At 46.1% G+C, this 72,089-nt stretch overlaps 1 pseudogene; it reads left to right on the forward strand.

The window, feature by feature from the left end:
• Nucleotides 1-35,841: 35,841 nt before the first annotated feature.
• Nucleotides 35,842-37,332, forward strand: LOC123424981 (annotated as a pseudogene).
• The last annotated feature ends 34,757 nt before the right edge of the window (nucleotides 37,333-72,089 follow it).

The raw sequence follows: 72,089 nt of genomic DNA on the forward strand, positions 1-72,089 counted from the left end.
AGCTCTCCAGCAACAAATCCATCGGCGGGGGTGCCTCCTTCGTCCCGGTGCGCGAGGCCTATTGGTGGATCTGCGGTGGCAGTGAGATTTGGTAAAATTTTGCACATCCTACAGGCGGGATTTGCCGAATCAGGCCGCCGACGGACTGCGCTTGCCATGGACTGGTCGGGTACCGGTCCACCAGGTCCGGGCAATCCCTCGGTGTCACATGCAGGTGCTCAGTCCGCCTCTAGCCGCTCGGGTCTGACCCGTCGCAGGTTCGTGGGCAAGGCCACGGCCGTCCACCGTCCTAGCTCGGCGTTGGCCCAAAAGCTTGCCGGCTCATCTTTGCCGTTCATATAGTGCGACGATTGCTCGCTGCAGGTCGTCCGACACGTTTCTTGGACGCCGGAACATTCTGCTTGGGCGTTCGTGAAGTGCAAAAATAATGGGATACGATTTTTCGTTTCGACATTTTGCTCTTTGCTTGATGCAATTTCGTTAGCTTATTATTTGCTCGATATTGTGCAAAAATAATGGGATACGATTTTTCGTTTCGACATTTTGCTCTTTGCTTGATGCAATTTCGTTAGCTTATTATTTGCTCGATATTGTGTGTAGGATGGATGCAATTTTTTATATTGGGAAGGAGAATACATCGATCTATTGATCTCATAAAATTTGCTAGATGTTCGTGTACTTTTATCTAGAATTGAAGGTATAGATGAGACTAAAAAAGACATGAAAGGGGAAGCAATGTCTAATTCTTTAACATCGAAGAAAAAAGACGTTGTACTCAAGAATCCATAGATCAACAACGAATACATAGGGAAGATCTTAGTCTAAGTCAAACTAGAAAGGGCAATTAAGAAAGTTGGACATCTTTTAAAATATCTAACTGTGATTCTTGTTTTCGTTGCTATTATATTCATAGCGAAGAATTGATAAAAATGTATGTTGCATTTAATAAAAATAATGTTCAAATCTAATTCAAAACGGATGCTGGCCGGCGAAGCGAACGAAAAATGGGTCAACACGTTGGGCGCAAGGCCCACCTAAATCTTAAACTGGGCGGACGCCGAGCGGACGGCTAACCCAAACGGACAAAAAGCGGATAAAAGCGACATCCTTGGATCGACGCGTTGGAGTTGCTCTTACCTATCGCGTCGAGGGAAATAAATTTATAGCGAAAACAAACCACCCACGAGACCTTCCATCCTCTTTTCTCCCATCTCTCTCACCTCCACCGCTGGAAAACTTCCCCGAGTCCGTGACATAGCGATTCCCCGATGACGGAGTGGCTGCCAACGGCTTCGGTCGATGGTCGTTGCACGAGCAGAAGGCACACACCTTCCACGAGATCAACTACCGACGTTGCCAGAAATGTGTGTGTTGGGCGCCTGGAGACGTCCCCGTGTCCCTTCCGCCATCTACCGCGGAATGCCATGACGAGATCGCGCGCATCCGGGCGTCCTTGCCGGAGCATCCGTGGCGAGAAGAAAGGACGCCATCGACAACCTTCCTCTCTGGACGGCGTACTTTCAACTCTACCACGCCGAACCGCTCGCCTCAACCAACGGCGCTCTGGCTTCAAGGGGGCGGCACAACTCCGACGGCCGCCGTCAATGGTGGGGCGTCCTCGGGCGCACGCTCCACGCCGTCCTCGAGTGCATCGAGGGCAGCAACGAGCCGCCGCTGGAGTACCCGATGCCGTCGTTCTCACGCCGGAGCGGGAACTCATGGTTTCCGAGGCGAATGACGGGGTCCTCCTCCTCGTCCTCCTCTCACTCCTCCGACACGACGACGCCGCTCGCCATCGTGAAGGCCGAGCCCCAGGAGACGTCGGAGCACCGTCATAGTTGTGGCGACAACCTCATTATAAATGAGGACTGCCGCCAACCTTCACCTCCCTGCGGCCACCTTCGCCTGGTCAGGCCAAAGGAGGAGTTGGTGACGCCGCTAGTTGTCAAGCAAGAGCACAACGAGATGGGCGCAGACCTCGATACCGACCTGAAGAGGTCGCGCGACGACTACGTTCGGAAGGAGATGGAGCGGCAGCGCCGCGGTCGAGAAGAGGGTGGCGTAATCGTCCTCTCCGACATCGACGAGAAGACGCTGGCGTAGACCGTCCCCGTCCGCAGCGGCGATCCAGGGCAGGCTGCAGCAAGGACGGTGACGACTACACCGCCTTCTACCAGCTCCTAGGCATGAACTAGGCTAGCGGCGACAGCGTAGTTTTTTATGTACTTCTTTAAGCTTGTACAAATTTGAATGAAATCGGCTAAATTTCGTCTAAAACCGAGTCAGTTTCTTTGAATTTGGTCCAAATTTAATTTACAAAACGGCGTCCTTGCTGCAGCCTGATTTTAACGCCGGTTCGCCGAACGAGGCCATTTCAGACTTTTGGGGGCCGAACGGCTGGTGGAGATGCTCTTAAACATGAGCATTGCAGATTTCAAATTTCAAACCTAAATTGGCCCCCGTGCAACTTGCGAAATTACTGAATCCTGCATCCGCCGATGGCAGAGGATCTTCATGCGTTCGATTTGAGAGCCCGGCCGGAGAGAGAGAAGAGACGACACGATTTGGCCCTCTTCCTCTGTACGTGTCCGCGGGAAGGAGAAGGGCTTTCAGCTTTGGGTGCGGCTGCAGAGCGCTTGCAGACAAATCAACGCCGGCGGCAGGGATTCAACACGGCCAAGATCGCGTCATTTGGAGCGCATCCGCGCGTCGCGTCCGGCCCATGCACATGCAGCCACGCACGATCATGATCATCATATGCCTAGCCGGGCCGGATATTTATTATATACCACATCTCTTATTGTTTCTGTTTGCTTATCTGACCGAGAACGCATATGAGCATATCTGTCGTGTTGCAGTCCCTGTCAGCGGTCGCGCTCGGACCTCGACACGGAGCTTTCCGAGCAAGGGGTGAGCCCGGCCGGACCCTGTCAACAACGCACATCTCCGAGTTTCCGAGCACTTGCTACTAGTTTGTCCGAATCCAGCACAAAGGACCCACCCATCGATAAGCTCCATTATATATCTGAACCACACTTGCAAGTTGCAACTAATCAACTCCATTCAAGGTATGATGCTTTCATTCCACAGGCTAGCTGAATTATGTGTTCATTAATATTAATATAATGGCTATCTTTATGAGTGTTCTGGGCCACTACATCTCGATCTATCACCATCATAAGAGACGCTACCGATCTACTACTAGCTAGCACGCGTGGATCAGCGCATGCGCCCATGCATGCATGTGAGGGGTTGGACCCAGTTTTCATCCATCCATCCACCACGTTGGCAAAGCTGAAACCGGACAATATACTATATGCCAAGAAAGCAGACTGGACGCAATCTTTGAAGGTTGAACAAAGACCACATAAACATAAGTACTCGTTCGTTCTCTACCTAAATAATTATAGTTAAAAAGTTTAACTATAATTACTTAGATATAAACAGAGTAGATGCATGCATCGGGAAGAACGATTAACAAACTGGTTCCTGGCATTGCTTACGAGCAGGGGCACGTCATAACACTATTAGGAAAAACCTTATACACACAAGCGTATCAATGACACTTTGCACTTTTTAAAAGGACGCGTTGTTGCTACTTGGCAGTAGTGCGTGTACAAAACCAACGTTACTAATAAACTCATGTCAGTAGCGTGTCTCCTATAAAACGCGTTACTACTATAACTGCCACACCATTTCCTACAGGCTAGGTATAGTAGTAGCACACTTCCTAAACCAACGTTGCTGCTAGTCTACTTAGCTGTAGCTCTGGGCATCAACCCGCGCTGCTGCTATGCCCACCTTATCCACCCCGTGCGCTCCCTCTCTCTTCCTCACTCCCGGCTCCCCCCTCACACTGTCGCTCCATCTCAGCCCCCCGCCGCTCGTCGCCGCCGTCGCGTACCCCTCCTCCCTCTGTCGCCGTCACCTCCCCCTCCTCCCTGGACTCGGTAATCCCCCCTCCTCCCTCTGTCGCCGTCACCTCCCCCTCCTCCCTGGACTCGGTAATCCCCCCTCCTCCCTCTGTCGCCGTCACCTCCCCCTCCTCCCTGGACTCGGTAATCCCCCCTCCTCCCTCTGTCGCCGTCACCTCCCCCTCCTCCCTGGACTCGGTAATCCCCCCTCCTCCCTCTGTCGCCGTCACCTCCCCCTCCTCCCTGGACTCGGTAATCCCCCCTCCTCCCTCTGTCGCCGTCACCTCCCCCTCCTCCCTGGACTCGGTAATCCCCCCTCCTCCCTCTGTCGCCGTCACCTCCCCCTCCTCCCTGGACTCGGTAATCCCCCCTCCTCCCTCTGTCGCCGTCACCTCCCCCTCCTCCCTGGACTCGGTAATCCCCCCTCCTCCCTCTGTCGCCGTCACCTCCCCCTCCTCCCTGGACTCGGTAATCCCCCCTCCTCCCTCTGTCGCCGTCACCTCCCCCTCCTCCCTGGACTCGGTAATCCCCCCTCCTCCCTCTGTCGCCGTCACCTCCCCCTCCTCCCTGGACTCGGTAATCCCCCCTCCTCCCTCTGTCGCCGTCACCTCCCCCTCCTCCCTGGACTCGGTAATCCCCCCTCCTCCCTCTGTCGCCGTCACCTCCCCCTCCTCCCTGGACTCGGTAATCCCCCCTCCTCCCTCTGTCGCCGTCACCTCCCCCTCCTCCCTGGACTCGGTAATCCCCCCTCCTCCCTCTGTCGCCGTCACCTCCCCCTCCTCCCTGGACTCGGTAATCCCCCCTCCTCCCTCTGTCGCCGTCACCTCCCCCTCCTCCCTGGACTCGGTAATCCCCCCTCCTCCCTCTGTCGCCGTCACCTCCCCCTCCTCCCTGGACTCGGTAATCCCCCCTCCTCCCTCTGTCGCCGTCACCTCCCCCTCCTCCCTCCACTCCGGGCCCTCCTCGCTCCCTCCCCCATTTGCCGCCGGCCGGACCCTCCTCGCTCCGCCTTCCTCCTCCCTCCTCCAGTCGCCCCTCCTCCTCCCTCCTCCCTCCTCCATCCACAACCCCTCCTCCCTGCTACATTTTGATTTAGTAGGCTAGTTCATATTTTCTTGTTGATACGCAACATTCTGATTTACTTAATAGTTTGTAGTATAATTTTAGGGTTTAGTTGATATGCAACATTTTGATTTAGGATAGTTTCTAGGGTTTAGTTGATATGCAACATTTTGATTTAGGATAGTTGCTAGAATGAACATGTCATATTTCTTCGTTTATTTCCTTGTGCTACCTTATATTTCAATATAAGTATAATGTAGTTTTTTTACTGTTTTTAGTAAGTGTTTATTAGAAATAGTTTATTTAGTAAGTGTTTAATAGAAATAGTTTAATCGGTGAGGGAGTGTTCACCATATATGAGAGAAGAAGAATGCCAGCTGTTGTCGTGGGGGTCGTTTCTTCTTCTTCTCCTTGTGCTAGATATTTGTTATGCACTAGGAAGTAGGAGTAATGACCATCATCGGCGGTCAAAAAATCAGTGAGGGAGTTTCCACCATATATGAGAGAAGAAGAATGCCGACTGTTGTCGTGAGGATCGCTTCTCCTTCTTCTCCTTGTGCTAGATATTTGTTATGCACTATGGGAAGTAGGAGTAGCGACCATCGACGGTCGAAAAATCGGTGAGGGAGTGTCCATCATACATGAGAGAAGAGTGTCCATCATATGTCGTTTATTTAAGTTCCTCAACCATATTTATTAAGTACTTTATGTCGTTTATTTAAAAATATTTGAAAACTAATTTCTTATTGTTTAATTTCTATTTATGTCATTCTCCTAGGGTTAGCGCCGCCGCCTCCGGCCACCTCCGACGTCGCCCCCGCACGGTACTACCACGCTCTCGCTCCCCTCTAGTTCATACTACCTCAAACTTGCAAACATGCACAATCATATTTTCAGAGGAATTTGTCTCGACGTCGACGATGCCCATCCCGCATCCTCGTCGTCGACTAGGTGGCGGCCACCTGCTTGATAGGCGCCAGCATGTGCGGGACTGGGCTCCGTCGGGCTGGCACTGAGAGGTGCTACCTTTCGGGGACGCACCTTGGTGCGGAATCCGAGTCTTGTCGTTGACCCAAAGCTTCTTTGGTGGCGGTCGCGTGGGTCATTATCGGTGACGAGGGAGCCAGCCCCCACAGAGGTGGTACGTGGTCGTGTCAGGGAGGAGGACGAGCACGTCTATCGCTACATGGCTGCGTTGGATGCCAGGTTCTCCAATACCTGGCAGGTTCTCCGGGGACATCACCCGAGCTATGATCCGGTGATGGTTCCTTATCTTTGGGTTGCCACCGCCTGCACCGTGATGCGTCAACTTGATTATTATTAGTGATATGCGTATGTGTTATATGAATATGAGCTATATGAGTATGAGTTATATAAGTATGAGCTATATGAGTATGAGCTATATGAGTATGAGTTATATGAATATGAATTATATGAGTATGAGTTATATGAGTATGAGCTATATGAGTTAGAGTTATATGAGTATGATTTGTATGAGTATGAGTTATATGAGTTGTTAAATGAGTATGAGTTATATAAGTTAAATGAGTATGAGTTATATGAATATGAGTTATATGAATATGAGTTATATGAGCTGTTATGTGAATATTCTGAATACTGTTAATATTGTAGATGATGATGCATTCTGGTAGTAAACGTTAGCAGTAGCGCTGGAAAATGTTAGCAGTAGCGTTGCTGCGCTTTTTGTGATCAAGCGCAGCTACTAAACATACCAGTAGCACTGCCTATATCTGCGCTACTACTAGTTTTTAGCTGTAGCGCGATAGCAGTAGCGCGTGGACCAGCGCTACTGGTACTAATATATCCAGCGCTACCAATAGGGTTTTCCCTAATAGTGGAAGTACTGCGTTTGCCTGAATCCTGATCGAGGACAGCATAAAGCTGTTCTTTCTTCCAAGGACAAGGAAAAAAATATACTCCCTTTGTTTTAAAATAAATACCTTAATTTTACGTACTAGTTTTAATATAAAGTTACACTAAGTCTGATACAGTTATTTTGGGACAGGAAGAGTATTATGCACAAGTTTCTTACGTATCATACAAAAGTTATGTATGCACGCAGAGATTTTTGGCATGGCCACCACCACCGCCGAGTTGGTCGTCGCCAGAATCTACCAAGTGTCAACTTTGTAGGCTGAGCCGAATAGCATCGCTGGTTAGTTGGATGATTAAGGTCAGCTTGTGGTATCGTAGACCTTATGCCGTGGCTTTCTAGGAAATACCTGTAGCGAAAACGAGGCCGGCTTCTCTTGTCCGTTGGAGCATCCAATAGCCACGGTTTACAAATCCGGACCTTCAAACATTCGTGGAGGCGTCCGCATACATCCGTGTATTGACGTGTCGGCAGCCTTCAAATCTGTTCGTTTATATCAAACTTTTTGTATTTATCTTAGATTCATACAAAGCGTGCAATAATAATAATAATAATACATACAACGTACTATCCCAGTCTTCGTCGTGGGAGATAGCCTCTAACTCATTCTTGACCGCCGCAGTCTACGCCGCCTCCACCGAAGCCCGGGCCACCTCCATCTCCTGTCGATGAAGACGCCTGGCCTCCGCAGTCGTGTTCGAGAGGATGGAGTTCAGGATGGTCTGCTGTTCTGCCCGCAGATCCCACATCCTTATCCATAGCCGGTGCCTCCTTTTCCCCCACATCCAACGCGGGTGCCTCCTACGTCGGCTCCTGCTCCTCCTCTCCCCACACCCAACACCTATGACTCCTCTGCCGGCTCCTGCTCCTCCTCTTCCTCCTTCACCTCCACCTCCCCCCTCTTCCCCCTTCACCTCCACCTCCTCCTCTTCCTCCTTCACCTCCACCTTCTCCTCCTCCACCTCCACCTTCTCCTCTTCCTCCTCCAAATCCTCCGGCTGCCGCTCCTCCTCTTCATCCTTCACTTCCACCCGTGGCCTTCCGGATCCGGACCTCCTCAAGGAGAGCCAAAGCCGGTACTGGATCGTGTAGTGGCGGCGGCGTGGGGGCATGGCTGACGGTTGCGGCGGATGGGAGGAGTAAAATCTGGAGGGTAGGGTTTGGGTGCCGGCGGTCGACTTAAATAGCTGGGATAGGATTATGCGGCCCGCCGGTGCGGCACCACATGACGTTCACACTGCAACGACAAAGGAGGTGTTTGTCGGACCGCCGGGTTTCTGGGCAATTCCGTGCGGGTCCATGTTGTCACACCAACGTGGTGGGCGTGACCAGGCATGCCCGGGCGCCCCCATATCCGCCCCATATTTGGGCTGGATATGAGGGGTGTCGGTCAGTCCCGGCATTTGAGGCGGGTTTGGGAGGCCCGGATGGGTCGAAATTGCATGATCGGTGAGTGACCGAATGACTTACCCAGACGTTTTAGGGGGGAGGGGGGAGGGTATGAGGGGTCCGGTTGTAGATGCTCTAAAACCGCAAACATTAAGTTCAGACCCTCAAACATGTGCTCGGACGCTTCCATAAACAGTGAAGGGACAACCCTCATTTTTCCATGTGTGCATCTCAATGCCTCATATTTGATGCCTTATATTCAAACATCAAAAAAGAAACTAAATACCACTTAGATGCCTAAGCTAGCCTACTACTCATCAGGGCCGGTCCTAACTTATCAGGGGTCCGGGGCGAATAGACAAAAATGGGCCCAGCAGCAATATAAGAGAATTAAAAAATCACTTATATAGATGCATAATACAAATATTTCATTTGACTTAACCACATCAGCAATAATTTCATCAGCAAATAAGGTAATAATGATACACCATGGATCCATACTAATAAATCATATGAGTTCCTGCGACCAACAAAAGTCTTAGTTCTCAACCAAATTAGGATTTCTAACAACAGAATGTCTCTCTCCCAGTCTACCATAGTCCCATTCTTCATCTCTCCAAGTCTCTCTCCCATCCTTCTTCTCTCCAAGTCTGGCCCCCCGTTCGCCTGGGCCCTAGCCCGTCGCCCTTCTTGCCCCGGCCCAGGGACGGCCCTGCTACTCATGGACGCCGGAGATGTCGAGAATCTCCATGCAAGTACAGGGTAGATGGCCGCCTACCTCAACTCCGACTCCTTCGGTTCCTCTAGATCGACGAATAAAGAGGCGGTTGAACTTCATCCTCGCCTCTTGCTGGATGGAGTTGAGGACAGTCTGCTGCCCCTTCTCCTTCGCTTGGGCCACCTCAAGCTCCGCCGGGGCCTAAAGCCCGCAAGATGAGGTGTTGAAGTAATCCAAACATGTTTCTTTTAGTTTGGTTAGTACAAGTGTGATTAAGTTGGACGGTGATTAGGAGAGTCTGGTTAGGTGTCTACGTTGGCTTGTGCTGGTCATGTTAGGAAAGTTGAGTCCATGTGAGTTCCATGTAGTAGTCCGTATAGGATTTGTACATGTTGATGTGCCCGGTGCTCATGTACGAGTACTAGTTCGAGTCGGCTTTGTAAGCCAACGTTTCTGATTGTGCGCCTTTATATACATAGGCACGACTAGCTATTGTAGCACCAGAAAAACGAGAAAAGCAATAAAGAGATTATTACGAGGCACGATACGTGCCTCTGGTCATCTTTGTGTTGCTGCGTTCGCGTGCGTGTGTTCTGGTCCTGGTGTTTGCGTGAGCGCCGGTGAGATATCGAGTGCTACACCTAGTTCGTATACGTTGAGCCGAGTTGCACGTACACGACTAGTCGAGCTACGGGATGATCGTGTGTTCGATCCTGAGGACGAAAAGCCAACAGTTGGTATCTAGAGCAAGGTGTGGAGGCTTCGCCGTCAAGTTGCGTCACGGTGGAGTTGTCGTCGCCGTCAAGTTGTGTCACGAACGACGGAAAATCGAAGAAGAGGTTCATGTCGACTTCGAAGGCGAGTGGTGGTGGTGTGACCATCCAGTACCCCATGCTTGACGGTGACAATTATGGGGTGTGGGCTGCGAAGATGAAGATCTTCATGCGTGCGCGTGGAGTTTGGGAAGCAGTGGATGGTGAAGGCGCGGTCGAAGAGACAAAGGACCAAGAGGCTTTCGCCATCATAGCCCAAGGTGTGTCTGATGCTGTTTTCATGTCCATATCGGAGAAAGAGACGGCAAAGGAAGCTTGGCAAGCGCTCAAGGAGATGCATGCTGGAGATGATCGTGTCAAGAAGGCACGTGTTCAAGCTCTAAGGAGGGAGTTCGAGAGGATGAGCATGAAGGCGTCAGAAGGGGTTGGTGAATTTGCGTTAAAACTAACCTCCCTGGTTAATGAGATGCGAGCTCACGGATCAAAGATGGAGGACATCACGGTTGTGGAGAAATTACTACGAGCCGTTCCGGATAAGTTTTTACCGATCGTTGGCACCATAGAGCAGTGGGGCGATGTGACGAAGATGTCGGTGATGGAGGTGATCGGGCGACTAAAGACCTATGAGTTGACGTTGAAGGGACGTGAACACGACCAAGAAGAGGAGCAGTTGATGTTCTTGCGTAATAAGCAGAAGTACCGGAAGTTCGACAAATCTAAAGTTCGTTGCTACAATTATCAGGACTATGGACACTATTCTCGAGAGTGTCCTAATCCGCGGAAGGAGGCAAAGAAGGAGCACGAGATTCTGCAACTAGCTAAAGTGGATGTGGATGACGGCCCAGGGTTGCTTTGATGAAGAAGTTGCAGCAGAAAAGAAACAAAAAAAGAGTCGTGTCTTTAGTTTTTTCTTATGTCTAAGTCGTTAGTGTGTCTCGACGAGAAGACGAAGGCCAGCATGAAGATGGATGTGCACCAGTTAAGTTAAGTTCCTACATGAGAGGCTATGTGTTTAGTCTGCATGTAGCACGCTAAGATGTGACGGCGTGGACTGGTAATCCAAACGATGTGTTGGTTCCAAGTCGATGAGTCGAGTGTTTGGATTAGGGGGTGAATGTTGAAGTAATCCAAACATGTTTAGTTTAGTTTGGTTAGTACAAGTGTGATTAAGGTGGACGGTGATTAGGAGAGTCCGGTCAGGTGTCTACGTTGGCTTGTGCTGGTCATGTTAGGAAAGTTGAGTCCATGTGAGTTCCATGTAGTAGTCCGTATAGGATTTGTACATGGTGATGTGCCCGGTTGTGCTCATGTACGAGTACTAGTTTGAGTCGGCTTTGTAAGCCAACGTTTCTGATTGTGCGCCTTTATATACATAGGCACGGCTAGCTATTGTAGCACCAGAAAAACGAGAAAAGCAATAAAGAGATTATTACGAGGCACGACACGTGCCTCTGGTCAACTTTGTGTTGCTGCGTTCGCGTGCGTGTGTTCTGGTCCCGGTGTTTGTGTGAGCGCTGGTGAGATATCGAGTGCTACACCTAGTTCTTATACGTTGAGCCGAGTTGCACGTACACGACTAGTCGAGCTGCAGGGTGATCGTGTGTTCAATCCTGAGGACAAAAAGCCAACATGAGGTACCAGATCCGTGTCACCCACGTAGTTGTCATCCTTCTTCTGTTGCGTGTCCTACTGGAGTTTGAAGCGGTTGGTGATATATCTAGCTTCTAAAGGAACAAAGAAACCCCAACTTCTAAAGGAACAAAGAAACCCCCAACACAGGCTTAACAACAATGAAATGTCCTGGGAATTGGGCTAGCTCAAACTACCAGTACAGATAACCGACCAACACATAAAATAGAGATATCTCCCAACACCAGGCATCACGAAGTATGTCTGGTAAACAGCCAAAGGCAACCGGCAACTACAAAGAAACCAGAAAGGACCCAAGCAGTCTGGATTTCACCACCATCATTCACCTAAACTTTTTATTACAGCAACACATAGAAAGTTCTTGAGATATTCATGTCCATGCAATCCTCATGAGTTCCCCCGATGCTTGTCCAGCAGAAGTATGAACCGCCTGAGAATGTCCCCTTGAGCAATGTCCGAGAGCACCATCCATTGTTGTAAACATCCTTTTAGCTTGACAAGGCCGCATCCCATCCCTCTCCAAGTACGTCCCTGAAAATTGAATTCATTCCTTAATCTCCAAATACTCCACAAGGAGGCAACAATTATCAAATTAAGCACCAGTCTTTTTTTGTTACTTCTCCACATGGAGGCCACATCACCAAAACACTGAATTCTACTGATACGGAAGAATTCAGACATCATAGACCAAATCCTGCTAGTATTAATACAGTCAAAGAACAAATGTTGCACAGATTCATTTTCAGCACAAAACAAGCAAGCTAAGTTATCCACTGTTTTTTTTCTCTTTGCTACATTATATCTACTTAAAATTTTGTTATACAAGCACATCTGATAACCCACAAGTATAGGGATCGCAACAGTTTTCGAGGTAGAGTATTCAACCTAAATTAATTGATTCGACACAAGGGGAGCCAAATAATATTCTCGAGTATTAGCAGTTGAGTTGTCAATTCAACTACACCTGAAAGACTTAGTATTTGCGGCAAAGTTTTAGTAGCAAAGTAATATGATAGTAACGTTAGCGGCGGTAACAGTAGCAGTGGTAATTTGTATAGCAAGTGTGACAGCAGTAGCGGTAAAGTAACTTAGCAAGGACCAGTATAGGAAAAGCTCGTAGGCATTGGATCGGTGATGGATAATTATGTCGGATGAAATTCATCATGTAACAGTTATAACATAGGGTGATATGCAACTAGCCCCAGTTCGTCAATGTAATGTAGGCATGTATTCCGTATTTAGTCATACGTGCTTATGGAAAAGAACTTACATGACATGTTTTGTCCATCCCTCCCGTGGTAGCGGGGTCCTAATGGAAACTAAGAGATATTAAGGTCTCCTTTTAATAGAGAACCGGAACAAAGCATTAGCACATAGTGAATACATGAACTCCTCATACTATGGTCATCTTCGGGAGTGGTTCCGGCTATTGTCACTCCGAGGTTGCCGGGTCATAACACATAGTAGGTGACTAAAACTTGCAAGATAGGATCAAGAACACACATATATTGATAAAAACATAATAGGTCCAGATTTGAAATCATGGCACTCGGTCCCTAGTGACAAACATTAAGCATAGCAAAGTAGTAGCAACATCAATCTTAGAACATAGTGGATACTAGGGATCAAACCCCATCAAAACTAACTCGATTACATCATAGATTTCATCCAACCTATCACCGTCCAGCAAGCCTACGATGAGATTACTCACGAACTATGGAGAGCATCATGGAATTGGCGATGGAGGATGGTTGATGATGACGACGGCGTCGATTTCCCCTCTCCGGAGCCCAGAACGGACTCCAGATCTGCCTTTCTAAGGAAGAACAGGTGGTGGCGGCGGCTCCGTATCGTGAAACGCGATGAACTCTTCTCTCTTAATTTTTCCTGGGCGAGAGATACTTTATAGAGTTGGAGTTGGAGGCTGCGGAGCTACGTGGGCCCCACGAGCCTGCCAGGCGCGCCCTAGGGGGGTGCCTCCTGGGCTCGTGGGCCCCTGGCTCCGTGTCTTCGGGTAATTCTTGCGCCAGTATTTTTTATATATGCCACAAAAATCCTCGTAAGTTTCCAGGTCATTCTGAGAACTTTTATTTCTACACAAAAACAACACCATGACAATTCTGCTGAAAACAATGTCAGTCCGGGTTAGTTCCATTCAAATCATGCAAATTAGAGTCCAAAACAAGGGCAAAAGAGTTTGAAAAAGTAGATACGATGGAGACATATCAACTCCCCCAAGCTTAAAGCCTTGCTTGTCCTCAAGCAATTCAGTTGACAAACTGAAAGAGACAAAAGAAAATCTTTTACGAACTCTGTTTGATCTTGTTCTTGTAACTATGTCTAACTCATATTCCGATTTTCAGCAAGATCATAAGCTAACCACATAAGCAATGCCATTTAGGTCTCATGGTGTACTCATATCAATGGCATAATCAACTAGCGAGCAATAATAATAAGTTTCAAACGTCAACACTTCAATCAAAACAATCATGATACAATATGAATAGATGGTATCTCGCTAGCCCTTTCTGAGACCGCAAAACATAAATGCAGAGCACCTTCAAAGACCAAAGGCTGACTGAACATTATAATTCATGGCAAAAAAGATCCAGTCACAGTCATACTCAATATCAATTAATAGCAAAGCATAAAAATGAGGGAGGTGCTCTCTAATTGGTGCCTTTTATAAGAAGAGGATGACTCAACAGTAATGCAAATAGATAGGCCCTTCGCAGAGGGAAGCATTGATTTGCAGAGGTGCCAGAGCTCAAGATTTTTAAAACAGAGATAAATAATTTTGGGTGGCATGCTTTCATTGTCAACGCGATGACCAAGAGTTTTCACCATCTTCCATGCTACACATATTATAGGTGGTTCCTAAACAGAAAAGTAAAGTTTCGACTCCCCCACCACCGATCAATCACACTCACGACTAGCCGAATCCTCAGGTGTCGTCCATACCAACAACAATATAGGGGGAGTTTTGTTTGCAATTATATTTTCGATTTGAGCATGGAACTGGGCATTCTGATTACCGACTCCTTTCTCGTGAGTGATACTGAATAAACACGTATCGAGGATAACACGCCTAGCATGGAAGATATTCACCGGCCCTCGTCACCACATGAGCGGTTCGGGCATACAAAACAAATTATTATTTGAAGATTTAGAGAGTGGCACATGCAAATTTACTTGGAACGGCAGGTAGATACCGCATATAGGTAGGTATGGTGGACTCATATGGAACAACTTTGGGTTTATGGAAGTGGATGCACAAGCAGTATTCCCGCTTAGTACAAGTGAAGGCTAGCAAAAGACTGGGAAGCGACCAACTAGAGACAACAGTCATCAATATGCATTGAAATTAACCAATGTTGAGTGCAAGCATGAGTAGGATATAAATCACCATAAACATGAATATCATAGAGGCTATGTTGATTTTTTTCAACTATATGCGTGAACAAGTGCCAAGTCAAGCCATTTAAATCATTCAAAGGAGGATATCATCCTATCATACTACATCATAATCATCCAAGATAAACCATTATAAGCTCCTAGCTAATTAAGCATGGCATCAGAAACTATGATCTCTAAGTTGTCATTGCAAACATGTTTCTCTCATAACAATGCTGAATTAGGGACGATGAGCTAGTTATATTTACAAAAGCAAAATAGGTCGAGTTCATACCAGCTTTTCCAGGCCCAGTCACTTCATCATATATCGTCATTATTGCCTTTCACTTGCACGACCGAATGATGTGAATAATAATGAGAGTGTTCGTGCATTGGACTAAGCTGGAATCTGCAAGCAAACTCAGATGAGAAGACAAAGTAATATGGCTCTTTGATGGATAAACAATAATACATATGAGAGCCACTAATCATTTTAATCATGGTCTTCTACCTTGACCCAAAGAAAAAGAAAACTATTTACACGGGAAAGCTCCCAACAAGCAAAAGAAGAACGGTAAATCTTTTTGGGTTTTCTTTCAATTACCACTAAGCAAGCTGGAAAGTAAACTTAAAACTATTTGTTTTCCCATTTTTAAACAAACACACGAGATGAAAGCAAGAAAAAGAAATAAACTAGCATGGATGATACAATGGAAAAGTATAAACACCGACTATCAAAGTGAATGTGTGAGCATGAATATAAAGTTGGTGAGAAACACGTACTCCCCCAAGCTTAGTCTTTTGGCCTAAGTTGGTCTACTCCCACGGCTGGTCCGTGCGATATCCAAAATCATAATGGGGGTTGTACTGGAAAGCGGCAGCTACTGCCTGAATAGCTGCCTCACGGAGGCGAGCAACCTTCACCTCCCTCTCATACTCCTTTGCTTCTCCTTTGGTTATGTAATATCTACGTTTTCCCTGCAAGTCAAAGAAGGCAGGAGCAGGAAGGGTAATATGGAAAACACGTTGTCGGTTAAATATTAATCGGTATAGGAGGGATTCATTATCCCTCTCAAGGAACTGATAACGCACTACAAGAAATATGCTCATACATGACGTTTTTAAGACGTCGTTGAAGAATTCGTCATAAATCTATGACGATTTCATCTGAGATCGTGGTAAACCGTTTGAGGGGATCAAATCTACATATAAATTACGACGATGTGAGTCAAAAACGTCATAACCGCATAAGATGAGCTCGTCATAACTTTTACGACGATTATAAAAATGTCGTAACCCATGAATCTTCACACATGATGTGGCCATAAGATTGATCATTTGGCTTGAAACCCATGAATCTTCACACATGATAGCCCATTTCTAAAAACACTTTTTAATAATAATTGCCGTATTACAAGGTTATTATTTTACCTGGTAACTTTGTCACATATAATGACACAATGCAAAGGTTTTCCATTTTTTTTGGTTTTTTTTGAATTTTTCATGGCCATTTCAAAATGCGGTCAAAACGACGGGTATGACCGTTCCTACCTAGTGGTGAATCTTGGAAAACTTTTGATGTTTCTCTGATTAAATAAATACTTGAGTACCTAGAAATTATTTTTGGAAAAAATAAAGAGCAAATATGAGGCAGTTGCAATTCAAATTTGACCCGCTTTTAGCTGATTCGACGAAAAATTGTCTTTTTCACGAGAGGTTGATCAAAACTTTCGACAGCCAATCATTTGGTGAATTGTACATTAAATGTGGTCTTGTATTTTAGAAAATTGGCTTGGTCCAATTTTGAAACAAATATATGGTAGATCCTTCACAAAAAACTCATTTTGTTATTTGATGTTTTTTTCTTTCTAAAAAACTCATTTCTCAATACACCTTTTTAAAGATATGGATGCTCATGGATCCAACGGCACTCATGAGTCCAAACCTGGCCAAACGGGCCGTGTCTGGCGAGCCGGCCCAACTGCCCGCGTGCCAGGCATGACTCGGGCCCGACCCGACACGGGCTAATCGTGCCCGAGCCCGGCACGAGCACGCCCTGGGCCGGGCCCGGCACGAGCACGCCCTGGGCCGTGCCCGAGCCGCCACCCCCAGCCCGCGTGCTAGCACGGCACGACACGATTAGCTGGGCACGAGCGAGCGACCACCGAGCCCGAGGCACGAGAGCGAGCGATTTGCGTGCGGGAGGCGAGAGAGCGACGCGGGAGGCGGGAGATTTGCGCGCGGTAGGCGGGAGAGCGACGCGGGAGGCGGGAGATTTGCGCGTGGGAGGCGGGAGAGTGACGCGGGAGGCGGGAGATTTTTTCTATGACAGAAGTTAACGTGCCGCGGGCCTAAACGTGCCGCAGGCCGGCCCGAGTAGGCAACATGTCGTGCTTGGGCCTGGACCCCGGGCACGCGGGCCGGCACGGCACAGCCCGCATATTAATCGGGCCCAGGCGGGCCTGCCGTGCCTGGCACGATTACGGCGGGCCGGGCCGTGCCGTGCCGGGACGGTCCGTTTGGCCAGGTATGCATAAGTCCACGTGGCCGAAACCCTAGCCGTGTCTTCGTGAACATATTCCATCCACCCCCCCGCCTCCATTTTTGTCTCCTCCCCCAGATCCATTCCTCCCCCTTCCCCTCCCCTCAAATCCACCACGGCCGGCGCTCGGACCAGGCTGCCCAAATTAGAACCTCACCAGGGCTAAATTCGGTGGCGGCGTCCTCTGGTGACAGGGTAGGAGTGGGGAGATGGCGGCGGCGGCGGCGCCGTGCGTGTCTCGGAGGTCAGTCAAGGACTCCTTCCTTCCTTCCTTCTCCCAGTCCTCCTCTGATCCCTCCCTCCGTTGGACTCCGCCGCGGCGTTCCTCGTCGTCAGCCCCGGCCTCCGACGACCGCTTCTGGGACGGCCTGCGCACCCACGTCGACACCATCCTCGAGGACCACCGCCTCATCACCTCCGCCGCATCCACGGTACTCCTGATCGATCCTGACTGAAATCCCTCTTTTTCTTTCTTTGTCCCGACTCCCGAGTTGGATGGATCCTCACGCGTGCGTGCTTTCTCTGATCTGATCTATTCGACACAGTGCACGGTAGCGTCCGGGCGTCCGAAGCGGCTCCGGGAGAACTCGCTAATGCTGGTTCGCGGCCTCGACTCCGTCGCCGCGTCGCTCGCGCAGCTTTTCGACACCCTCACGGCCGCCCACAAGGTAACGATGGATTCCACCGGCGGTTCCTTCCTTCCCTCGCTGTTTATGCTCCACGGTATGACACTAGATCCTCGCCCACAAGTTAACTGTTAATCCTAGAAAGGCAAATGTACTTACTCTGCAGTTCTTTAATTGTATCTGCCTGATTGATTGTGCGTAGAGTGATTCACATTGGATGACTATTGTTTCCTGATTTGTGCAAATAGTTCAGTTACGACAGTAATAAAAGATTTTCTAATAATCTGCATTAAACTGTTTCCTACCCAGACCATTCTGTAGTTCTTCCTGGACTTTGGAGAGGCGGTCTTGCACGATGCTGATGATAGCTTGAAAACCTTCTTCCGCTCTTGCACGATGCTGATGGTAGCTTGAAAACCTTCTTCCGCTCTTGCTTAAGTAGGTCTTGCACGATGCTGATGCTGATGGTAGCTTGAAAACCCAGGCTATAAAAGGTGTGCTCTCTATTCAGTTCACTAACAGTTTTTGTTCCTGCTGTTAAAACATATACTTCTTTTAAAGGGAAACATACCTATTGTTTTAATTAACCCTGTATATATAGCAAATTTCTTCTAATTTGTTGTTCTTAACTGCTGAAGGAGCCTTTTGTGGCACGTGCACACAATTTTCATATGTATAGGTATAGCTATAATAACAATACAGTACTGAGAAAATTTTATTTTTGAGTTACATGATGACAATGTTAGAATCCTTACTATTTAAACTTTTGTATGCATGCAAGATGAAAAATCAATACAATAATTTCCCTGTTTGTGAGGTGTACTTATTAAGACTGGTGGCATTGGGGAAATCATTATCAATGTTCTTTTATACCTTATCTGGTAAACATAGTGTTAGTTGAGGACCCATGATAAGAACAATTACTTCCTGTCGAATTACTAGGCTAAATATGCTCTTTTTGCCATTGCGCTTTCAGTCAACTTGTTTGCTCAAGCTCTCTGGTTTGGTTCTAGGAACGCAGGACTACAACCAGCAACGGCCGTCTCAGGAGCTGGTCGCCAAGGATTTGCACGACACCGAGTTGAAGTTCCGCCACATCTATCGAGGTAGTACCACAGCTAAACAAACACATTCATGATTTTACCTTGGTTCGATAGCAACATACTTAGATATGAGCTTGTGCACTTGGTACATTCCAACTCCTGCACACAACATTCATTTTCCCATGGCTGGACCAGCTATGGCTTTGAATCCTTACATCTCGGATTTTGAGTGATCATACATTGATTTCGAGTTGATGCTGTGGCTGCACCAGCAAGCAAGCTTGAATCCTTTCATTTGAGATTTTGAGTAATCATACATCTATTTTTGCGAGAGCGCTCACTTCTTCACTGAGCACGTTGTGTGGCAAGCTGTGACTGTAGCTAGACATGACAAAAAAATTATAATAATCTCATCAGTTAGAAGTGGTATTACGTCTGCGTATAGTGAAAGCGTAGATTGACCAACCTCTCTCCCTCGTATGTATATTATTCTCATGTACTATGTATGTATGTATATTCTGAGCTTCCTTCTAAGTTTAGGTGCTACTTGTTCTTTGTCCATGTATGTTGACAGCTGAATCTGTTACCGTTTCCAGCACCACCCACGAAGCTCACTTCCTTTTTCTTAGCTAAACTATCGCTAACACTTACTCCACAAACGTTATTTAACTATATATGCAGTGGGCATATGCAACAGCTTATTGATCCAAAAAGCTACCATCAACAATAATTCAGTGAGATGCGGCACGCCGGAAGGTTCCTAAAGTACATATTACACATACTGCACACTGCTTTAATTTACACAGCCTCTAAGAATAATGATGCACTAGCTTTAATTTACACATCCTCTAAGAATAATGATGCACTAGCACTAGGGATGAAAATGGAGTGGAAACTAAGTGCATGTCTCTCTCGCTTTTGTTCACATTTCTTTTTACATCATCTTCAGGATGAACAAAAATCTTTTTATTTATAATATTTTTTATATTTATTTCCTTTTGACTGATTAATGTTTTTGTAGGATGACAAGTTGTCGCATCTCGAGCATGTCTCATAGGAGAGTGAAATGAAGTCCATTGTACTTTTGGAATAGTAGTAGATGTGGCATTGTTCTATTGTACAATTATGTGTGTTCTTGCTATATTCCTGTGTAAGGAAATGTATTCAAGAGATGAGTTATTGTGTTATGTGAACCTGGGAGATGTATTATGTGATGTTATATGATGGATGCTTTTATTTTGACTTTGAGTTTTCTTGATTTGAATATGAAATATGAAATAGTGTTGGACAAATAATTGGGTTGAAAAAGGCCCAACAAATAGAAATGAAATCAAGTTCTGAAACAAAAAGTTGCTGAATTCAAAAATGAAAAAGGGTCAAAACTGAAACTGGAGCAAATGTATTTGGGCACTAAAGGGCCATGGCCCAAATTATAATGATAAAAAAAATTGAAAAAAAATACTAGAAGTGTTTGTAAATAGGCTAAGGCCCAATAAGAAAAAGCCCAAAAAATAAAATCAGCCCATGTGATCAATTGAAATGGGTTGGGCTGATTTCAACTATGACGTTTTGATTTCGTCGTAATTTTGCCACGTAGGACTGGGTTAGATCGCCAACGACGATTTAGGATCGTCGTAAAGGTTACGACAATTCAGAAATCGTCGTAAAAGTTACGACGATTTTGATCAAAACGTCGTTGCTGTTCATTTGTGACGCTTCGTTTTCGACGCTTGATTTTTCGTCGTGAGATCGTCGTAAATTAAAAACCGTGACGATGTAGCGACAAAAAAATAGCGTCGTGTATTAGCATATTCCTTGTAGTGACGTATCATAGTGGCGCGATCAAGGAAAGCTGTATGGAGCGGGGGATCTCCTGTGCCGATGGGTATTCCAAGAAAATTTGCTATGCGAGTGGCATAGATCCCACCAAAGACATCCCCTTCATTAGCATTATTATTTAGCCTCCTCGCAATTATAGCTCCCATGTTGAAACTTCTATCACCCGTTACTGCGCTCTTAAGAATACTAAGGTCAGGTGCGCAGAGGTGACTATGCTCAGGCTTGTCGTTAATGCATCTACCTATGAAGAGGGCAAAATAATGTAAGGCAGGAAAATGAATGCTCCCCATGGTAGCCTGCGTAATATCTCTAGTTTGTACAACAGTTATACTTGAAATAAAATCTCTAACCGTAGATTTAGGAGGGTCATTGAGACTACCCCAATCAGATATCTTGCAAATTCTATTAAAATCCTCTAAATCCATGGTATACGATTTGTCATAAAGATCGAACAGTATGGATGTGTCACGGCCAACTGAAAATTTGAATCTACGAACAAAAGAGGTAGTGAGTGTGGTATACTGTTCACATTTATTGGAGATGAATTCTTCGAGCCCGGCATTGCGAACAAATGTATCGAACTCGTCCTTGAAACCTGCATCAATCATGAATTCATCGGAAGACCATTCATATGGTTGCACCGGTGCGCTCCTTGGCTGATAAGGATCGGGCTCCCGAATCGTGAGACGCGGACCCCTTTTTCTTGAGGAACCACCATGATAGTTTTTCCTGAACATCTTATTTTTTCTGAAATTTTTAGTGACTCAAAATAAAAGTGAACAAAGTTTAACAAAACTCATAGCAACTACTCCTACAAGTGCCTAGAGGCCATATCATGCATCAAAACTACTTGGGACCAACTAAAATTAACATGCAAAGCTCAAGAACAGGTTCACCAAGGCAGCAATAATAAGCAACGAATAAAGCACTAGAATAAAAACTAACTGGACCAATGGAGGAGTCACATACCAATGAACAATTCCCCAAAACAGTTTGGTGAATGGGGCTTTGCACAAGGAGATCGAAAAATGCAGCAGAATGAGCAAGAACACGGGTTTGAGTTGTGGAATGATTTTTTTCTCGAGGTAGACGAAGGAGATGGGTGCTCGAATAAGTGGAGTAGGGCCATGTGGGACCCACGAGCCTGCCAGGCGCGCCCAGGGGGGTGGGCGCGCCTCGTGGGCTCGTGGCCCACTGGTGCATCCCCCTGACTAGTTATCTATCTCAGAAATTTTTAAATATTCCAGAAAAAATCGTACTTGAATTTCAGGGCATTTGGAGAACCTTTATTTTTAGGTCACTTTTCTATTGAACAGAAAACACAGAAAAGAGTAAAATAAAGCTATATTTATTATGTTTCTTCTAAACAACAAAAAGTAAAAGTTGGGAACACAAGGTTGTGACTTCTAGATTCATCCATGTGATGGTCATCAAAAGAAATCCGTCAATAAGGTTGATCAAGTCTCCTTGACAAACTTTTTTCGAATCACATAAAACCGGAGAATTTTCGAATAATCACTAGGTTACCTCAACGGGGATGTGCATATCCCCAATAAGTATATCATATTTCATCTTGACAGTAGGTATAGGGCATTCAAAGCTTCCAATAATAATTGATGGAGATTTTTCAATAGCATTAATGCAATGAACTCGATATTGTTTCTTCGGAAAGTGCACCGTGTGCTCATTACCATTAACATGGAAAGTGACATTGCCTTTGTTGCAATCAATAACAACCCCTGCAGTGTTTAAAAAGAGTCTTCCAAGAATGACCGCCATGGCATCATCCTCGGGAATATCAAGAATAACAAAGTCCGTTAAGATAGTAACGTTCGCAACCACAACAGGCACATCCTCGCAAATGCCGATAGGAAAAGCAGTTGATTTGTCGGTCATTTGCAAAGAAATTTCAGTAGGTGTCAACTTATCCAATTCAAGTCTACGATATAAAGAGAGATGCATAACACTAACATCGGCTCCAAGATCACATAAAGCAGTTCTAACATAATTTCCTTTAATGGAGCAAGCTATAGTGGGCACTCTTGGATCACCTAGTTTCTTAGGAGTCCCACCCTTAAAAGTGTAGTTGGCAAGCATGGTGGAAATCTCAACATCAGGTATATTTCTTTTATTAGTCATAATACCTTTCATGTACTTAGCATAAGGAGACATTTTAAGCAAATCAGTCAAACACATTTGCAAAAAGACAGGTCTAATTATTTCAACAAAGCGCTCAAAATCCTCATCATCCTTTTTCTTGGATGGTTTGGGAGGAAAGGGCATGGGTTTCCAAACCCATGGTTCTCTTTTTTTACCATGCTTCTTAGTAATAAAATCATTCTTATCATATCTCCTGTTCTTAGGTTGTGGGTTATCATATCCACATCATTATCATTACTAGCTTGAGCATCAACATGAACACCATTATCAATATTATCACTAGGCTCATGTTCATCACCAGATTGTGTTTCAGCATCAAAAATTGGACATCATTTGGATTCTCGGGTGTAACAGCAACATGTTTGCTAGCATGCAAGTTCCTATCATCTTTCTTTTTCTTCCTATTACCAGGATGACTAGGTGCATTAGTGTTAACTCCTTGAGAATCTTGTTCAATTCTCTTAGGATGGCCCTCACGATACAAAGGTTCCCGAGTCATTCTACCACCTCTAGTAAAAACTCTAACAAAATTGTCATTCAACTCATTAACAAGTCATTTTGAGCCTTAAGTACTTGTTCTACTTGAGTAGTGACCATAGAAGCATGTTTACCAATGAGCTTAAGATCATTAACATTTCTATCCACACAAGCACTTATATGATTAATCTACGAGCATTTTGTTTTAGTTGTCTGCTAACATAATCATTAAAACTTTGTTGTTTGGCAACAAAGTTATCAAATTCATCTAAGCATAAGCTAGCAGGTTTATCATAAGGAATATCACTCTCATTGAATCTACGAAGAGAATTTACCTCTACTACCCGTGCCGGGTTATCAAGACCATGTATTTCTTCAATAGTGTTGGAAATATGCCCTAGAGGCAATAATAAATTAGTTATTATTATATTTCTTAGTTCATGATAATCGTTTATTATCCATGCTATAATTGTATTGATTGGAAACACAATACTTGTGTGGATACATAGACAAAACACTGTCCCTAGTAAGCCTCTAGTTGACTAGCTCGTTGATCAAAGATGGTCACGGTTTCCTGGCCATAGGCAAGTGTTGTTACTTGATAACGGGATCACATCATTAGGAGAATCATGTGATGGACTAGACCCAAACTAATAGACGTAGCATGTTGATCGTGTCATTTTGTTGCTACTGTTTTCTGCGTGTCAAGTATTTATTCCTATGACCATGAGATCATATAACTCACTGACACCGGAGGAATGCTTTTTGTGTATCAAACGTCGCAACGTAACTGGGTGACTATAAAGATGCTCTACATGTATCTCCGAAGGTGTTAGTTGAGTTAGTATGGATCAAGACTGGGATTTGTCACTCCGTGTGAACGGAGAGGTATCTCGGGGCCCACTCGGTAATACAACATCACACACAAGCCTTGCAAGCAATGTAACTTAGTGTAAGTTGCGGGATCTTGTATTACGGAACGAGTAAAGAGACTTGCCAGTAAACGAGATTGAAATAGGTATACGGATACTGACGATCGAATCTCGGGCAAGTAACATACCGAAGGACAAAGGGAATGACATACGGGATTATATGAATCCTTGGCACTGAGGTTCAAACGATAAGATCTTCGTAGAATATGTAGGATCCAATATGGGCATCCAGGTCCCGCTATTGGATATTGACCGAGGAGTCTCTCGGGTCATGTCTACATAGTTCTCGAACCCGCAGGGTCTGCACACTTAAGGTTCGACGTTGTTTTATGCGTATTTAAGTTATATGGTTGGTTACCGAATGTTGTTCGGAGTCCCGGATGAGATCACGGACGTCACGAGGGTTTCCGGAATGGTCCGGAAACGAAGATTGATATATAGGATGACCTCATTTGGTTACCGGAAGGTTTTCGTGCATTACCGGAAAAGTTTCGGGCTCATCGGTAGTGTACCGGGAGTGCCGGGAGGGGTGCCGGGGACCATCGAGAGGGGTGTCACGCCCCAAGGGGTCTCATGGGCTATGGGAAGAGATAAACCAGCCCCTAGTGGGCTGGAATAAGTTCCCACTAAGGCCCATAAGGTTTGAGAAGGAAAAAACACAAGGTGGAAAGAGTTTCCAAGTGGGAAGGTGGAATCCTACTCCAAGTAGGATTGGAGTAGGACTCCTCCACCTCCAATTTCGGCCAAACCTTTAGGTTTTGAGGCTGCCTCCTCCCCTCCCTCCCACCTATATATACGGAGGTTTTAGGGCTGATTTGAGACGACTTTCTCACGGCTGCCCGACCACATACCTCCATAGTTTTTCCTCTAGATCGCGTTTCTGCGGAGCTCGGGCAAAGCCCTGCTGAAACAAGATCATCACCAACCTCCGGAGCACCGTCACGCTGCCGGAGAACTCTTCTACCTCTCCGTCTCTCTTGCTGGATCAAGAAGGCCGAGATCATCGTCGAGCTGTACGTGTGCTGAACGCGGAGGTGCCGTCCGTTCGGTACTAGATCGTGGGACTGATCGCGGGATTGTTCGCGGGGCGGATCGAGGGACGTGAGGACGTTCCACTACATCAACCGCGATCTCTAATCGCTTCTGCTGTACGATCTACAAGGGTACGTAGATCACTCATCCCCTCTCGTAGATGGACATCACCATGATAGGTCTTCGTGCGCGTAGGAAAATTTTTGTTTCCCTTGCGACGTTCCCCAAAAGTGGCATCATGAGCTAGGTTCATGCGTAGATGTCTTCTCGAGTAGAACACAAAAGGTTTTGTGGGCGGTGATGTGCGTTTTGCTGCCCTCCTTAGTCTTTTCTTGATTCCGCGGTATTGTTGGATTGAAGCGGCTTGGACCGACATTACTCGTACGCTTACGAGAGACTGGTTTCATCGCTACGAGTAACCCCGTTGCTCAAAGATGACTGGCAAGTGTCGGTTTCTCCAACTTTAGTTGAATCGGATTTGACCGAGGAGGTCCTTGGATGAGGTTAAATAGCAACTCATATATCTCCGTTGTGGTGTTTGCGTAAGTAAGATGCGATCCTACTAGATACCCTTGGTCACCACGTAAAACATGCAACAACAAAATTAGAGGACGTCTAACTTGTTTTTGCAGGGTATGATTGTGATGTGATATGGCCAATGATGTGATGTGATATATTGGATGTATGAGATGATCATGTTGTAATAGAAATATCGACTTGCACGTCGATGGTACGGCAACCGGCAGGAGCCATAGGGTTGTCTTTATACTAACATATGTGCTTGCAGATGCGTTTACTATTTTGCTAGGATGTAGCTTTAGTAGTAATAGCATAAGTAGCACGACAACCCCGATGGCAACACGTTGATGGATGATCATGGTGTGGCGCCGGTGACAAGAAGATCGTGCCGGTGCTTTGGTGATGGAGATCAAGAAGCACGTGATGATGGCCATATCATGTCACTTATGAATTGCATGTGATGTTAATCCTTTTATGCACCTTATTTTGCTTAGAACGACGGTAGCATTATGAGGTGATCTCTCACTGAAATTTCAAGACGAAATTGTGTTCTCCCCGACTGTGCACCGTTGCGACAGTTCTTCGTTTCGAGACACCACGTGATGATCGGGTGTGATAGACTCAGCGTTCACATACAACGGGTGCAAAACAGTTGCACACGCAGAACACTCGGGTTAAGCTTGACGAGCCTAGCATGTGCAGACATGGCCTCGGAACACATGAGACCGAAAGGTCGAGCATGAATCGTATAGTTGATATGATTAGCATAGGGATGCTTACCACTGAAACTATTCTCGACTCACGTGATGATCGGACTTGAGATAGCGGATTTGGATCATGTACCACTCAAATGACTAGAGAGATGTACTTTTTGAGTGGGAGTTCTTAAGTAATATGATTAATTGAACTAATTGTCATGAATATAGTCTAATGGTCTTTGCGAATTACGATGTACCTTGCGCTATAGCTCTACTGTTTTTATATGTTCCTAGAGAAAATTTAGTTGAAAATTGATAGTAGCAACCTTTGCAGACTGAGTCTGTAAAACCGAGGATTGTCCTCGTTGCTACGCAGAAGGCTTATGTCCTTAATGCACCACTCGGTGTGCTGCACCTCGAGCGTCGTCTGTGGATGCTATGAACATCCGACATACACGTTACTGATGACTACACGATAGTTCAGTGCAAGATACTTGATGGCTTAGAAGCAAGGCGCCGAAAACGTTGTAAAACGTCACGGAACATAAGTGATGTTCCGAAGAGATGAAATTGTGATTTCATGCTTGTGCCCTTGTTAAGAGGTACGAGACCTCCAACAAAATTCTTTGACCACAAAGTAAAGGAGAAAAGCTCAATCGTTGAGCGTGTGCTCAGATTGTCTGAGTACGACAATCACTTGAATCAAGTGGGAGCTAATCTTCCAGATGAGATAGTGATGGTTCTCCAAAAGTCACTGCCACCAAGCTTTGAGAGCTTCGTGATGAACTATAACATATCAAGGATAGATACAATGATCTTTGAGAGATTCGCGACGTTTGACACTGCGAAAGTAGAAATCAAGAAGGAGCATCAATAGTTGATGGTTTGAAAAACCACTAAGTTTCAAGAAAGGCGAGGGCTAGAAGGGATACTTCGTGAAACGGCAAAACAGTTGCTGCACTAATGAAGAGACCCAAGATTAAACCCAAACCCGAGACTAAGTGCTTCTGTAATAAGGGGAACAGTCACTGAGGCGGAGCAACTCTAGATACTTGGTAGATAAGAAGGCTGGCAAATGTCGAGAGAAGTATATTTGATATACATAATGTTGATGTGTACTTTACTAGTACTCCTAGTAGCACGAGGGTATTGGATACTGGTTCGGTTGCTAAGTGATTAGTAACGCGAAATGAAAGCTACGGCATAAACGGAGACTAGCTAAAGGCGAGGTGACGATACGTGTTGGAAGTGTTTCCAAGGTTGATATGATCAAACGTCACACGCCCCCTTTACCATCGGGATTGGTGTTGAACCTAAATAATTGTTATTTGGTGCTTGCGTTAAGCATGAACATGATTGGATCGTGTTTATTGCAATACGATTATTCATTCAAAAGGAATAATGGTTACTCTATTTGCTTGAATAATCACCTTCAATGGTTTATTGAATCTCGATTGTAGTGTTACACATTGGTGCCAAAAGATACGAGTTAAATGATGATAGTACCACTTACTTGTGGCACTGCCGCTTGAGTCATGTTAGTATAAATTGCATGAAGAGGCTCCATGCTGATGGATCTTTGTACTCACCTGATTTCGAATCACTAGTGACATGCAAATCATACCACATGAGCAAGGCCTTGTTTTCATTGAGATGAAATAAGATAGTAACTTGTTGGAAGTGATACATTTTGATGTATGCAGTCCAATAGGTACTGAGGCACGCAGTAGATATCATTATGTTCTTACTTCACTGATGATTTGAGTAGATACAGGAATATTTACTTAATGAATCACAAGTCTGAAATGTTGAAAAGTTCAAATCCGTTTCAGAGTGAAGATCGTCGTAACAAGAGGACAAACTGTCTACGATATGATCATAAGAAATGAATATCTGAGTTACGAGTTTTGGTACACAGTTAAGACAATGTGGAAATTGTTTCGCGGTTCATGCCACCTGGAACATCATAGTGTGATGATGTGTCTGAACGTCATAGCCACGCACTATTTGATATGGTGCATACTAAGATATCTTTTATCGAATTACCACTATCGTTTATGGGTTATGCATTAGAGACAACCACACTCACTTTAAATAGGGCACCGCATATTTCCGTTGAGATGACACAGTATAGACTGAGGTTTAGAGAAATCTAAACTGTCGTTTCTTGAAAGTTTGGGGCTTCGACACTTATGTGAAAAAGTTTCAGTATGATAAGCTCGAACCCAAAGCGGACAAATGCATCTTCATAGGATATCCAAAACAGTTGGATACATCTCCTATCTCAGATCCAAAAGCAAAGTGTTTGTTTCTAGAAACGGATCCTTTCTCGAGGAAAGGTTTCTCTCGAAAGAATTGAGTGGGAGGGTAGTAGAACTTGATGAGGTTATTGAACCATCACTTTAACCAGTGTGTAGCAGGGCGCAGGAAGTTGTTCCTGTGGCGCCTACACCAATTGAAGTGGAAGCTGATGATGGTGATCATTGAGCTTCGAATCAAGTCACTACAAACCTCGTAGGTCGACAAGGTCGCGTACTGCTGCAGAGTAGTACGGTAACCCTGTCTTGGAGGTCATGTTGTTGAGCAACAGTGAACCTACGAGTTATGGAGAAAGCGATGGTGGGCCCAGATTCCGACAAATGGCTGGAAGCCATGAAATCCGAGAGAGGATCCATGTATGAAAACAAAGTGTAGACTTTAAAAGAACTACTTGATGGTCATAAGACTATTGAGTAAAGATGGATCTTTAAAAGAAGACAGACGATGATGGTGATAAGTCACTATTAAGAAAAGCTCGACTTGTCGCAAAGATGTTTTCGATAAGATCAAACAGTTGACTATGATGAGACTTTCTCACTCGTAGCGATGCTAAAAGTCTGTTAGAATTATGTTAGTTGTTGATGCATTATTTATGAAATATTGCACGTAGGATGTCAAAACATTGTTTTCTCGACGGTTTCCTTGAGCAAACATTGTATGTGATACAACCAGAAGGTTTTGTCGATCCTAAAGATACTAGCAAGTATGCAAGCTCCAGTAATCCTTCAATGGACTGGTGCAAGCATCTCGGAGTTGGAATATACACTTTGATGAGATGATCAAAGATTTTGGGTTTGTACAAGGTTTATGAGAAACTTGTATTTCCAAAGAAGTGAGTGGGAGCACTATAGAATTTCTGATAGGTATATGTGGTTGACATATTGTGGATCAGAAGTAATGTAGAATTTCTGTAAAGCATACAAGGTTGTTTGAAAGAAGTTTTCAAAGGAGTACCTGGATTACGCTACTTGAACGTTGAGCATCAAAGATCTATGGAGATAGATCGAAAGCGCTTAATAGAAGTTTCAACAAGATGCATGCCTTGACAAGTTTTTGAAAGAGTTCAAAATAGACCAGCAAAGAAGGAGTTCTTGGTTGCGTTGTGAGGTGTGAATTTGAGTAAGACTCAAAACCCGACCACGGCAGAATAAAGAGAATAGACGAAGGTCGTCTTCTATGCCTTAGCCGTAGAATCTAAAGTATGCCATGCTGTGTACCGCACCTGAAGTGTGCCTTGACTCAAAGTATGTTGAGAGGTACAGAGAGTGATCCATGATTGAATCACTAGCAGCGGTCGAAATTTATCCTTAGTAACTAATGGACTAAGGAATTTTTCTCGATTATGGAGGTGGTTAAAGAGTTTGTCGTAAAGGGTTACGTCAATGCAAGCTTTGACACTAATCCGGATAACTATGAGTAGTGAAACGGATTCATATAGTAGAGTAGATATTTGGAGCATTTCCGAATAGCACGTAGTAGCAGCATCTATAAGATGACATAAAGATTTGTAAAGAACGCACGAATCTGAAAGTTTCAGAACCGTTGACTAAAACCTCTCTCACGAGCAAGACGTGATCAGACCCCATAACTATATGGGTGTTGGATTCGTTGGAATCACATGGTGATGTGAACTAGATTATTGACTCTAGTGCAAGTGGGAGACTGTTGGAAATATGCCCTAGAGGCAATAATAAATTAGTTATTATTATATTTCTTAGTTCATGATAATCGTTTATTATCCATGCTATAATTGTATTGATTGGAAACACAATACTTGTGTGGATACATAGACAAAACACTGTCCCTAGTAAGCCTCTAGTTGACTAGCTCGTTGATCAAAGATGGTCACGGTTTCCTGGCCATAGGCAAGTGTTGTTACTTGATAACGGGATCACATCATTAGGAGAATCATGTGATGGACTAGACCCAAACTAATAGACGTAGCATGTTGATCGTGTCATTTTGTTGCTACTGTTTTCTGCGTGTCAAGTATTTATTCCTATGACCATGAGATCATATAACTCACTGACACCGGAGGAATGCTTTGTGTGTATCAAACGTCGCAACGTAACTGGGTGACTATAAAGATGCTCTACAGGTATCTCCGAAGGTGTTAGTTGAGTTAGTATGGATCAAGACTGGGATTTGTCACTCCGTGTGAACGGAGAGGTATCTCGGGGCCCACTCGGTAATACAACATCACACACAAGCCTTGCAAGCAATGTAACTTAGTGTAAGTTGCGGGATCTTGTATTACGGAACGAGTAAAGAGACTTGCCAGTAAACGAGATTGAAATAGGTATACGGATACTGACGATCGAATCTCGGGCAAGTAACATACCGAAGGACAAAGGGAATGACATACGGGATTATATGAATCCTTGGCACTGAGGTTCAAACGATAAGATCTTCGTAGAATATGTAGGATCCAATATGGGCATCCAGGTCCCGCTATTGGATATTGACCGAGGAGTCTCTCGGGTCATGTCTACATAGTTCTCGAACCCGCAGGGTCTGCACACTTAAGGTTCGACGTTGTTTTATGCGTATTTAAGTTATATGGTTGGTTACCGAATGTTGTTCGGAGTCCCGGATAAGATCACGGACGTCACGAGGGTTTCCGGAATGGTCCGGAAACGAAGATTGATATATAGGATGACCTCATTTGGTTACCGGAAGGTTTTCGTGCATTACCGGAAAAGTTTCGGGCTCATCGGTAGTGTACCGGGAGTGCCGGGAGGGGTGCCGGGGACCATCGAGAGGGGTGTCACGCCCCAAGGGGTCTCATGGGCTATGGGAAGAGATAAACCAGCCCCTAGTGGGCTGGAATAAGTTCCCACTAAGGCCCATAAGGTTTGAGAAGGAAAAAACACAAGGTGGAAAGAGTTTCCAAGTGGGAAGGTGGAATCCTACTCCAAGTAGGATTGGAGTAGGACTCCTCCACCTCCAATTTCGGCCAAACCTTTAGGTTTTGAGGCTGCCTCCTCCCCTCCCTCCCACCTATATATACGGAGGTTTTAGGGCTGATTTGAGACGACTTTCTCACGGCTGCCCGACCACATACCTCCATAGTTTTTCCTCTAGATCGCGTTTCTGCGGAGCTCGGGCAAAGCCCTGCTGAAACAAGATCATCACCAACCTCCGGAGCACCGTCACGCTGCCGGAGAACTCTTCTACCTCTCCGTCTCTCTTGCTGGATCAAGAAGGCCGAGATCATCGTCGAGCTGTACGTGTGCTGAACGCGGAGGTGCCGTCCGTTCGGTACTAGATCGTGGGACTGATCGCGGGATTGTTCGCGGGGCGGATCGAGGGACGTGAGGACGTTCCACTACATCAACCGCGATCTCTAATCGCTTCTGCTGTACGATCTACAAGGGTACGTAGATCACTCATCCCCTCTCGTAGATGGACATCACCATGATAGGTCTTCGTGCGCGTAGGAAAATTTTTGTTTCCCTTGCGACGTTCCCCAACAAATAGGTGGTAGATTCTTAACATCTTCAGATTTAATTCCTTTCTCTTGCATAGATTTCTTGGCTTCTTGCATATCTTCAAGACTGAGGAATAGAATACCTCTTTTCTTCGGAGTTGGCTTCACAGGTGGTTTGGGGATAGTCCAAGCATTATAATTACTCAAGATATTATTCAATAGAATTTCAGCTTGTTCCACAGTTCGTTCCCTGAAAACACAACCAGCACAACTATCTAGGTGGTCCCTAGAAGCATCGGTTAGTCCATTATAAAAGATATCAAGTATTTCATTTTTCTTAAGAGGGTGATCAGGCAAAGCATTAAGTAACTGGACAAGCCTCCCCCAAGCTTGTGGGAGACTCTCTTCTTCAATTTGCACAAAGTTATATATATCCTGCAAGGTAGCTTGTTTCTTATGGGCAGGAAAATATTTCTTAGAGAAGTAGTATATCATATCCTGCAGACTACGCACACAACCAGGAGCAAGAGAAGTAAACCAAGTTTTACCATCACCCTTTAATGAGAAAGGAAACAACTTAAGGATATAGTAATAGCGAATTTTTTCCTCATTAGTGAATAGGGTGGCTATATCATTCAGTTTAGTAAGATGTGCTACAACATTTTCAGATTCATAACCATGAAAAGGATCAGATTCAACCAAAGTGATTAACTCAGGATCGACAGAGAATTCATAATCCTTATCAGTAACAAAGATGGGTGAAGTAGCAAACTTAGGATCGTATTTCATTCTAGCATTCAGAGATTTTTCTTTCCACTTGCGTAATAAATTCTCAAGGTCATAGCTATCCTTACAAGAAGAAAGTATTCAGCTACCTCTCCCTCCATAACATAACCCTTAGGTATATTAGGCAATTAATATCTAGGAGAGTTAGGTCTAACAGGTGTAACAGCAGGTTCCATTTTAATAATTTCATCAGTTTTAGAAGTATCATCAGATTCAGTAGTGACTCTAGCAATTTGTGCATCAAGAAATTCACCAAGTGACATATCATTATCAAGCAAAGCATCATCATAAGTATCATGGATAGCAGAAGTAGCATCATCAAGCACATGCGACATATCAGAATTACTAGTAGGTGGTGGTGTCGAAATTTACTCATAACTGAAGGTGAATCAAGTGCAGAGCTAGATCGAAGTTCCCTACCTGTCCTCGTAGTTGAGGGCAAGACTTTAGTTTTTGGATCTCTCGGATTCCTCATAGTTATCAATAGACATAAATCCCAAGTGACTCAGAGAATAGAGCTATGCTCCCCGGCAACGGCACCAGAAAAATGTTTTGATAACCCACAAGTATAGCGGATCGCAACAGTTTTTGAGGGTAGAGTATTCAACCCAAATTTATTGATTCGACAAAAGGGGAGCCAAAGAATATTCTCGAGTATTAGCAGTTGATTTGTCAATTCAACCACACCTGAAAGACTTAGTATCTGCGACAAAGTTTTAGTAGCAAAGTAGTATGATAGTAACGGTAGCGGCGGTAACAGTACCAGTGGTAATTTGTATAGCAAGTGTGACAACAGTAGCGGTAAAGTAACTTAGCAAGGACCAGTATAGGAAAAGCTCGTAGGCATTGGATCGGTGATGGATAATTATGCCGGATGAAATTCATCATGTAACAGTTATAACATAGGGTGATATGCAACTAGCTCCAGTTCGTCAATGTAATGTAGGCATGTATTCTGTATTTAGTCATACGTGCTTATGGAAAAGAACTTACATGACATCTTTTGTCCACCCCTCCCGTGGCAGCGGGGTCCTAATGGAAACTAAGAGATATTAAGGTCTCCTTTTAATAGAGAACCGGAACAAAGCATTAGCACATAGTGAATACATGAACTCCTCATATTATGGTCATCTCCGGGAGTGGTTCCGACTATTGTCACTCCGGGGTTGTCGGGTCATAACACATAGTACGTGACTACAACTTGCAAGATAGGATCAAGAACACACATATATTGATGAAAAAAATAATAGATTCAGATCTGAAATCATGGCACTCGGGCCGTAGTGACAAGCATTAAGCATAGCAAAGTAGTAGCAACATCAATCTTAGAACATAGTGGATACTAGGGATCAATCCCATCAAAACTAACTCAATTACATGATAGATCTCATCCAACCCATCACCGTCCAGCAAGCCTATGATGAGATTACTCACGAACGATGGAGAGCATCATGGAATTGGCGATGGAGGATGGTTGATGATGACGACGGCGTCCATTTCCCCTCTTCGGAGCCTAGAACGGACTCCAGATCTGCCCTTCCGAGGAAGAACAGGTGGTGGCGGTGGCTTCGTATCGTGAAACGCGATGAACTCTTCTCTCTTAATTTTTCCTGGGTGAGAGAGACTTTATAGAGTTGGAGTTCGAGGCTGCGGAGCTACGTGGGCCCCACGAGCCTGCTAGGTGCGCCCTAGGGGGGCGCCTCCTGGGCTCGTGGGCCCCTGGCTCCGTGTCTCTTCGGGTAATTCTTCGCCAGTATTTTTTATATATTCCACAAAACATCCTCGTAAATTTCCATGTCATTCCAGAACTTTTATTTCTGCACAAAAACAACATCATGACAATTCTGCTGAAAACAACGTCAGTCCGGGTTAGTTTCATTCAAATCATGCAAATCAGAGTCCAAAACAAGGGCAAAAGTGTTTGGAAAAGTAGATACGATGGAGACGTATCAATATCCATAAGAAAACATGAATATTTTGAGGACATAATGTCTTCCACAGAGATTCTCCATAAGGAGATACTACCCCACCAAAACTAATGCATCTGTAAAAGGATTTCACTGAATATTTTCCATCAGGTTCAAGGAGCCAAACAAGCGAGTCTTGGGAATCAGACAAAGGATTTTTTTTAATATGTTCAATCAGTTGTTACCACCTTAGCATAATTCCTCCAATTCACACAACGTCTAAAGGAGAGATTAAGAGTAATCCCATCCCATACCTTGGACACTGAACAATTCTACTAGTTGCAGATGTCAAAAAGCTCAAAAAAAACTGACCTTGAGGAAACAATCCCCAGCCCACTTATCATGCCAGAAACTAATATTCCTGCCATTACCAATCTTCCAGGAATAAAAATGCCTGCCAGCTTGTAGGGGCTAGGACACACTCTTTCAGAAGGGGGAGCCCCCCTGTGGCCTAGTCCAAAAGATGTTTGGCTCATCCACATTATATTTAAAAGCAATTACTTTCTTCCAGTCACTATTGTTATCATCAAAGAATCTTTTCCCACACAAGGCCAGAAGGGCCATATTAAACTCTTTCAGGTTCGGAACCCCTAACCGTCCAAAGTCTTTCTTCCTTGAAACTAAACCCCAATTAGCCAAATGAAACTTATGTTGGTCTCCCATATTCCCCCACAAGAAATGTGGCATTTGTAAATTAATAGCATTAATCGTCTATCTGGGAAATTTCATCAGTGCCATCAGGTAAGCAGGATTACTCACAATACAAGCACATAATAGAATTAGTTTACCTATATAGGTAAGGTATCTGTCATGGAAGCTTGCTATACACCGGACGTATTTGTGCTCCCTAATCTTCAGAGTTTTGCCAAAGCTGCTAGGCTTCACTCCGAGTTCACCGAAGAGATTTTGCAAAACTGGACATGTTCATCTGCAACTGACCAAGAAGACTACACTGGGCACATTGCCGGAGCTGCCTCCAGACATCTTGAGATCCCCGACCTCGTGCGTGCCGGCTCTGTTTGCTCTTCCTGGCGCTCCGCATATATAAGCCTTCGTAGTCTTGGGCAATACAATCTCCAACAGACCCCATGCCTCCTCTACACTTCCGAATCCGCCAGCGAGAGTGTTGCGTGCCTCTACAGCCTTGCAGAGAAGAGATCATACAAGTTAACCCTCCCGGAGCCGCCTATCCGCACTAGATGTTTGATCGGGTCCTCGCATGGCTGGCTGGTAACTGGTGATGATAGATCTGAGATGCACCTCATCAATCCCGTCACATGTGAACAGATTGCTCTCCCATCAGTGATCACCATCGAGCAGGTGAAACCCATAGTTGATGAATGTGGTGCTCTCCAAAAGTATGAGTTCTCATGGCACACTGGAACCCGTGGTGTTTATAGCTCGCCATCAATCTTCGCTCTTGACAAGCTGCGACATGAACTCCACTATAAAGTGTTTGTTTTCCCTGATACATCCACTGGAAGCTACATTGTCGTGCTCATCCACAATCCAACGCGTCAGCTCTCTTTTGCAAGGGTTGGGGATGATAGGTGGACCTGGTTGCCGCCTTATGATGACTATAAGGACTACACTTACAAGGATGGCTTGTTGTATGCTGCATGTATTTACAAGGGAGAACTTCACACCTTTGATCTTAGTGTCCCTGTGGTCACAAGGAAGATGATTATAAGCATACCAGGGGAGTATGGCTGCGAGTATATGTACGTTGTTCAAGCTCCATGGGGCGGTCTGCTACTTATATGGAGAATCTTTGAGGATCATAATGTAGAACCTGAACCCGGGGCATCTGTGTTTTGGAACACTAAGAAATATAGAATATATGAATTTGACGATGCATGAAGTGAGCTTAAGGAAATCAATTGCTTGCGTGACCATGTGTTGTTTCTTGGGCATAATCAATCACTTTGTCTTGGTGCTGAAGAATATCCGTCTCTCAGGGCAAACCATGCCTATTTCAGCGATGATAATTCTTTATGGACACGAGGATTGAAGAATACTCACCGTGATATGGGGGTTCTCAACTAGGATGATAACAGCAGGGTGGACCTTATGTCTCCGCAACTTTGGTCAAACTTTCCAGCTCCAATGTGGATTACACCTGATCTTCGAAAGATGAACTTGGCTTTAGCAGGGATTGCCGAAAACTAATTGACGGGTTCAATGGCGAAAAAGGGTTTCCCCCCGCTTTATATTATAAAGCCTCGACCACAGCATACATGACACCAAAGGTTCAACTCACACACATCCCAACCCCTGGAAGGGTGCACAGCCAAAGTCAACGTACATCCAAGACACAACACAACACAAAACACACTCAACGTACATCCAAGACATAACACAACACAACACACACCGGAAACACGCTGGGGGGGGGGGGGGGGAGGCAGCATCTGCGGGGTTGAGGGAGACATGCGGCCGACGACGACTCTCATGCAGCAGCGGCTGAGATCGACGGGTTCAATGAACCAACAAAGGGGCGGCTTTCTTGCTTACTGGGGTTACTAGAGGTTGACATCAACAAAATATTCAAGGGACCACCTGGACTCTGTTTGAGGGCATAATCATCGGTTAACCGTGGTCTTTAAATGCTAAGATGAATCCAAGTCCCCCTCCCCACGGGAACCACCTGAGCCGCCGTCGCAGCTGGTGCCTCCTTGGACACGGCGCTCCCTTCCAGCGACCATCTCCTCTCTGCTACGCCGCCGGCCCCCTCTCCGCCCTCCCTCCCGCTTCGCCGCTGCCGGAGGGGACGCCGGCGAAGCCGCGCGTGCCCCGGGGATGGCGGCGGCGGGGCCCCTCGGGCTCTGGCGGCGGGATCTCGCTCTGGCAGCGGGATCTCGGGCTCTGCGAGCGTTGGCCCTCGGGCTCTGGTGCTGCGGGATCCGGCGAGATCTCTCGCCCACCGGGGCTGCCATGGCGGATGCGGGGCGTGCGACCAGTAGGGAGCGGCGGCCGGGCGCGTCTGCGGTGGTAGGGATCGTTAGCTGGGCGCGATTGCGGCTGCCACGGTTTTGGTGGTGACGGCTCCGGTCAGGGGGCGGTGCGCGTGGTTATGGTCAGCCGTCGGTGGCTGCTCTGGCCGCTGTCATCCGGCCCTCATCTGTGGGTCTCTCTCCTGCGGACTTGGCGGTGCCGGCGTTTGCCGGAGCCCTACATGCGGGTGAAGCCGGTGGAGGAGATTCGGATTGGGGGGAAACCCCTTGGTTGGCCCAGGTCGGCCTCGCCGACGACGACGCTCAAGGGCGCCGTTTTTCTTTTTGGAGACGTCGGTATACATCTGCTCCTCTGCTCCCCCTCCTTGCCTCTCGGGTGAAAACTCTAACTCTGGTGGGCGGCGGCGGCGTCCTTGACGTCGTGACCTTCCTGAAGGCGTCGTCTTGAGGGCTGACTGGTGGTGGGCACTGTGTGGGTCCTGAACGGTTGCTGGTGGTGGGCATTGCTTCGGGGGAACCTTAGGATCTGGTCTTTCAGATCGGACGATGACGGTACTGCGGTGCCGTTTCTCTCTTGGGAGCATCGTTTGTGGAGCAGCGCTGGCGGACTGAGGCAGGAGGTGGAGCGGCTTCGTCTTGCACGGAATTTCGGTGGAGCTGTCAAGTCATGCCTGGCCGACAGGTGCTACGCTGAGTAATGCCTGGTTGGCAGGTGCTACGCACGGCAGATCTTCCGGAGTCTTCACAGCTGGACAGATGAGCGCAGGGTGGTGGCGCCGTTGGGCGCCGTGGTGGCGTCGACGGATGATTGGACTGGCAAGGATGATGCGGGTCTCTTTCCTGAAGATGGGTCAGTGGTTCGAGGATGATGGTGGCTGGTAAAACGTGTGCGTGAGGTGTGCGTTTTAGGTGTGCTGCACCGGCTGTTGTTCCCGATACGTTATGTGGATGGATTGGAAACAACACCGGTCTTAGATATGTGGAATGAGAACACTCCATATTATCGAGTTTGTAGGTGTGAGTGGTGGCTTTGGGTGGATTGATGTATACTCTTATTAGACCTTTGTGGAATAATTAATAAGATGGCTGGATGCATTGATTGATGCAGAAGCCGGGGGTTAGACCTCCTTCTCTAAAAAAAATGCTAAGATTGGAACTAGTTGGCTCTGAATAAACTGTTTTGAGTTTTCTCCGTTCACATATGTTATAATCATGTAATTCTCCAGAGTTTAATGTGCCAACGGGAAAAGTTGGGTGATACTTGATTCTTTATGTTCTTGTTCTTACCATTTTTCTATCGTATTTCTCCTGGGATGCTCATGTCATCTTATTGTGGTGTGTTGGTATATACTCCCTCCGTTTCTAAATATAAGTCTTTAAAGAGGTTTCATTAGTGGATTACATATATATAGATGTATATAGACATACTTTAGAGTATAGATTCATTCATTTTACTTCTTATGTAGACTTCTAGTGAAATATCTTAAAAGACTTATATTTAGGAACGGAGGGAGTATATTGATTCTTCATTATTTCGGAATGACCAGATGATTTTGTGATCAATATACTGTACTGTAATGTCCGGTATACCATGTTATTTTAGTGTAACACTGCTTGGTTTGGAATAACTGCAGAGAATTGAAATGGTTTCTCCTTCCAGTTATTGTCTGTTTGAAATATGAGAAAGTAAGTTGTTCTTCAGTTCACTTGAAGAACTCACAAATATTTCTGTCGGGTTATGTGATTTACTTAGCTGACTTCCTTCTAGAAATAAAAATCTACCAAACCATCTTTTCGTTTTGAAAATAAAAAGCTAAGAAGCCTGAATGTGTAGCACAACATGTCTAAAAGTTTCCTCATTCTCAGCAATGTATCATCTAAAGAACGAAAAAATAGAGAATTTACTTGGCATTATGCTCTTGTCATTTTTGTCAAATTTCTTATGCAATGCACCTATGTTCATTAATCGATCTTCATTATTTTCGAATGAGCAAATGAGTTTGTATTGACTCTACTGTCGTTCCAGATTGGCATGTGCTACTGCAACAAAAGACCTTCCAACGGTGCCAGAAACAAGCGTGCTGACGGGAGACTATTCTTGTCTTGATACTCCTCAGCAACGGCACAAGGAATCCTTCTGCTACGGCTACGCCTTTAGGGACTTCCTTGGCAAATATGAAAAGGATTCCCCCGTGGCCTTGGAGGCTTGCGTTGGTGTTCCCTCGAAGCGGAAAGGGTGATGTAGCACAGCGGCGGTAAGTATTCCCTCAGTTTTGAGAACCAAGGTATCGATCCAGTGAAGGATTATCACAAGTACCTGCACAAACACAAAGAGCTTGCACCCAACGCTATGAAGGGGTTGCCAATCCCTTATAGATTGTTTGCCAAGTGAGAACTGAAAGCAAAAAAGAAACAAAGCAAAGTAAAGGCGAAAGTGGAAACGATAGGTGTGAATAGACCGGGGTCGTAGTGTTCACTAGTGGCTTCTCTCATGAAAGCAAGTAGATGGTGGGTGAACGTATTACTGTCGAGCAATTGATAGAACCGCGCAAAGTCGTGACGTTATCTATGGCAATGATTATATCTATAGGCATCACGTCCAAAACAAGTAGACCGATACTTTCTGCATCTACTACTATTACTCCACACGTCGACCGCAATCCAGAATGCATCTAGTGTATTAAATTCATGAGAACAGAGTAACGCCTTAAGCAAGATGACATGATGTAGATGGACAATCTCATATCTACGATAAAAGCCCATCTTGTTACCCTTGATGGCAACAACACGATGCGTGCCTTGCTGCCCCTTCTGTCAGTGGGAAAGGTCACCACACGGTATGAACCCAAAACCAAGCACTTCTCCTATTGCAAGAATCATAGATCTAGTTGGCCAAACAAAACCCAAGACTCGGAGAGACTTACAAGGATATCAAATCATGCATATAAGAAATCAGCAAAGACTCAAATATATATCACAGATAATCTGATCACAAATCCAACAATTCATCGGATCTCGACAAACACACCACCAAAGAGGATTACATCAGATAGATCTCCATGAAGATCATGGAGAACTTTGTATTGAAGATCCAAGAGAGAGAAGAAGCCATCTAGCTACTAACTACGGACCCGTAGGTCTGAAGTGAACTACTCACGAGTCATTGGAGGGGCGATGATGTTGATGAAGAAGCCCTCCAACTCCAAAGTCCCCTCCGGCAGGGCACCGGGAAGGGTCTCCAGATGAGATCTCACGGAAACGGAAGCTTGCGGCGGCGGAAAAGTGTTCTTGTGGATGTCCTGATTTTTTCTGGATTTTTAGGGAATTTATAGGACAAAGACCTAGGGCAGGGGAGCGCCAGGGGGGGCACAAGCTTGGTTGCCTCGGCCTCCCCTTGGCCGCGGCAACATGGCTTGTGGGCCCCCTGTGGGCCCACTTGCTTGGCCCTCAAGCCTCCCGATCTTCTTCCGTTCTGGAAAAATTTATTTCAGGGATTTTATTCCGTTCGGACTCCATTCCAAAATCAGATCTGAAAAGAGTCAAAAACACAGAAAAAACAGGAACTGGCGCTTGGCACTGAATTAATAAGTTAGTCCCAAAAAAGATATAAAAGGTAAACAAAACATCCAAAGTTGACAAGATAACAGCGTGAAACCATCAAAAATTCTAGATACGTTTGAGACGTATCAAGCATCCCCAAGCTTAACTCCTGCTCGTCCTCGAGTAGGGAAGTGATAAAGAATGAATTTTTGATGCTTTCATGCTACCTAGCATAGATGTCCATTGTAACTCCTCTTATGTGACGTGAATGTTCAGATCCATTAGATTCAAAACAATAGCTTGCTATTGACATGGAGACAATAATACTTCAAGCAAACTAGCAAGGTAATCATGAACTTTCAAAATACAAAGGCCAAAAGAAAGTTATCCCTACAAAATCATATAGTCTGGCTATGCTCTATCATCATTGCACAACGAATTTAAATCATGCACAACCCCGGTATTGGCCAAGTAATTGTTTTCACACCTTTACTTCTCAAACTTTTTCAACTCTCACGCAATACATGAGCGTGAGCCATGGTTTTAACACTATAAGTGGTGTGGAGTGTGGTGGAGGTTGCAAGACAAACAAGGAGAAGATGGTCACATTAACTAGGCATATCAATGAGCTGTGGAGATGCTCATCAATAGATATCAATGTGAATGAGTAGGGATTGCCATACAAATGATGCACTAGAGCTAAGAGTATGTGAAAGCTCTTAAAGAAAACTAGTGGGTGTGCATCCAACTTGCTTGCTCACGAAGACCTAAGGCAATTTTGAGGAAGCCTATCATTGGAATATACAAACCAAGTTATATAATGAGAATTTCCCACTAGCTATATGGTGGTGACAAAACGAGAGACTCTCAATCATGAAGATCATGGTGCTTAATATGCACAAGTGTGGAAAGGTGGTAGCATTGTCCTTTCTCTCTTTTTCTCTCATTTTTTTTGAATGGGCTCTTTGGCCTCTCTTTTTTTTGGTGGGCATCTTTGGCCTCTTTTTGTATATGGGCTTCGCTGGCCTCTTTTATTTTCTCACATGGTACAATGCTCCATCAATGATGATCATCACACTTACAACTCAAAGCTTAGAACAATAATGACTCTATATGGAATGCCTTCGGTAGTGTACTGTGACAATGATCTAGCATGGCATAGACATAAATGGAAACATCATGCTAGCTATCTTACGATCATGCAATGGCAAAGTAGAAGTGGTGGCACATGTCATGGTGGTAGTTGCATGGCAATATATCTCGGAATGACTTTGAAAAAGCCATAGTAGGTAGGCATGGTGGCTGTTTTGAGGGAGGCTAATGGTGGATTTTGTGCACCGACGAAAGTTGCACAACACTAAAGAAGATAGTGATGGTGGAAGGTGAAAGTGCATCTAAACCATGAACTCAACATTAGTCATGAAGAACTCATATACTTGTTGCAAAAGTTTTATTAGTAATCGAAACAAAGCATTCAACGCATACTCCTAGGGGAAGGGTTGGTAGGTATAAACCATCGCGCGATCCCGACCGCCACACAAAGGATGACAATCAATAGACTAATCATGTTCAGAGTTCATCACATAGCGGTTCACCATACGTGCATGCTACGGGAATCACTAACTTCAACACAAGTATTTCTAGATCCACAACACCTTACTAATATAACTTCAATATTACCATAACCACAACTCAAAACTAGTTGAGATAAATCAAACTTCTCTAACTATTCAATGCACATGAAGGTGGAAGTTTTCGTATCCCTTTGGATAACTACCCCTTTTGATACTACTTTCATAGCATAGATCAACTACCAAGCCACGCACCGCCGTGCCCTAAAAGGTATAAGTGAAGCACATAGAGCAAAATCAATTAGCTCAAAAGATATAAGTGAAGCACATGTGAGCTGAATTGTCTAATAAAGGATATAAGTGAAGCTCGACAAAATCACGGTGAGTGCATGTCTCTCTCTCTAGGTGTGCAGCAAGGATGATTGTGACACAACAAAAATAAAAGACTCCTACGATACAAGACGCTCCAAGAAAAACACATAACATGTGGTGAATAAAAATATAGCCCCAAGTAACGTTACCGATGGATTGAAGACGAAAGAGGGGATGCCTTCCCGGGGCATCCCCAAGCTTAGGCTTTTACGGCATCCTTGAATCATCTTGGGGTGCCTTGGGCATCCCCAAGCTTGAACTCTTGCCACTCTTTATCTTTTCGTCCATAAGAACTTCACCCAAAACTTGAAAACTTCACAACACGAAACTTAAACAGAAACTCGTGATAACATTAGTATAAGAAAGCAAACCACCACTTCCTTAGGTACTGTATCAAACTTAAATTCTACTTATGTTGATGTTGGGTTACTGTATTTTCAATCTTCCATGGCTAATACCCCCGATACTATCCATAGTTTCATCAAAATAAGCAACCAACTCAACAAAAACAGATTCTGTTAATAGCAGACCAGTCTGTAGCAATATGTATACTTCTGGTACTTTAAAAATTCTGAAACATTACGACAGTATGAAGAAATCAGCAGCAAAAAGAATCAACTCAAAATCTCTTATAGAAAAAAACTGAAAATTCTTTTCGTGAGCAGAAAGTTTCTGTCTTTTCCAGCATGACCAAACAATCATCCCCAAGACTAATCATAACGGTTTTGTTTGGCACAAACGCAAAAAGAAACACAAAAAACACAATCATAACAGAATTATGAAAGTGTGGAAAACACAAAACAGAAATAAAAAGGATAGATTCGTTGGGTTGCCTCCCAACAAGCGCTATTGTTTAACGCCCTTAGCTAGGCAAAAGGTGATGGAATCACGTATAGTCATCTTTGGTGCTCAAACCATAAGTAGCCCTCATCATGGATTCATAAGGCAATCTTATTTTCTTTCTAGGAAAGTTCTCCATGCCCTTCTTTAGAGGAAATTGAAATCTAATATTCCCTTCCTTCATATCGATGATAGCACCAATAGTCCTTAGGAAAGGTCTACCAAGAATAATGGGACATGAAGGATTGCAATCTATGTCAAGTACAATGAAATCCACTGGTACATAGTTCTTATTTGCAACAATAAGAACATCATCGATCCTTCCCATGGGTTTCTTGACAGTAGAATCCGCAAGATGCAAATTTAGAGAACACTCTTCAATTTCATGAAAACCAAGAATATCACATAAAGACTTTGGAATCGCGGAAACACTAGCACGCAAATCACACAAAGAATTGCACTCATAGTTTTTGATCTTGATTTTGATAGTAGGTTCCCACTCATCATGAAGTTTTCTAGGTATAGAGACTTCTAGTTCGAGCTTCTCTTCAAGAGATTTCATCATAGCATCTACGATATGCGCGGTAAAGGCTTTGATTTGGCTATAAGCACGTGGAGAGTTTGCAATGGATTGCATCAAAGAAATGCATTCAAACAAGGAGCAACTATCATAATTGAATTCCTTGAAATCCAAAGTGGGAGTTTCATTACTACCCAAAATTTTGATTTCTTCTACTCCACTCTCCACACTTTTATCATCAAGATAGGTGGGCTTCAAATCATTGGGGCGTTTCTCAACCAAAGTGGATTCATATCCAGCCCCTTCATCAATAGGTTTGACACGCAAAAACAAAGATTCAAGAGGAGTAACACCAAGCATTTTAAGATTTTCGTGATTTGCATCACTAGAACGCACCCTTTTAAACCATTCATGCCTAGCGCGAACTTGGGCGGTTCTTTCTTTGCTCTCATTCATGGATACACGCATAGCTTTCAAAGTTTCATCCAAGTTGACCTTGGGAGGAGCACATCTAACTTTCAAAGCATCAATATCACAAGACATCCTATCAACGCTCTTAGCCAAATCGTCAATTTTGAGTAGTTTTTCCTCTATGGACGCATTGAAAATGTTTTGAGAGTTGATGAACTCTTTGATATTACTCTCTATATGAGAGGGTAATTTGTTGTGATTTCCATAAGTGTTGTTGTAGGAATTGCCATAATTGTTAGAGGAGTTACTAGGAAAAGGCCTAGGAACATAGTTTCCTCTAAAAGCATTGTTGTTGCCAAAATTGTTCCTACCAACAAAATTAACGTCCAAACTAGCATTGCTACTCTCAATCAAGGAAGATAGTGGCATGTCATTAGGATCTAAAGGAGCGTTTCTACTAGCAACCAAATTCATCAACTCGTCCATCTTAGCACTAAGCAAGTTAATTTCTTCTATAGCGTGTACCTTTTTGCTAGGAAGTGACCTTTCAGTGTGCCACTGAGAGTAGTTGGTCATGATATTGTCTAGGAGTTTTGTAGCGTCTCCTAACGTGATTTCCATGAATGTTCCACCTGAGGCGGAGTCCAAGATATTGCGAGAAGTGAAATTCAAACCAGCGTAAAAGATTTGTATAATCATCCACAAACTCAAGCCATGAGCAGGACAATTTCTAATCATTAACTTCATCCTCTCCCAAGATTGTGCAACATGTTCATGATCAAGTTGCTTGAAATTCATGATATCGTTACGTAAGGAGATAATCTTAGCCGGCGGAAAATACTTGGATATGCAAGCATCTTTGCACTTATCCCAAGAATCGATACTATTTTTAGGCAAAGAAGAAAACCAAGTTTTTGCGCCATCTCGCAACGAGAAAGGAAAAAGCTTCAACTTAATCACGTCATTATCCACATCTCTTTTCTTTTGCATATCGCAAAACTCAATGAAGGTATTGATATGGGATGCGGCATCTTCACTAGGAAGGCTAGAGAATTGCTCTTTCATAACAAGATTCAGCAAAGCTGCGTTGATTTCATACGATTCCGCACTAGTGGCAGGAGCAATCGGAGTACTAATAAAATCATTATTATTGGTACTCGAGAAGTCGCAAAGTTTGGTGTTTTCAGCCATGATGACTTCAACAACAAACAAGCACACAAGAAAGCAAGAAAACCGGCAAAGGGAAATGGCAAAAAGGCAAAACAAAACGACAAAGGAAAACGGCAAAAAGGCAAAAGAAAACGGCAAAGGAGAAAGGCAAATGAAAACGGCAAACGTGAAGTGGGGGAGAGTAAAACGAGAGGCAACTGGAAAAAAAGTAAATGCAAGAAATGCGTTTGTGAGACCTACTTGGATAGATCTCTCCTTCCCCGGCAACGGCGCCAAAAATACTTCTGCTACTGCAACAAAAGACCTTCCAACGGCGCCAGAAACAAGCGTGCTGACGGGAGACTATTATTGTCTTGATACTCCTCAGCAACGGCACCAGGAATCCTTCTGCTACGGCTACGCCTTTAGGGACTTCCTTGGCAAATATGCAAAGGATTCCTGTCGTGGGTATAAGTCTGACAGTAGAAGTATGGGGTACGAAAGTATATGGGTAGAGCCTTAGCTACAGCGAGGATGTATGAGTTCAGGCCCCACTACGGTGGAGGTAAAAGCCCTACGTCTCAGTGCTCTTGGGAGCTTTGTGTCGAGTGAATTGTAGGATTACAACAAGTGCCAACCCCCGTACCAGTGGTGAAGGGCGGCTTATATAGAGTGCGCTGCCCTTCATAATGGCCCGGTGGACAGGGGTGGAGTAGTGGCGAGTAAACGCTTACATTACCAGTAACTAAGATTTAAATGCTAATAATGGTGTATGAAAACATATGACCGTTGCCCTCCTGGGAGGTTACGATGTACAGAGTGAATTCCAGTCGGTATGTTAGATATGCTCCGAGCGGATCGTCGCCGACTGGATGATGGGGGCACCCTTAGTTCAATCGGAACTATCTAAGGGCTTTGTCTTCCTTGAAGGGTAGTCCTTGGGTAGGACCTATAGGACAGACCTATGACCCTACCCTAGGACTATAACCCCATTATTAGTCCCCGAATGGATCGGGGTTGGAACAGTGAAGTGATGTCCGGAGTTTGGAGCCGACTGGTATTAAGGTGACTTTAGCGTTGTTTGCCTCGATCCATTTCATCTTTTCAGCCAGTGACCCGAGTGAATATGCAAGTGAAACGAACCGTGAGGAACCGACTGCTTTTGCGGAATCTTTCGACGTGACCGGTCATACTGACAGCGCCGTATTTTCCAGGATCCTCAAATTTCGGTTGCCGCGTGCTCAGCGGGGATGACGACATCGCCATCGAGTAGGTTACGCCTCCTCGATTACCGCGCCGTTATCTTCTCCACTAATCTTGGAGCGGCCGGTTGGGGGGATAAGATCCTGGGCCCACTTGTAGGTGACTCAGTCGGAAGCCTATTAAAGCTTCCCCGGTGGACTTTCCAGTCGCGCTGCTCATCCTCCTCCCGTTAATCTTGCCCTCTCCCGCAACTTCTTGCGCACCTCTAGCCACCTCCTTCCTCTCCTCCTCTGTGGATCTGTCGCCCTCGCCATGACGAAGGGACAGACCAGCAAGCTCGAGGCGAAGAAGAAGAAGAAGGGGGCGGCCTCCACTCAGCGGCGGCAGCAGGCGTTGCCGGTGGGCTGGATCCAGGGGGTTTCCTCCCCTCCTCGGTGACGGAGAACGACGTGCTGGAGCTGGTGGAGCACGGCATGGTCGTCAACAAGTCATGGAGGCTGCCGGAAGGCGAGACGGAGCCGACGCCGAAGGAGGGGGAGCGCGTTCTGCTGCTCAGCCACGTGGCCAGAGGTTTCTCCTTGCCTCCCCATCCTTTCTTCCGAGGTATCATGAATTACTTCGGGGCACAACTCCATCCCTTTCCTCCGAATGCGATAGCTCATCTTTCCGCATTCGTCACCCTCTGCGAGTGCTTTATAGGATGTCCTCCCCACTGGGGGCTCTTTAAATATGTCTTCTCCGCTAGATCCCAAACTGTTAAGAAGCTTAGCCAGTCGGATGATAAGACACACATCCTCCAGCTCTGCGGGGATTTAGGCTTTCAGAAGAAAACAAAGAGTAGTTATCCTTCCCTTCAACTATCCGAGTCAGTTAGGAACTGGCAATCGTCCTGGTTCTATTGCCAGGACATTGCCTGTCCGAATGCTTCGAGTGGGTTGCCACCCTTCAGTTTAGACCGTTCGGGCCCTCCCAGGAAGCTTGTGCTCTCTAAGGGAGAAAGAACCCAGATCCAGCCTTTGGTCGACGTGCTGATAGCCATCGTCCGAAGGGGAGTCACCGGCATGGACCTGCTGGAGACTTTTCTGGGTCGACGCATCCAGCCGCTGCAAGCCCGAGACCATGCTATGTGGCATTACACGAGGCCTTCGGATACCACTCGATCCCATCCCGAAGACGTGAGTGAGGAGACCGTGAGTGCATGGGTCCGCAGCATCACGGGCACGTGTGATACCCCCGTGGGAGCTCGGCAGGTGAAGGCCTTCCGCGCCGAAAATCCTCCTCCGAACGAGGTGAGTACACGTCGTCGAGTGCTTTTAACCTTCTCAGCTTTATTGGTTTTCTTGTCTCGCTGACTGACGTTGCCGACTGCGTTTTGTGCAGGAGTGGACGAACTGGCATTCTGCAGTCTCGAATGGGAATCCAGTCGAGGAAGAGGAAGGCAGCATGGAGGGCAGCGTGGATAGCGCCGAGTACGTCTCTGACAGTGGGGAGACAGAGGAGGAGACAGAAGAGGAGGAGGAGGAGAGTGGAGAGCAGAGCTCATCCCCCTCACCACCAGAACACAGAACTAAGCGCCGTCATGACCCCGCTGCTCCACCGGCTCCTCCCGTCGCCCCGAGTGCCCGGAGTGTGAAGAGAACCAGGGGTGCTTCTGCCGAACCCGTGAACCAGCCGTCCAAGGTGGCTAAACCCAGCGGGTCTAAACCTCGGAAAGCCTTGCCCCGGATGAGGATCGTTGTTCCGGTCGCCTCAGCGTAAGTATCTTTACTCTTCCATCTTCCTTCAGTATCCGATTGAACTCTTCTTTTTGGGAACTCATGTTTATCCGTCGAGTGGATTTCACTCAACAGAGCTACTACCTCCGCCACCTCTCTGCCGTGCCAGGACGATGATCCTATGGACACTGATAACGCCGCCACGTCCCAGCAAGGTACGTTGTCCCGACTCCGAGAGCTGTATTACTGTTTCGCGAGTGCTGTCTTTGATCTTGACCTTTTTCTGCAATTTTATTTTGTTCAGTCGGGCTTCCTTCGGAGGTGATCCATCTGGACAACGACGACCAAAGGAGGTCAGAACCAGCTTTGGCGCCTGTCCCTGGGGTTATCCAACCTGCTGCCAATCCCGCCATGAACGTGCCACCGACTGAGACGGTGCCGCCGACTGAGACGGTGGCCCTCACGGCGGAACCGACTGGAGCAGAGCTTGGGATGCCCAGGGAGCCTTCTGCCACGCCGGGTCCGTTGGCTGTTCAATATGATGCCCGACGCCTCTCGGAAGATCAAGTAGGAGCTGCCAAGGACGCCATGGTACAAGTAGAGCTGATGGTGGGCGATGCCAAGGGAGCATATGACTCCATCGCATCTCTGTACAAGAAGAGCTTGGAGCTTCAGGATGATATCTGAGTAAGTGCGCTAGTAAGTGTTTACATTCCTCTTGGTGCCCACTTGGGTTTCAGCGAGATACTCGGATACAGTAGGATGATTTTGTAGTGGGTTCACTCCGAGTGAACCCAGTGGGTGTAGTCCCCGAGACTTCTGCCGAGTGCTTGCGTCGGCAGTTGTCTTTATATGTATTTTCCATAATCTGTACAGATCAGAGCTGATCTGCCCGAATGGTACTAGTGGGGGCACGTCGAGTGCACCCACTGGGTGTAGTCCCCGAGAGTAGTGTTACTCGGGTCGAGTGATAGTAATCTCATAGTGTTGTTGGTTTGCTATGGAGCTCAATGGGACCGACCTGTTCGAGCTTCATACCAGTGGGGTCACTCTTAGTGAACCCACTGGGTGTAGTCCCCGAGACCGCTGTCGATTGCTTGCATCGGCCGGGGTCTGAAGAATCTTGAGCTTTGATTGTTTTGTAATATCTGTCGCACATTTACGTCGGTATGCCGAGTGGAGTCTGTATTAAACTTTGGCCACTGCTGTTGGCCGGTACATTCGTGGCTCGGTGTGGATAAACTTGATTCACACCGAGCCGACTGATCGTAGAACCAATTTGAATTCGAATCGGATCTTTTGCTCTTCTTTCGTTGAGTTTTTTTTTGACACGATTTTGGCTCGTGGTTTTTGTTTGGGTGTCTCTTGGTGAAGCCAATGGCAAACATGCGGAGCATGTAGTTGTCAGTTGTCTTCACATCCACATGAGCCTTAATGAGGGTCTGCTAAGCCTCCGAGTGTATCTCGAGTGCCCACTCGGAGGAAGCTTTTTACTTAGGCGACTCTGGTTCGCATCTAAGTCTCCGAGTGTGACTTGAAATGCACACTCGGAGCAAGTTGTTTACTTAGGCGACTCTGAGTCGCAGCTAAGTCCCCGAGTGTGACTTTTGGTGCACACTCGGAGCGAGTTTTTACTTAGGCGACTCTGGGTCGCAGCTAAGTCCCCGACTGTGACTTTTAGTGCACACTCGGAGCGAGTTGTTACTCATGTAGTTGTCAGTTGTCTTCACATCCACATGAGCCTCAATGAGGGTCTACTAAGCCTCCGAGTGTATCTCGAGTATTCACTCGGAGGAAGCTTTTTACTTAGGCGACTCTGAGCCGCAGCTAAGTGTTGGGGAACGTCGCATGGGAAACAAAAATTTTCCTACGCGCACGAAGACCTATCATGGTGATGTTCATCTACGAGAGGGGATGAGCGATCTACGTACCCTTGTAGATCGCACAGCAGAAGCGATTAGAGATCGCGGTTGATGTAGTGGAACGTCCTCACGTCCCTCGATCCGCCCCGCGAACAATCCCGCGATCAGTCCCACGATCTAGTACCGAACAGACGGCACCTCCGCGTTCAGCACACGTACAGCTCGACGATGATCTCGGCCTTCTTGATCCAGCAAGAGAGACGGAGAGGTAGAAGAGTTCTCCGGCAGCGTGACGGCGCTCCGGAGGTTGGTGATGATCTTTTCTCAGCAGGGCTCCGCCCGAGCTCCGCAGAAACGTGATCTAGAGGAAAAACTATGGAGGTATGTGGTCGGGCAGCCGTGAGAAAGTCGTCTCAAATCAGCCCTAAAACCTCCGTATATATAGGTGGGAGGGAGGGGAGGAGGCAGCCTCAAAACCTAAAGGTTTGGCCGAAATTGGAGGTGGAGGAGTCCTACTCCAATCCTACTTGGAGTAGGATTCCACCTTCCCACTTGGAAACTCTTTCCACCTTGTTTTTTTTCCTTCTCAAACCTTATGGGCCTTAGTGGGAACTTATTCCAGCCCACTAGGGGCTGGTTTATCTCTTCCCATAGCCCATGAGACCCCTTGGGGCGTGACACCCCTCCCGATGGTCCCCGGCACCCCTCCCGGCACTCCCGGTACACTACCGATGAGCCCGAAACTTTTCCGGTAATGCCCGGAAACTTTCCGGTAACCAAATGAGGTCATCCTTTATATCAATCTTCGTCTCCGGACCATTCCGGAAACCCTCGTGACGTCCGTGATCCCATCCGGGACTCCGAACAACATTCGGTAACCAACCATATAACTCAAATACGCATAAAACATCGTCGAACCTTAAGTGTGCAGACCCTGCGGGTTCGAGAACTATGTAGACATGACCCGAGAGACTCCTCGGTCAATATCCAATAGCGGGACCTGGATGCCCATATTGGATCCTACATATTCTACGAAGATCTTATCGTTTGAACCTCAGTGCCAAGGATTCATATAATCCCGTATGTCATTCCCTTTGTCCTTCGGTATGTTACTTGCCCGAGATTCGATCGTCAGTATCCGTATACCTATTTCAATCTCGTTTACTGGTAAGTCTCTTTACTCATTCCGTAATACAAGATCCCGCAACTTACACTAAGTTACATTGCTTGCAAGGCTTGTGTGTGATGTTGTATTACCGAGTGGGCCCCGAGATACCTCTCCGTTCACACGGAGTGACAAATCCCAGTCTCGATCTATACTAACTCAACGAACACCTTCGGAGATACCTGTAGAGCATCTTTATAGTCACCCAGTTACGTTGCGACATTTGATACACACAAAGCATTCCTCTGGTGTCCGTGAGTTTATATGATCTCATGGTCATAGGAACAAATACTTGACACGCAGAAAACAGTAGCAACAAAATGACACGATCAACATGCTACGTCTATTAGTTTGGGTCTAGTCCATCACATGATTCTCCTAATGATGTGATCCCGTTATCAAGTGACAACACTTGCCTATGGCCAGGAAACCTTGACCATCTTTGATCAACGAGCTAGTCAACTAGAGGCTTACTAGGGACAGTGTTTTGTCTATGTATCCACACAAGTATTGTGTTTCCAATCAATGCAATTATAGCATGGATAATAAACGATTATCATGAACTAAGAAATATAATAATAACTAATTTATTATTGCCTCTAGGGCATATTTCCAACAGTCTCCCACTTGCACTAGAGTCAATAATCTAGTTCACATCACCATGTGATTCCAACGAATCCAATACCCATATAGTTATGGGGTCTGATCACGTCTTGCTCGTGAGAGAGGTTTTAGTCAACGGTTCTGAAACTTTCAGATCCGTGCGTTCTTTACAAATCTTTATGTCATCTTTATAGATGCTGCTACTACGTGCTATTCGGAAATGCTCCAAATATCCACTCTACTATATGAATCCGTTTCACTACTCATAGTTATTCAGATTAGTGTCAAAGCTTGCATCGACATTACCCTTTACGACGAACTCTTTAACCACCTCCATAATCGAGAAAAATTCCTTAGTTCATTTGTTACTAAGGATAAATTTTGACCGCTGCTAGTGATTCAAACATGGATCACTCTCTGTACCTCTCAACATACTTTGAGTCAAGGCACACTTCAGGTGCGGTACACAGCATGGCATACTTTAGATTCTACGGCTAAGGCATAGAAGACGACCTTCATCTATTCTCTTTATTCTGCCGTGGTCGGGTTTTGAGTCTTACTCAAATTCACACCTCACAACGCAACCAAGAACTCCTTCTTTGCTGGTCTATTTTGAACTCTTTCAAAAACTTGTCAAGGCATGCATCTTGTTGAAACTTCTATTAAGCGCTTTCGATCTATCTCCATAGATCTTTGATGCTCAACCTTCAAGTAGCATAATCCAGGTACTCCTTTGAAAACTTCTTTCAAACAACCTTGTATGCTTTACAGAAATTCTACATTACTTCTGATCCACAATATGTCAACCACATATACCTATCAGAAATTCTATAGTGCTCCCACTCACTTCTTTGGAAATACAAGTTTCTCATAAACCTTGTACACACCCAAAATCTTTGATCATCTCATCAAAGTGCTTATTCCAACTCCGAGATGCTTGCACCAGTCCATTGAAGGATCACTGGAGCTTGCATACTTGCTAGTATCTTTAAGCAAAGGGGGTTACTCGTAACGATGAAACCAGTCTCTCGTAAGCGTACGAGTAATGTCGGTCCAAGCCGCTTCAATCCAACAATACCGCGGAATCAAGAAAAGACTAAGGAGGGCAGCAAAACGCACATCACCGCCCACAAAAACTTTTGTGTTCTACTCGAGAAGACATCTACGCATGAACCTAGCTCATGATGCCACTGTTGGGGAACGTCGCATGGGAAACAAAAATTTTCCTACGCGCACGAAGACCTATCATGGTGATGTTCATCTACGAGAGGGGATGAGCGATCTACGTACCCTTGTAGATCACACAGCAGAAGCGATTAGAGATCGCGGTTGATGTAGTGGAACGTCCTCACGTCCCTCGATCCGCCCCGCGAACAATCCCGCGATCAGTCCCACGATCTAGTACCGAACGGACGGCACCTCCGCGTTCAGCACACGTACAGCTCGACGATGATCTCGGCCTTCTTGATCCAGCAAGAGAGACGGAGAGGTAGAAGAGTTCTCCGGCAGCGTGACGACGCTCCGGAGGTTGGTGATGATCTTGTCTCAGTAGGGCTCCGCCCGAGCTCCGCAGAAACGTGATCTAGAGGAAAAACTATGGAGGTATGTGGTCGGGCAGCCGTGAGAAAGTCGTCTCAAATCAGCCCTAAAACCTCCGTATATATAGGTGGGAGGGAGGGGAGGAGGCAGCCTCAAAACCTAAAGGTTTGGCCGAAATTGGAGGTGGAGGAGTCCTACTCCAATCCTACTTGGAGTAGGATTCCACCTTCCCACTTGGAAACTCTTTCCACCTTGTGTTTTTTCCTTCTCAAACCTTATGGGCCTTAGTGGGAACTTATTCCAGCCCACTAGGGGCTGGTTTATCTCTTCCCATAGCCCATGAGACCCCTTGGGGCGTGACACCCCTCCCGATGGTCCCCGGCACCCCTCCCGGCACTCCCGGTACACTACCGATGAGCCCGAAACTTTTCCGGTAATGCCCGGAAACTTTCCGGTAACCAAATGAGGTCATCCTATATATCAATCTTCGTCTCCGGACCATTCCGGAAACCCTCGTGACATCCGTGATCCCATCCGGGACTCCGAACAACATTCGGTAACCAACCATATAACTCAAATACGCATAAAACATCGTCGAACCTTAAGTGTGCAGACCCTGCGGGTTCGAGAACTATGTAGACATGACCCGAGAGACTCCTCGGTCAATATCCAATAGCGGGACCTGGATGCCCATACTGGATCCTACATATTCTACGAAGATCTTATCGTTTGAACCTCAGTGCCAAGGATTCATATAATCCCGTATGTCATTCCCTTTGTCCTTCGGTATGTTACTTGCCCGAGATTCGATCGTCAGTATCCGTATACCTATTTCAATCTCGTTTACTGGCAAGTCTCTTTACTCGTTCCGTAATACAAGATCCCGCAACTTACACTAAGTTACATTGCTTGCAAGGCTTGTGTGTGATGTTGTATTACCGAGTGGGCCCCGAGATACCTCTCCGTTCACACGGAGTGACAAATCCCAGTCTCGATCTATACTAACTCAACGAACACCTTCGGAGATACCTGTAGAGCATCTTTATAGTCACCCAGTTACGTTGCGACGTTTGATACACACAAAGCATTCCTCTGGTGTCCGTGAGTTTATATGATCTCATGGTCATAGGAACAAATACTTGACACGCAGAAAACAGTAGCAACTAAATGACACGATCAACATGCTACGTCTATTAGTTTGGGTCTAGTCCATCACATGATTCTCCTAATGATGTGATCCCGTTATCAAGTGACAACACTTGCCTATGGCCAGGAAACCTTGACCATCTTTGATCAACGAGCTAGTCAACTAGAGGCTTACTAGGGACAGTGTTTTGTTTATGTATCCACACAAGTATTGTGTTTCCAATCAATGCAATTATAGCATGGATAATAAACGATTATCATGAACTAAGAAATATAATAATAACTAATTTATTATTGCCTCTAGGGCATATTTCCAACACTAAGTCCCCGAGTGTGACTTTTGGTGCACACTCGGAGTGAGTTTTTACTTAGGCGACTCTGGGTCGCAGCTAACTCCCCGAGTGTGACTTTTAGTGCACACTCGGAGCGAGATTGTACTTAGGCGACTCTGGGTCGCAGCTAAGTCCCCGAGTGTGACTTTTAGTGCACACTCGGAGCGAGTTGTTACTTAGGCGACTCTGGGTCGCAGCTAAGTCTCCGAGTGTGACTTTTCGTGCACACTCGGAGCGAGTTGTTTACTTAGGCGACTCTGGGTCGCAGCTAAGTCCCCGAGTGTGACTTTTAGTGCACACTCGGAGCGAGTTGTTACTTAGGCGACTCTGGGTCGCAGCTAAGTGTCCGAGTGTGACTTTTAGTGCACACTCGGAGCGAGTTTTTACTTAGGCGACTCTGGGTTGCAGCTAACTCCCCGAGTGTGACTTTTAGTGCACACTCGGAGTTAGTTTTTTAGACCGGAGTCTGCAAACGCGGAAGAATTTTGAATCGGCAAGAAATTAATCTGCTTTGTATTACTTCAATGACTCTTGTTCTTTACATTGTCTCTGTCGGCGGTTATGTGTAGAAGCGCTTCAGTAAATCTCCATTCCATGCTCGCGGCTCGTCCGTTTCCCTGTCGAGGTTGTAGAGTCGATATGCTCCGTTGTTCAGCACCTTAGAAATGATGAACGGTCCTTCCCAGGCGGGAGCCAACTTGTGTGGTCTCTGTTGATCCACTCGGAGCACCAGGTCGCTTGCTTGGAACGTGCGGCTCCTGACATGCCGCGCATGAAATAGCCGCAGATCTTGTTGATAAATTGTTGAACGGATCAGTGCCATCTCGCGCTCCTCTTCTAAAAGGTCCACTCCGTCTTGTCTGGCTTGCTCTGCTTCAGCTTCGGAGAAGAGTTCGACTCGTGGAAAGTTGTGAAGCAAGTCACTCGGAAGGACTGCCTCTGCTCCATAAACTAGGAAAAATGGGGATCGCCCTGTCGATCTATTCGAAGTTGTGCGGAGGCCCCATAGCACCAAAGGCAGCTCGGTGATCCATGTGCCGGCGGCATGTCCAACTTCTCGCAGGAGTCGAGGCTTCAACCCTTGAAGAATAAGTCCATTCGCCCGCTCTGCTTGCCCGTTTGTTTGGGGGTGCGCCACGGATGCAAAATCCACTCGGATACCTTGGCCTGCGCAAAAACCTTTGAACCTGTCCGAGTCAAAGTTTGTGCCATTGTCGGTGATTATGCTGTGTGGAACCCCATATCTGGCGATGATGTCTCTGATAAATTTGATGGCCGTAAGGGCATCAAGCTTCTTGATAGGCTTGGCTTCAATCCACTTGGTAAATTTTTCGACTGCTACCAGCAGATGGGTGAATCCTCCTTGGCCTGTTCTGAATGGTCCGACTGTATCTAATCCCCACACGACGGATGGCCAAGCAAGAGAAATTGTCTTCAGCGCAGACGTTGGCTTGTGGGACTTGTTTGAATAGAACTGACAACCTTCGCAACCGTCGACTATATCGTTTGCCATTTCATTCGCCTGCAACCAGAAGAAACCAGCTCTGAATGCTTTGGCGACGATTTCCCTTGAGGAGGCATGATGGCCGCATGTTCCTGAGTGAATTTCTTCCAAAATTAACCACCCCTCCTTAGGAGAGATACACCGATGAAGGACGCCTGAAACACTTTCTCTGTAAAAGAATCAATGACGGTGAAGGACATCGACCTGCGAACGATCTGCCTAGCTTGGACCTCGTCTTCCGGTAACTCTTGCCTCAGGATGTACGCAATGAATGGCACGGTCCATTCGGGAATGACAGCTAGAATCTCCATGATCAAGTCAACCACAGCGGGAACCTCAACTTCAGTCTGATCTGTTGAGATCTTCGGTTGTACAGGTTCCTCCGTAAAAGGATCTTCTTTTACCGAGGGGAGGTGTAGGTGCTCGAGGCAGACATCACTCGGGACTGGTCTCCGTGTGGATCCAAGTTTTGCCAATTCATCTGCTGCTTGGTTTTTCAGTCGGGGAACATGGTGAAATTCCAGACCTTCGAACTTTTTCTCGAGCTTCCTTATTGCGTTCCAGTATGCAGTCATTGTGACAGCCCGATGCCGACGTTCTAGAAGCTTCCCCTCTATTTCCGTTTTCGTCATGTGGCTTATTTTATTTGTTGCATCATCATCGCATCATGCACATCATCTGCACTGCATCGGCATCTTCGTTGCCGCCAATTTTCAACTTGCACTCGTTAGTAGTTGCCGGTTCTCGTCTTCGTCCGTTCTGAGTCCGACCGCACACACACGCGCCCGCGGTACCATCGGAACCCTATTTTTAAAAGTGTGCGTAAAACTCTCTCTGATCGAGGTGAAACTTGGCACGCGGTCGCGATTAGATGTAGCTAGGCCGCCTGTCGAATTTCGTCGCGATCGGAGACCGACTGGTACCTGAACGGCCGACCGTAGCGGCACCGTCTTCGTGTTGGGGAACGTCGCATGGGAAACAAAAATTTTCCTACGCGCACGAAGACCTATCATGGTGATGTCCATCTACGAGCGGGGATGAGTGATCTACGTACCCTTGTAGATCGCACAGCAGAAGCGTTTAGAGAACGCGGTTGATGTAGTGGAACGTCCTCACGTCCTCGATCCGCCCCGCGAACAATCCCGCGATCAGTCCCACGATCTAGTACCGAACGGACGGCACCTCCGCGTTCAGCACACGTACAGCTCGACGATGATCTCGGCCTTCTTGATCCAGCAAGAGAGACGGAGAGGTAGAAGAGTATTCCGGCAGCGTGACGGCGCTCCGGAGGTTGGTGATGATCTTGTCTCAGCAGGGCTCCGCCCGAGCTCCGCAGAAACACGATCTAGAGGAAAAACTATGGAGGTATGTGGTCGGGCAGCCGTGAGAAAGTCGTCTCAAATCTGCCCTAAAAGCCCCATATATATAGGAGGAGGGAGGGGGACCTTGCCTTGGGGTCCAAGGGATCCCCAAGGGGTCGGCCGAGCCAGGGGGGAGGACTCCCCCCCCCCAAACCGAGTCCTACTTGGTTTGGTGGGAGGGAGTCCTTCCCCCTTCCCACTTCCCCTTTTTTTTCTTTCCTTTGATTTTTTCTCTCTTGGCGCATAGGAGATTGGTGGGCTGTCCCACCAGCCCACTAAGGGCTGGTGTGACCCCCCCAAATGCCTATGGGCTTCCCCGGAGTGGGTTGCCCCCTTCCGGTGAACTCCCGGAACCCATTCGTCATTCCCGGTACATTCCCGGTAACTCCGAAAACCTTCCGGTAATCAAATGAGGTCATCCTATATATCAATCTTCGTTTCCGGACTATTCCGGAAACCCTCGCGACGTCCGTGATCTCATCCGGGACTCCGAACAACATTCGGTAACCAACCATATAACTCAAATACGCATAAAACAACGTCGAACCTTAAGTGTGCAGACCCTGCGGGTTCGAGAACTATGTAGACATGACCCGAGAGACTCCTCGGTCAATATCCAATAGAGGGACCTGGATGCCCATATTGGATCCTACATATTCTACGAAGATCTTATCGTTTGAACCTCAGTGCCAAGGATTCGTATAATCCCGTATGTCATTCCCTTTGTCCTTCGGTATGTTACTTGCCCGAGATTCGATCGTCAGTTTCCGCATACCTATTTCAATCTCGTTTACCGGCAAGTCTCTTTACTCGTTCCGTAATACAAGATCCCGCAACTTACACTAAGTTACATTGCTTGCAAGGCTTGTGTGTGATGTTGTATTACCGAGTGGGCCCCGAGATACCTCTCCGTCACACGGAGTGACAAATCCCAGTCTTGATCCATACTAACTCAACTAACACCTTCGGAGATACCTGTAGAGCATCTTTATAGTCACCCAGTTACGTTGCGACGTTTGATACACACAAAGCATTCCTCCGGTGTCAGTGAGTTATATGATTTCATGGTCATAGGAATAAATACTTGACACGCAGAAAACAGTAGCAACAAAATGACACGATCAACATGCTACGTCTATCAGTTTGGGTCTAGTCCATCACGTGATTCTCCTAATGACGTGATCCAGTTATCAAGCAACAACACCTTGTTCTTAATCAGTAGACACTGACTATCATCGATCAACTGGCTAGCCAACTAGAGGCATGCTAGGGACGGTGTTTTGTCTATGTATCCACACATGTAAATGAGTCTTCATTCAATACAATTATAGCATGGATAATAAACTATTATCTTGATACAGGAATTATAATAATAACTATACATTTATTATTGCCTCTAGGGCATAATTCCAACAGTCTCCCACTTGCACTAGAGTCAATAATCTAGCCCTCACATCACCATGTGAATTACATTGTAATAAATCTAACACCCATACAGTTCTGGTGTCGATCATGTTTTGGCCGTGGAAGAGGTTTAGTCAGCGGGTCTGCTACATTCAGATCCGTGTGCACTTTGCATATATTTACGTCCTCCTCCTCGACGTAGTCGCGGATGAGGTTGAAGCGTCGTTTGATGTGTCTGGTCTTCTTGTGAAACCTTGGTTCCTTTGCTAAGGCAATGGCACCAGTGTTGTCACAGAACAAGGTTATTGGATCCAGTGCACTTGGCACCACTCCAAGATCCGTCATGAACTGCTTCATCCAGACACCCTCCTTAGCTGCCTCCGAGGCAGCCATGTACTCCGCTTCACATGTAGAATCTGCTACGACGCTTTGCTTGGAACTGCACCAGCTTACTGCACCCCCATTAAGAATAAATACGTATCCGGTTTGCGATTTAGAGTCGTCCGGATCTGTGTCAAAGCTTGCATCGACGTAACCTTTTACGGCGAGCTCTTCGTCACCTCCATACACGAGAAACATCTCCTTAGTCCTTTTCAGGTACTTCAGGATATTCTTGACCGCCGTCCAGTGATCCACTCCTGGATTACTCTGGAACCTACCTGCCATACTTATGGCCAGGCTAACATCCGGTCTAGTGCACAGCATTGCATACATGATAGAGCCTATGGCTGAAGCATAGGGGACGGAGCGCATATGCTCTCTATCTTCATCAGTTGCTGGGCACTGAGTCTTACTCAATCTCGTACCTTGTAACACTGGCAAGAACCCTTTCTTGGACTGTTCCATTTTGAACCTCTTCAAAACTTTATCAAGGTATGTGCTTTGTTAAAGTCCTATCAGGCGTTTTGATCTATCCCTATAGATCTTAATGCCTAGAATGTAAGCAGCTTCTCCTAGGTCCTTCATAGAGAAACTTTTATTCAAGTAACCTTTTATGCTCTCCAAAAGCTCTATGTTGTTTCCAATCAGTAATATGTCATCCACATATAATATTAGAAACGCCACAGAGCTCCTACTCACTTTCTTGTAAATACAAGATTCTCCAACCACTTGTATAAACCCAAATGCTTTGATCACCTCATCAAAGCGTTTGTTCCAACTCCGAGATGCTTGCACCAGTCCATAAATGGATCGCTGGAGCTTGCACACCTTGTCAGCATTTTTGGGATCGACAAAACCTTCGGGTTGCATCATATACAACTCTTCCTTAAGGAAACCGTTAAGGAACGCCGTTTTGACATCCATCTGCCAGATTTCATAATCGAAAAATGCAGCTACTGCTAACATGATTCTGACGGACTTAAGCATTGCTACGGGAGAGAAAGTCTCATCGTAGTCAATTCCTGGAACTTGTGAAAAACCCTTTGCCACAAGTCGAGCTTTATAAACGGTCACATTACCGTCAGCGTCCGTCTTCTTCTTAAAGATCCATTTGTTCTGAATAGCCTTGCGGCCTTCAGGCAGCATCTCCAAAGTCCACACTTTGTTCTCATACATGGATCCCATCTCGGATTTCATGGCTTCTAGCCATTTGTTGGAATCTGGGCCCACCATTGCTTCTTCATAATTTGCAGGTTCATTGTTGTCTAACAACATGATTGATAAGACGGGATTACCGTACCACTCTGGAGCAGCGCGTGATCTCGTCGACCTGCGTGGTTCAACAGAAACTTGAACTGGAGTTTCATGATCATCATCATTAACTTCCTCCTCAACCGGCGTCGCAATGACAGAGGTTTCCCCTTGCCCTGCGCCACCATCCAGAGGGATGAGAGGTTCGACAACCTCGTCAAGTTCTATCTTCCTCCCACTCAATTCTCTCGAGAGAAACTCCTTCTCGAGAAAAGTTTCGTTCTTAGCAACAAACACTTTGCCCTCGGATTTGAGATAGAAGGTGTACCCAACTGTCTCTTTTGGGTAACCTATGAAGACGCACTTTTCCGCTTTGGGTTCCAGCTTTTCAGGCTGAAGCTTTTTGACATAAGCATCACATCCCCAAACTTTAAGAAACGACAACTTTGGCCTTTTGCCACACCACAGTTCGTATGGTGTCGTCTCAACGGATTTCGATGGTGCCCTATTTAAAGTGAATGCAGCTGTTTCTAATGCATAACCCCAAAATGATAACGGCAAATCAGTAAGAGACATCATAGGTCGCACCATTTCCAATAAAGTACGATTACGACGTTCGGACACACCATTACGCTGTGGTGTTCCAGGCGGTGTTAACTGCGAAATAATTCCACATTGTCTTAAGTGAGCACCAAACTCGAAACTCAGATATTCACCCCCACGATCAGACCGTAGGAACTTGATCTTCTTGTTACGATGATTTTCCACTTCACTCTGAAATTGCTCGAACTTTTCAAATGTTTCAGACTTGTGCTTCATCAAGTAGACATAACCATATCTACTTAGATCGTCAGTGAAGGTGAGAAAATAACGATATCCGCCGCGTGCCTCCACGCTCATTGGACCACACACATCGGTATGTATGATTTCCAACAAGTCACTTGCACGCTCCATTGTTCCGGAGAATGGAGTCTTAGTCATCTTGCCCATGAGGCATGGTTCGCACGTGTCAAGTGAATCAAAGTCAAGTGACTCCAAAAGTCCATCAGCATGGAGTTTCTTCATGCGCTTTACACCAATATGACCCAAGCGGCAGTGCCACAAAAATATGGCGCTATCATTGTTTACTCTAACTCTTTTGGTCTCAATGTTATGTATATGCGTATCTCTATCAAGATTCAATATGAACAATCCTCTCACATTCGGTGCATGACCATAAAAGATGTTACTCATAGAAATAGAACAACCATTATTCTCAGACTTAAAAGAGTAACCGTCTCGCAATAAACAAGATCCAGATATAATGTTCATGCTCAACGCAGGCACTAAATAACAATGATTTAAGTTCATCACTAATCCCGATGGTAGTTGAAGTGACACTGTGCCGACGGCGATTGCATCAACCTTGGAACCGTTTCCTACGCGCATCGTCACTTCGTCTTTCGCCAGCCTTCGTCTATTCTGCAGTTCCTACTTCGAGTTGCAAATGTGAGCAACAGAACCGGTATCGAATACCCAGGCACTACTACGAGAGCTGGTTAAGTACACATCAATAACATGTATATCAAATATACCTGATTTTTCTTTGCCCGCCTTCTTATCTGCCAGATACTTGGGGCAATTGCGCTTCCAGTGACCCATACCCTTGCAATAGAAGCACTCTGTTTCAGGCTTAGGTCCAGCCTTGGGTTTCTTCGGCGGATTGGCAACAGGCTTGCCGCTCTTCTTCGAATTGCCCTTCTTGCCTTTGCCATTTCTCATGAAACTAGTGGTCTTGCTTACCATCAACACTTGATGTTCTTTACGGAGTTCAGACTCTGCGACTTTCAGCATCGCAAACAACTCGCCGGGAGACTTGTTCATCCCTTGCATGTTGTAGTTCAACACAAAGCCTTTATAGCTTGGCGGCAGTGATTGAAGGATTGTGTCAGTGATAGCTTCTTGCGGGAGTTCAATCCCCAGTTCAGCTAGACGGTTTGAGTACCCAGACATTTTGAGCACATGTTCACTGACAGATGAGTTTTCCTCCATCTTGCAAGCATAGAATTTATCAGAGGTCTCATACCTCTCGATCCGGGCGTTCTTCTGAAAGATGAACTTCAACTCCTGGAACATCTCAAATGCTCCATGACGCTCAAAGCGACGTTGAAGTCCCGGTTCTAAGCCATACAAGACTGCACATTGAACTATTGAGTAGTCCTCCTTACGCGCTAACCAAGCGTTCTTAACATCCTGATCAGCCGTAGCGGGTGGTTCATCTCCTAGCGCAGCATTAAGGACATAATCCTTCTTTCTAGCTTGTAAGATTAGCTTAAGATTACGAGCCCAGTCTACAAAGTTGCTTCCATCATCCTTCAACTTAGCTTTCTCTAGGAACGTATTAAAATTGAGGATGACACTTGCGTGAGCCATGATCTACAACACAAATATATTCAAAGTGGACTTACACTATGTTCAAGATAATTAGAGTTCAACTTAATCAAATTACATGCTAAACTCCCACTCAAAAAGTACATCTCTCTAGTCATTTGAGTGGTTCATGATCCACCTACACTATCCCAAGTCCGATCATCACGTGAGTCGGGAGTAGTTTCAGTGGTAAGCATCCCTATGCTAATCATATCATCTATATGATTCATGATCGACCTTTCGGTCTCATGTGTTCCGAGGCCATGTCTGCACATGCTAGGCTCGTCAAGCTTAACCCGAGTGTTCCGCGTGCGCAACTGTTTTGCACCCGTTGTATGTGAACGTTGAGTCTATCACACCCGATCATCACGTGGTGTCTCGAAACAACGAACTGTAGCAACGGTGCACAGTCGGGGAGAACACAATTTCGTCTTGAAATTTCAGTGAGAGATCACCTCATAATGCTACCGTCGTTCTAAGCAAAATAAGGTGCATAAAAGGATTAACATCACATGCAATTCATAAGTGACATGATATGGCCATCATCACGTGCTTCTTGATCTCCATCACCAAAGCACCGGCACGATCTTCTTGTCACCGGCGCCACACCATGATCATCCATCAATGTGTTGCCATCGGGGTTGTCGTGCTACTTATGCTATTACTACTAAAGCTACATCCTAGCAAAATAGTAAACGCATCTGCAAGCACATATGTTAGTATAAAGACAACCCTATGGCTCCTGCCGGTTGCCGTACCATCGACGTGCAAGTCGATATTTCTATTACAACATGATCATCTCATACATCCAATATATCACATCACATCATTGGCCATATCACATCACAATCATACCCTACAAAAACAAGTTAGACGTCCTCTAATTTTGTTGTTGCATGTTTTACGTGGTGACCAAGGGTATCTAGTAGGATCGCATCTTACTTACGCAAACACCACAACGGAGATATATGAGTTGCTATTTAACCTCATCCAAGGACCTCCTCGGTCAAATCCGATTCAACTAAAGTTGGAGAAACCGTCACTTGCCAGTCATCTTTGAGCAAAGAGGGTTACTCGTAACGATGAAACCAGTCTCTCGTAAGCGTACGAGTAATGTCGGTCCAAGCCGCTTCAATCCAACAATACCGCGGAATCAAGAAAAGACTAAGCAGGGCAGCAAAACGCACATCACCGCCCACAAAACCTTTTGTGTTCTACTCGAGAAGACATCTACGCATGAACCTAGCTCTGATACCACTGTTGGGGAACGTCGCATGGGAAACAAAAATTTTCCTACGCGCACGAAGACCTATCATGGTGATGTCCATCTACGAGCGGGGATGAGTGATCTACGTACCCTTGTAGATCGCACAGCAGAAGCGTTTAGAGAACGCGGTTGATGTAGTGGAACGTCCTCACGTCCCTCGATCCGCCCCGCGAACAATCCCGCGATCAGTCCCACGATCTAGTACCGAACGGACGGCACCTCCGCGTTCAGCACACGTACAGCTCGACGATGATCTCAGCCTTCTTGATCCAGCAAGAGAGACGGAGAGGTAGAAGAGTATTCCGGCAGCGTGACGGCGCTCCGGAGGTTGGTGATGATCTTGTCTCAGCAGGGCTCCGCCCGAGCTCCGCAGAAACACGATCTAGAGGAAAAACTATGGAGGTATGTGGTCGGGCAGCCGTGAGAAAGTCGTCTCAAATCTGCCCTAAAAGACCCATATATATAGGAGGAGGGAGGGGGACCTTGCCTTGGGGTCCAAGGGATCCCCAAGGGGTCAGCCGAGCCAGGGGGGAGGACTCCCCCCCCCCAAACCGAGTCCTACTTGGTTTGGTGGGAGGGAGTCCTTCCCCCTTCCCACTTCCCCTTTTTTTTCTTTCCTTTGATTTTTTCTCTCTTGGCGCATAGGAGATTGGTGGGCTGTCCCACCAGCCCACTAAGGGCTGGTGTGACCCCCCCAAATGCCTATGGGCTTCCCCGGAGTGGGTTGCCCCCTTCCGGTGAACTCCCGGAACCCATTCGTCATTCCCGGTACATTCCCGGTAACTCCGAAAACCTTCCGGTAATCAAATGAGGTCATCCTATATATCAATCTTCGTTTTCGGACTATTCCGGAAACCCTCGCAACGTCCGTGATCTCATCCGGGACTCCGAACAACATTCGGTAACCAACCATATAACTCAAATACGCATAAAACAACGTCGAACCTTAAGTGTGCAGACCGTGCGGGTTCGAGAACTATGTAGACATGACCCGAGAGACTCCTCGGTCAATATCCAATAGCAGGACCTGGATGCCCATATTGGATCCTACATATTCTACGAAGATCTTATCGTTTGAACCTCAGTGCCAAGGATTCGTATAATCCCGTATGTCATTCCCTTTGTCCTTCGGTATGTTACTTGCCCGAGATTCGATCGTCAGTATCCGCATACCTATTTCAATCTCGTTTACCGGCAAGTCTCTTTACTCGTTCCGTAATACAAGATCCCGCAACTTACACTAAGTTACATTGCTTGCAAGGCTTGTGTGTGATGTTGTATTACCGAGTGGGCCCCGAGATACCTCTCCGTCACACGGAGTGACAAATCCCAGTCTTGATCCATACTAACTCAACTAACACCTTCGGAGATACCTGTAGAGCATCTTTATAGTCACCCAGTTACGTTGCGACATTTGATACACACAAAGCATTCCTCCGGTGTCACACAAAGCATTCCTCCGGTGTCAGTGAGTTATATGATCTCATGGTCATAGGAATAAATACTTGACACGCAGAAAACAGTAGCAACAAAATGACACAATCAACATGCTACGTCTATCAGTTTGGGTCTAGTCCATCACGTGATTCTCCTAATGACGTGATCCAGTTATCAAGCAACAACACCTTGTTCATAATCAGAAGACACTGACTATCATCGATCAACTGGCTAGCCAACTAGAGGCATGCTAGGGACGGTGTTTGTCTATGTATCCACACATGTAAATGAGTCTTCATTCAATACAATTATAGCATGGATAATAAACTATTATCTTGATACAGGAATTATAATAATAACTATACATTTATTATTGCCTCTAGGGCATAATTCCAACACTTCGGTTATTCGTCGGACGTCTATCGGTGTTGTTAAAACTCGTGTCGTGCCGCCCGCTCTCCCTCTCGTCTCCGGATGTCCACACAACACGACCACGTAGCATGCCCCGTGTCCGGATTCGTCCGAATCCGACCCCGCGGTTGGATCCGGAGCGCGATTCCGGTTAACCGAGCCCCCTTTTTCCTTATAAATACCCCCTCCTCCTTAATTTATGGACAGCCCCTCTTCCCTGCCTCGTTTTCCGCGCCCCACCTACCAAACCCTAACCCTAGCCGCAGCAGCCTCTCCCCACCAGCGCCGCCGGCCCGCCCGAGCCCGCGCGCGGCCCGCCGGGCCCGAACCGCCGCCGCCGAGTGCCCGAGCCCCTGCAACCCCGAGCCTCCCTCATGGCTCCCTGCTCCCGTCGCCGAGCTCAGCCGCCCGCACCTCACCGGCGCCGCCTCTCCCAGCGCCTCGCGCCGCCTTCCGCCGCTGCGCCTCGGGACGCGCCGGCCAGCACCGTCGTCGACAGCCGCTGCCGCGCAGAGCCCCCTCCGGCCGCCGTAGCCCCAGATCCCGCGCGCGCCGACCTCGTCGTCCAGGAGCCGCCTCGAGCCGCCACCGCCAGGAACGCGACCTCGACGGTCGGGTCTGTCCAGCGCCACCCTCGGACCCTGCCGGCTGCCTGCCCCGCCTGCTCGCTAGCCGTCGCGCCGTCATGCGTCGTCGCGCCGCCGCCGCCAGCCTGCGCCTCGGGCAGGAGGACGACAGGGCCAGCGTCGCCCCGCTCCCTGCCCCAACCGGCGCGTGGGCCGGCCAGCACCGACGCCACGTGGCCCAGCTCCCGCTGCGGCCGAGAGCATCCAACCGGCCAGGCCCAAGTGTTGGATTTTTAAACGCCCGTATCTTTAGTTCCGTTAGTTGGATCGAGGTGATCTTTATATCGATTTGGTGTAGAATGTCACGTAGAATCCGTATATAGATCATGCATATTTGTTTAACGCTGTTTAGAGTGCCTAATGCCTCGTTTTACGTGCTGTTTAACTAGGATCCATTCCGTAGTTAATTTTCGTGCGTATCCGGATTGCCCGTATGCCTTAGATTTAATGTCCATGTTTTAGGGACCATATTTCTGCGTATTTTAGAGCGGTCACTCGTATTTTTCCGTGTAGGATTTTGCCGGTAGTTTATTTTCCCGTTTAGAGGTATTATCTCGCATTAATGTGTGGCTTTGTTTTGTGTTGCAAACCCCATATATTATATATGTTTCCGGGGTAGAAAAATCCCATGGATTTTTCTGTGCAATTAGTTTTAGCTTTTGAGGAAGTTAGTTCGCGAGTATTTTGCCGTGATGACCTTTTGTTTAATTCGTAGATTTTATTCCGTGCCTCGTTTGAATTAGTTGTCAACTAGTGAGTTGATCTTGGGTGTTTTGTTTAGGCCCTGGTATTTTTAGTTGCAATAGAAATGCATGTTTAGATGTTGTTTGACTGCCCTCAAGTTGCTTGAATAGTGCTGTTTTAGAGGAGCTGGAATATTTCTAAGTCTGGAATCTGTTTTATTTTGTTGCTGTCTTTCCTTGCTTGTATCTTGTGATCTGTAGCTCTTTTGGGGTTGGTCCAATGGAGTTAATTGTTCCCCTTATGTTTCTCTAGCATGCTGTTAAGTTTCATGCCGTTTGGAGTCCTGTAGCTATAGGTTTTGCTGCTGTCAATATTGCTTCAGGCTGAAAACCGCACTTTCAGGAGGTGATATTTTCACTAAGTCTGAAATAGTGCGTGAGATGCCATTTTGTGTCTTCTTTTCCTAGTGCTCCTTGTTGCCACGCTAGTTGTTGTCAGCTGTTCGTAGTAGTGCTTCTTGCCCTCTTCCGTGCCATGCTTTGCTTGAGCTTATCGGAGTTGTGTAGCCGAAGTTGTGAGGCGTAGAAGTTGCTATGTGGCTGTTTTGGGCAGTTTGCAGTCATTTCTTGTTTTGCCTGTAGATGTGGAACCGTAGCTCCGTCTTGATCGTGTCCTACATAAAACTTGCTTAGAATTTTGTGTAGTTTCTTTTTCTCTTGCTGTTTGTATGTGTTGAAGTGCTCGTAGCTGCCGTTGCACACATTTGGCATTCATGTCATCATATCTTGCGGTGCTTGTAACTTTTGATCCGTAGCTCCGTTGGAGATGTTCTTTACGTGTAGGATGCTTGCCTTGACGCGTAGAATCACGTGAACCTATTTTTTCGCTGTTTAACAATCAATTAAAGGTATTAATTCAGATCTGGACAGAATTGTAAATTAACATGTGAGGTCGTTTCGGAGGTGCTATATGTCATTTCCGACCTCACTTAAAATGTCTAGATAGGTAGATTAATTTCCGCTTCACCTCTTGCATGTTTGACAACATTAATATTGCCGTGTAGATAACCGGGAGTGAACTAAATAATTAACGTGGAGTTTCGTCAATATGCAACTCGTGCATATTGAACTTCACTTAATGTGTAGTGTTTGATTGCGTGAATTGTCATGTCGTGCCTTGCATGTATCCAGTAGCTCATGCATCATATGTGTTGTGCATCGTGTGGTGAATTCGTGTGTTGATTCTTGTTTCTGGTTTGCTTCGTCTCGATAGAGTTCCGCATCGTGCCGGATTGTGAGGACCCGTTAGACTACGTCGGTTCGTCTGCTTCACGGAGGCATTCTTCTTCCAAGCGGGATCTCAGGCAAGATGACAATTTCCCCAGATACCATTACTATCATTGCCATGCTAGTTTTATCGCTTCTATCGATTATGTCTCGTTGCCGACCACATGTTAAATACCAGCCTCTCAACAATGCCATGAAAAACTTCAACCTGTTCGACCTAGCAAACCACTGATTGGCTATGTTACTGCTTGCTTAACCCTGTTGTTAGCGTTGCTAGTTGCAGGTGCAGTTGCTTCCATGTGAAAGCATGGGTTCCTTGTTATACCACCCTATTAACTGCTATTTAATTTAATGCACCTATATACTTGGTAAAAGGTGGAAGGCTCGGCCTTTCTAGTCTGGTGTTTTGTTCCACCTTTGCCCCCTTTTAGTTACCGGCTACCGGTGTTATGTTCCATATTTGAGCGCTCCTAACACGATCGGGGTTGTTATGGGGACCCTCTTGATAATTCGTTTTAGATTAAAGCTGGTCTGGCAAGGCCCAACTTTGGTACTACATTTGTCTAAACACCTAATAAAATTGCATAGGGACTTTCCGGACCCCGAGGATAATTTAATCAACCCCCGGGCCAGTGCTCCTCATGAGTGTTGGCCCCACCTGAGCGATGTCCGGCGCCCCTCTGGTCACCCAGAGGTTTAGCGATCCCGACGTCTAGCTCATCCGCCGTGTCCTGAGAACGAGGTACGCGACTCCTATCGGGATCGTCGACACGTCGGGCGGCCTTGCTGGATTAGTTTTACCTTTGACGAGATATCTTGTGCATCGGGATTCCGGTGATGCTTTGGGTAATCTCAGAGTTGAGGTTTTCCATTAGGGAATCCGACGAGATCGCGAGCTTCGTGATTGAGGATTTCTTTGCGGCTTGTGGTAATTTGTGATGGACTAGTTGGAGCACCCCTGCAGGGTTAAATCTTTCGGAAAGCCGTGCCCGCGGTTATGTGGCAACGTGGAAGCTTTGTTTAACACTGGTTCTAGATAACTTGAAGTTAACTTAATTAAAAACATGCCAACTGTGTGCGTAACCGTGACTGTCTCTTTCGTGAGTTCTTTCTCCGATCGAGGACACGGTGGGGTTATGTCTGACGTAGGTAGGTGTTCAGGATCATTCATTTGATCATCAGCAGAAACGTCCGTTATACGTAGATCTTTCCCCTCTTATTTCTGGTACTCGTAAGTTAGCCACCAAATATAAGCTTAGCTGCTGCTGCAACCTCACCACTTAACCATCCCTTACCCATTAAGCTTTGCTAGTCTTGATACCTTTGGAAATGAGATTGCTGAGTCCCCTGTGGCTCACAGATTACTACAACACCAGTTGCAGGTACAGGTAAAGGTTACGTGACGCGAGCGCGTTGACTGTTCATTTGGAGTTGCTTCTTCTTCTTCATCGATCTAGGATGGGTTCCATGCCGGCAGCCTGGGATAGCAAGGATGGACGTCGTTCTTCTTTTGTCGTTTATTTTCGTCCGTAGTCGGACCCTGCTCTTACTCTTGTTGATTATGTAATGTACTGATGTGACTCTGATGTAGCTTGTGGCGAGTGTAAGCCAATTCTATATATCTCTTCTTTTCAGTACATGTACTTGTAACGATATCCATTCTTGCGGCACGACGAGATGCGCTTCTATCCCTGACGAGGCCCTCGTGCCAAATTGAGGATAGGGTCGCATCTTGGGCGTGACAAGTTGGTATCAGAGCAAGGACCGTCCTAGGAGCCCCCTTGATTGATCGAACTTGACCGAGTCGAGTCTAGTGAAAAAATTATTTGAGTCTTAGTTATATATCAGAGAGTAGGATTCTTTTTTTCTCCTCTTCTATGCTCTTGTGAGGAATCTTGACGTAATAATTTATTCTACTCCTCTTCCCACTCAAAATATTTTAGGATCACGCGGATATTCTTGGGATCTATATGATGCCGATGT

This window comes from Hordeum vulgare, chromosome 2H, assembly GCF_904849725.1.
Source record: "Hordeum vulgare subsp. vulgare chromosome 2H, MorexV3_pseudomolecules_assembly, whole genome shotgun sequence".
Lineage (NCBI taxonomy): Eukaryota > Viridiplantae > Streptophyta > Magnoliopsida > Poales > Poaceae > Hordeum > Hordeum vulgare.